Genomic DNA, 71,328 nt, shown 5'->3' on the forward strand with positions numbered 1-71,328 from the left:
TGGACTTTTTAGTGCTGATATTTAAAAGCCTTGGTTATGCTTGGAGACGTTTGAGGTAATTCTATATGGCACCTCTTAATCTATGCCCGCAAGGACAAACTTGACCCTTCTATCAATTATACTTACTCATTATTGCAGCTCCACTTCTCAACCTACAAGAGAGCTCTAGAGACACTAAGTTGAATCAAAAAACCCAAATCATTAGGAAATATTGACCCTTTTTATTAGTAAGAATCATTACATTTCTCCTGACACTTCATCACACAGCACGGTGTGGTATGAGTCCACATTCGTAATCATTAGGATGCTCTGGAAAGCCAGAAGCAAAAGACAAAAGACGAAGTCCTTCTCCCTACCACACCGGAGCTGGACAGTTAGATACAGAAAATAAAAGAATATGCTTCCTAACCAGAACAGCTCATTTTTATAGCGCTCAATCATTAGCGCCCTAAACTCTGAGGTAATTATTACCTCGCCAGCAGTAAAAGCCTGATTATAGCCCCAGACTGCTTGCTGTGTGAAGGCCCTGGTTCCTGCAACTTGCAAAGGCAAAATAATATTAACTGTGATTAATTATCGTGTGGTTCAATACAAAGACAAGATGATTTATGTGGCTTCCTGAGGGTACTAAAAGGGTTCTTGCTGGGGCACTAGAGGCAAGGAAACTGGTCCTTCCCGGTCTGACCTGCCACCAGCTCCCCGGACTCGAGTGCTTGCTTCCCCCTTGCGCGGATCCCTGCAATCCCTCTCCCTCTCCCTCCGACCTCTCCACTCCCCGTCCCCGGCACCGCGCACCGCTCGCGGAAGGGGCGTGGCTTCCCCATGCCCCGCCCCCGGCCCCCATTGCGCTGGCCGTGCGTGCGCGCCTGCGCTAGCTCTGGTCTTGGAGCAGCCATGATGGTGGGTGTCCTAAGTGGTGCCGAGTACCGGGCGCGCGGTGGGGGCGGCGGGCGCGGGGCGGGCGCGGGGACCGCGCCGGCCTGGCATTAATGTCTCCCTTTGTGTCTCCCCCATTCCATCCTCTCCCCGGCGTGCCGGGCCCGCGGACCCAGCAGGAAGGCCTGGACGACGGCCCCGACTTCCTCTCGGAGGAAGACCGCGGAGTAAGTTCTGCCTCCTTCTCTCTTGCAGGACCTTGTCTTCCCCACCTAGCTCCCGGGTGTGGTCTGAGGAGGGGTCCCTGGGGCGCGTCACCCCTTCCCCGGCGTCCTTTCGATTTCCTCGCCGCATCGCGCCCCGCCCTCTTGCAGCCCTTCCTGCCTCCCTCAGGGCCGCTCCTTTCCCGAATCCCGGGGACCCGCGGCCGCCTTCTGGTCTCCGGCCCCGGATCCCACCCTGTGGCGAACCCTCCCCGCGCGGCAGGGTGCAAGTCTCGCCACTTTGGCCCATGGAAACCCTTCTCAACCCTTCCTGGCAGCACCCCCAGTGTTCTCCGTCGGTACTTAGCGAACCCGCTGCTCTCCCCTCTCTTCTCTCTCTTTCTCTAAAGCAGATAAAGTACGGGCTTATTCTAAATTACCCTTTTGCAAGGATCTCTACGGTCACCAAATGTCAACTGCACTTCAGTGTCCTACCAGATTTTGAGAAGTGCTGATAGCTCACGGTATCTCTAGTTTTCTAATCTCCCCTCCCCCATCTTTTGCAGGGTTCACTTAGTATTGTTTCCCCCTCTAGATTATCGAGGTATAGTTGACAAATAATAGTTGTATAGGATGCACAACGTAATGTTCTGATACACGTACAGCTTTGTGAAATGATTACTACAATCAAGCTAGCATACCTAGTTACCCTTTTTTTTTTTAAAGTAAGAACACTGGAGGTCTATTTTCAGCAAGTTTCAAGTATATATACGTCACTATTAAATATAGTCACTATGCTATACATTAGGTTTCCGAAACTTACTCATCTCATAACTGAAAGTTTGAACGCTTTGACCAGTACCTCCCCTTTTCCCAACCCCTTGACCCTGTCCCTGTTAATGACCATTCTACCCTTGGTGTCAGAGAGCCTTCAGTGCTCTGATTCTTCCCTCCTACCATCTCCCAACCCCCATTTGCCTTGGGTGAAGGGTGGTTAGATGTATAGTGCCTTGCAGAAGTGATCAGTTGAAAAATACTGATACATGATAATTGCCACTGAGCAAAGTTCCATGGTTCCTTCACATTTCACAGCCTACACTTCAGCTTTCTATTTTGCTTTTACTAATCCATCAGAGATGTATCTGTTTGTGGATTTTTGATAGGTGATAAAACATTGTAGTAGAATATTAGTGCAGTTTATAATAAGAGATGAGATGGTGAGTATTAACTATTGACCTTTATCAAGCTTTCAGATAGTAAGAAAGATGCAAAGGGTGTTGCATTATTTATTTATTCATTCATTCATTTATTTATTTATCTGGTGGAACTAGGGTTTGAACTCAGGGCTTCCTGCTTGCAAAGCTGGTCCTCCACCACTTGAACCACACCTCCAGTCCTTTCTTTAAGTTTTTCGCAAGGACTTATTTTAGTGTAACAGGAGAAAATAGGGAGGGATGGGGGAGGCACCATTCCTGTTCCCCATGCTGGAAATGGAAATAAAGACTCCTGTATATTTTTCTTTTAGTTTACACAAAAAATTGCTTAGAATTTCTAGTTCAAAAACATTATATAGAATTTCTGCTTTCTAAAATTTATGTGTTACTGTGTATATTTTCTGGAATAAGACACTAGAATTAGATGAACATTTGCAAAATATACTTTGGATTTTAAAGTTGGGGAAACCAGCAAAATTATTTAATAAAATGAAGTAAGTTGATTATAGTGCAATTAAACTAATAGAATTTTCTAAAAATAAAGAATAAGCCGCCTTTATTTAGATAACAACCTTGTATCTTTGTGGTCTACTATAAAAAGCCAACAAGATTTTTTTTTTTAAATTTGACTAGTGTTCAGTAAAAGTATTAATTTTTTGAGTATCTATATTGATGATATGAAAAGTAGACTATTTCCTTCCTTCCCTCCCCCATCCCTCCCTCCCTCCCTCCCTCCCTCCCTCCCTCCCTTCCACCCATCCAGGTCCTCAAACAAGTTAGGTAAGTGCTCTTCACTTGAGCCAAGCCTCCAGGAATTTTTTTTTTTTTTTTAAACTATGGAACACTTCACGAATTTGCGTGTCATCCTTGCACAGGGGCCATACTGATCTTCTCTGTATATTGTTCCATCTTTAGTATATGTGCTTCTGAAGTGAGCACAGGGATTTGTTTGGTTTGGTGAACAGTACTGAGGTTTGAACTCAGAGCCTTGTACTTTCCAGGCAGGCTCTCTGCCACTTGTGCCACTTCTTGGTTCAGTTATTTACTTAGTTCTTAGTTTGTTATTTTTCAAATAGGGTCTCGCTTTTATGGCGTAGCTGGTCTGAACCACTATCCTATTTACCCCTCTGTGCAGCTGGGATGACAGGTGCGTGCTACTTTGACCAAGTTTTTTTGGTTTTTTTGTTTTTCTTTGTGATGAGGGTATTGCTTACTTTGTTCCTACTGGTCTTCAACTTGTGATCCTCCTGCCTCTACCTCTTGAGAAGCCAGAATTACAAATTTACAGATGTTCTCCACCACACCCAACAAAATAGAATATTTTGATGAATATTGTGTTAATGGCTTTATGACTTTGAAAACTTTGTTTATGGAACTGAAAGCACTTAAGTAATGTGTCCAGAAACTTTTTCATGTATTACATAACTATAGGGATGGGGTAGGAATAAGACAGCATGCTTGATGAAGAGGCTCTTACAGAATCTTATAGATGAAAATTTTAATATGAAAGTGGAGAAAAAAAGGCTGGGAATGCAGAACAGTGGCCCTGGAGTTGATTCTTCAAGTGGAATAATGATTTAGGACAACTTTTACAACTATTTTAGCAATTTTTTTTTGTACTAGGGTTTTGAACTCAGGGCTTTGTGCTTGTTAGTCAGGTGCTCCTACCCTTCAATCATACCCCCAGCTCTAGAAAACTTTCAGAACGTCGTGATGGATATGTGCATATGTCCAGTTCTTCCTTTTGTTCTGTGGAACTGGGTGAAGCTTAGTAATAATTATAGCTGGGTGCTATAGAAGCACTGTGTAAGCATTGTTTGATTAATATCCTCTCATCTTTCTTCTGAAGCCTTAGTGTCCCCCTTTTCCAGATGAGAAATCTGGCCGAGCACTGGTGGCTCGTACCTGTAGCTCACTCAGGAGGCAGAGAACAGGAGGATCAAGGTTCATAGCCAACCCTGGACAAATAGTTTGAAAGACCCTATCTCAAAAAAACCCATCACAAAAAGGACTGGCGGAGTAACTCAAGTATTAACAGCCCGTGCCTCAAAAGTGTGAGGTCCTGAGTTCAAACCCCAGTACTGCCAAAAAAAAAAAATTATTAGCCACATTTTGATGTCTTCAACCCCCACCTCTGTATACTAGGTTTTTTTGCCCCCAAATGAAGGACAGTGACATTGGTAAACAAATGAGTCCTTTGAACTGGACACATTTTGTTCTGATGTGCTTGTTCTGGTGAGCAATGCATGCCAGAGTGATGGCTTAATTCTCTCTTAGATTTCAACCCTAAATAATGTGTTTATTGTTTTCAGAAATTATTTTAGGTGGAGTAACCACATCTCCTGGACTACTGTACTTGCTTCTTCCTCTGAATTCTTCATCTTCACTAATGCCATCATTTTCTAGTTGTGCAAGAAACATCTGAATCATACATACCCTTCTTGGATTTTTTTTTTCCTCCTTCATCCTTTTTTTTTGTTCTTTCTTGGGTTTTTTTTTCCTTCACTCCCATCCTCATATCAAAACAGTGACTGAGACCAATTTAATTTCATCTTGGAAATGTTTTCCCCATCTTCCTTTTCCATGGCTTTGGTTAAGATCTTTGCTACTTCTTGCCTCAATTGTAGTAGTACCCGTACTAGTCTGGGTTTAGTTTTTTCCAATTCAGCCATCACACTGTGTATAGTTACATAACTGAAATGATAAAATCATTGACTGTTTAGAAGTACTTACTTGGACCCCATTCTTTTTGCAGTAAGGTCTTAATCTTAGAATAGCATTTGTCACTGTTCATCACCTTTCGGGCTGACTTTAATTTGCCATCCCTATCCCACACATACTTCAGTCTGCTTGTCATTGCCAGGCACCTCTGCACTTTATTTATTTATTTATTTTGTGGTACTAGGGTTTGAAATCAGGGTCTATAACTTGAGCCATTCCATCGGCACTTTTTTTGAAAGGTTTTTTTTGAGATAGGGTCTTGGAAACTATTTGCCTGGGCTAACTTCTGGCCTTGAACCTCCTGATCTCTGCCGCCTGAGTAGCTAGGATTACAGGTGTGAGCCCTTGGCTCCTGGCTCCATATATTAACTTAATTCTCAAATTCCTTTGAATTAGCTGCTGCTATTCCTACTTTGGAAAGGAACACAGATCAGAAAGATTAAATAACTGTCCAAGGTCATACAGCTAGTAGGAGCTCTAGTTAGACATAAACAGTTTAGCTTTAGGGTATGGGTTCTTAACCTCTTATGTTTTTACCAAAGTGAACTAATCCCTAAATGTTAACCCAGAATGTTGAGACTCTCAGGAAAAGAGGAAGGGGACCTGCTAGCAGAAAGGTTAGCCTGTTTGGATAATTTGGTTCTTCCTGGTGTGCCTGATCTTATTGAGGCAGATGTTGGAAAGGTAGATATGGCTAATACAGGTAACGTGTCGAGGGCTCCAGGCAGTGGGAAGTGCTAAAGGAATTTACACGAGCAAATACATTTTGCCGGATGGGAATAGTATTGTAGATTAAGGTGGAGGCTGCATGGATTCTTCCTTTCAGAAAAGCAAAGCAGTTGCAGCAGACCGGATGACAAGTGATGATGGCAGAATTAAGGCAGTGAAAGATAGGATGAAGGAGAGGATATAGCAGAGATGTTGAATAGAATTGACAGGGCCTAGTGACTAAGTACAGGGGCTGGGCAGGAGAAGAAAATTCAGAGTATAAGAGGGAAGAGCAGAGGTAGAGGGTAGATAATGTGAAGTTAAAAGTACTTCTGTGGGGGTGGGGGCCCAAATTATGTATACACATGTGAGTAAATGTAAAAACGATTAAAAAAAAAAAAAAAGTACCTCTGCAGCAACTAACCCCTTCCAAACTAGAAAGTAAAATGTGGAAGGGTAAGGATTGTGTCTTTTCCTTGCTGTTTGCCTTACAGGACAGTGCTTGGCATATTAAGCAGTTGTTTAATACTTGAATCCCTCCAAGTGAATATGTCTAGTTGGTAACTTGAAATTCTTGTTGGGAACGTTGGGTGGTAGATTTAGAAGTTCTTAATCAGAAATGACTGATATTGGCAACATTAGATAGTGCCCAGGAAAAACCAAGAGAACAATGGAAAGAAATTAATTGATGGGGCAGCAGAGATTAGGAGAAGAATGAAAGAAAACCCAGAAGTCTTAAACGGAGTCATGAGAAGGGTGCTAAGGCAAAAGAGAGAGGTCCAGAATGCTGGAAAGTATCCTTGAACTTGGAAATTAGGGACTCATGGGACAGTTTTGTGAGACAAAGGCCAGACTGGAGTAGAAGAGCAGTGTGTGACCACGTCCTGAAACAGACGGGAAGATAAAATACTCAGGTGGACACACAGCTCAGCCCTCATCAGGACCCAGCTCCAAATCTCTGAGAGCACAGAGCTGGTGGTAACCCAATTTATTTGTAGAGAGGTTTGTTGATGGTTCTGAGGGAAAAGCGGCTGCTGGCATTTATTTCTGTGGGACATGGGAGGCGAGGTCACTTGTTAGGAGCAAGGATGGTTGTGTAAGAGGTTGACGTGGTACAAGTTTGGAGCAGTGGCTGCAGGGAATCAGGAGAGAGTACCCCTGTTGGGGAGGGCTGAGTGGTTTTGGGAGCCTAGTGTGATTTGGAGATCATTAATGTGTATTGGATAGTGCAGACAGTCGTGACTTAAGCTGCTATATGCAGCTTAACTGTAAAGGCACAGAAAGTGATGATTAAATTGATCCCAAGTGTGGACATTAGCAAGCCATGTATGGCACAAGAGCAATGGGAGTGGCCCGTGACGGAGAGAATCCCAGAAGAAGGAGGAGCAGAGAGGGCATTGACAGTGTGGAAATTGGGACAAGACACAGACCTGGAGGTGTTAATAAGGCCACATTAAAAGTGGAGTGAAAGTGGCAGAGAAAACAGGAAGCACCTACTTAATTTGTATGTATTCTATAAGTTGATCTCTTCCTTACTGCAAACAAATTTCACAAAAGGAACTTTTTGTTCATTTTAAATCCTCCTCCATAACCTAACACAATTGTTTGCATATGAGTGCTTTTTAAGGAAAGATTTTGTTGTTGCATTTGGTTTTGTTTTTTGAGACAGGGTCTGAATATGTAGACCAGGCTGACTTTGAACTTTCAGTTTTCCTGCCTCAACCTCCTGAATGCTGGGGTTATAGGCATGCTCCACCATGCCCAGCTTAAAAATAAAAACAAGTTTGTTGGTCATTCTTACTGTAGAGATGATCAGCTTCCAGTCTATTGAAGGGTATTTCTCTCCTAATAAACTTTATTATCATTTTCACTACCCCCCCAACAAAAAAACTTTGTTAAATACTTATTGCTATATATCCTAGAATCGAATGCATACATTTGTTCTGCCAATAATACTAAATTTGACTTCTAGAAAACACATAGATGGACACCATGTTACTGCCCTCCTATTATTTTTACTTTTTTATGTGTATTTTTACTTTTTTATGTGTATTGGGGTTTGAACTGAGAGCTAGCTCTCCCTTTTTTTGTGGTACTGGGGTTTGAACTCAGGGCCTTCACCTTGATCCACTCCACCAGCCCCCCATCTTTTTTTGTGATGGGTATTTTTGAGGTAGGGTCTTGCAAACTATTTGCCTGGGCTGGCATCGAATCTCAAGCATCCCAGTCTTTGCCCCTGAATTGCTAGGATTACAGCCATGAATCACTGATGCCTGGCTTCCACCAGCTCTTTGTGATGGTTTTTTTTGAGAAAGGGGTTTCACAGAACTATTTGCCTGGGCTTGCTTCAAATTGCGATCCTCCTTATCTCTGCCTCCTGAGTACCTAGGATTATAGGCATGAGCCACCAGGGCCTTGCTTACTTTGTTATTTCTTGTGTGGTATGTGAGGAAATCTGATTGCAAATGTCAGTTTCCAGGTAATGTATGTATAATCAACCATTGATTTGACTGCTGTGCTTTCAGATAGGACATTAGTAATGGAAGTGCAGTATATCAGGACTTTCTGTGGAAATCATAACTAGAGACAGGCTTGGTAGGGTACACCTATAAGGAACCTGAGTCAGGATGAGTACAAGAATGAGGCCAGCCTGGTCTACATAGCAAGACCATCCCCAAAAAAACAAAACAATACAACGAATAAAAGTCATAACTACACTAGAAGTTACATAAGCATACAATTTTAGGCTGGTGGAGTTGCTCAAGTGGTAGAGTGCCTGCCTAGCAAGATTGAGGCTCTTAAGTTCAAATGCCAGTTACACCAAAAAAAAAAGGTGAAAAATTATGAGGTCCATGGAATTTACTTCTATCTGTCTCATGGGGTTTTACATCGATTATACTGTTAGTTATCTGATAATACAGTTATTATTTGTAGCACAGTTGTGGTTAACACCTTCATTTTCATTTTCTGTGCTTCCATTCAACACATATTTGTTGAGGGCTACCACTGGAATATAGCAGTGAGCCATACAGATTATATTATATAGAATTTGATAACTGGAACCAGGTCATCCATGTCTTCATGGAGCTGAGGGGAAGAGAGGGGCTTTACAAAGTAAGTCGGGAGATAGGTGGTAAGTGCGTGCCACCAAAATAATGAAGAAGGTACAAAGGTACAGTGGTTTGAGCGGTTGTTTTAGATAGGATGGTTAAGGGCTGACTTTCCTGAGAAAGACTTTAAGACTTGAAGGAAGTGAGCCATGCAGGTAGATCTTTGGGGCAGAAGGTTCCAGGCAGGGAAACAAGGAAACAGGAAGTAAGGGAACCCTGAGGTGGCAACCTGCTTGTGTGTTTAGGAATAGGGACATCATATGGCAGGACTGCTGTGAGCCAGAGGTTCACATAGACAGAATAGACAGAGAGATAATGTCAGAGATTTTATAGCGTCTGGTGGACCATTAAAAGGATTTTGTCTTTTCTCTAGGTGGGAACCCTTTATGTTTTGAGCACAGGAATGATTTCTAGTTTAATGAGATCATGGTTGCAATTGGGTAGGGCAGCAACAAGAGGCCAGTGGTAGGCTATCACAGTAATCTGAGTTCTGTTTTTTTCTCCTCCCTCCCTCTTTTCTCCATCCATCTCTGCATTTGCTGTTGTAGCAAAAGATAACTGATTGTTAAGGATTTTCTAAACTACATACTTTAAAGTATAATGTTCTGTACTATATAATTCTCTACTACTAGGCAGTATGGATATCTTCTTGTCTAAGTAATTGTATATGAAGAATTAACTTACTGGCAGTGGGGCACGATCTTTAAATTTTTGTTTAATGAGGCTGTATTTTTGTTGCTTAGTCCACATTCTCTGCAGTGTCTTTTGACCAGGGACACAAAAGTTTAACCTGGTCAGTCTCTCACAAAGTACAAAGTTTATTGGCTCAGGTGAAGATTAAACCACTGAATGAAGTCTCATTAGAAATTTCTTGTACATATGTAAGTAAATGTAAACACGATAAAAAAAAGGGAATAAAATACCAAAAAACATTTTTTTTTAAAAGAAATTTCTTCAAACTGAACTTACTGGGTGCAGAAAGTTAATTAAATGTTGGTAAACCTTAAGTAGTTTGCATTGAATCTTTTTCCCTTAATTATCCTCTTTTTTTCTCTAAAAGAGAAGAAAATCTGCATGGAAAATCTCTGCATTTTATTAATTAGCATTAAATTTACAATATCATTTTATCAAATCTAAGATGCAATTATTGAAAGATCTTTAGATGTACTACTAAGAAAGAAAAATAATAGCAGTTAATTTGTAATGTGTTATCCATTGAAAGATATTCCTGTTGTAGATATGTTAAAATATAAAAAGTACCTTCAATTGATGAAGTATAGCAAGTTAATGTTCAGTGAAAAATTTTGTACTGAAGTTCACATCAGCATTTCATTTTAGACAGTGACTTTTCCATTATATAGCTTGGTTATTTCAGGACTTTTTTTTTTGGGGGGGGATGTTACTGGGATTTGAACTCAGGGCTTTGCGTTTACAAAGCAGGTGTTCTGTGACTTGAGCCATACCTCCAGCCGTCATCTTTCTTTTTTTTTTTTTTTTTCATTTTTCTTTTATTATTCATATGTGCATACAAGGCTTAGTTCATTTCTCCCCCCTGCCCCCACCCCCTCCCTTACCACCCATTCTGCCCCCTCCCTCTCCCCCCCCCCAATACCCAGCAGAAACTATTTTGCCCTTATTTCTAATTTTGTTGTAGAGAGAGTATAAGCAGTAATAGGAAGGAACAAGGGTTTTTGCTGGTTGAGATAAGGATAGCTATACAGGGCATTGACTCACATTGATTTCCTGTGCGTGGGTGTTACCTTCTAGGTTAATTCTTTTTGATCTAACCTTTTCTCTAGTTCCTGGTCCCCTTTTCCTATTGGCCTCAGTTGCTTTAAGGTATCTGCTTTAGTTTCTCTGCGTTAAGGGCAACAAATGCTAGCTAGTTTTTTAGGTGTCTTACCTATCCTCACCCCTTCCTTGCGTGCTCTCGCTTTTATCATGTGCTCATAGTCCAATCCCCTTGTTGTGTTTACCCTTGATCTAATGTCCACATATGAGGGAGAACATACGATTTTTGGTTTTTTGAGCCAGGCTAACCTCACTCAGAATGATGTTCTCCAATTCCATCCATTTACCAGCGAATGATAACATTTCATTCTTCTTCATGGCTGCATAAAATTCCATTGTGTGTAGATACCACATTTTCTTAATCCATTCGTCAGTGCTGGGGCATCTTGGCTGTTTCCATAACTTGGCTATTGTGAATAGTGCCGCAATAAACATGGATGTGCAGGTGCCTCTGGAGTAACAGTCTTTTGGGTATATCCCCAAGAGTGGTATTGCTGGATCAAATGGTAGATCGATGTCCAGCTTTTTAAGTAGCCTCCAAATTTTTTTCCAGAGTGGTTGTACTAGTCTACATTCCCACCAACAGTGTAAGAGGGTTCCTTTTTCCCCGCATCCTCGCCAACACCTGTTGTTGGTGGTGTTGCTGATGATGGCTATTCTAACAGGGGTGAGGTGGAATCTTAGCGTGGTTTTAATTTGCATTTCCTTTATTGCTAGAGATGGTGAGCATTTTTTCATGTGTTTTCTGGCCATTTGAATTTCTTCTTTTGAGAAAGTTCTGTTTAGTTCACGTGCCCATTTCTTTATTGGTTCATTAGTTTTGGGAGAATTTAGTTTTTTAAGTTCCCTATATATTCTGGTTATCAGTCCTTTGTCTGATGTATAGTTGGCAAATATTTTCTCCCACCCTGTGGGTGTTCTCTTCAGTTTAGAGACCATTTCTTTTGATGAACAGAAGCTTTTTAGTTTTATGAGGTCCCATTTATCTATGCTATCTCTTAGTTGCTGTGTTGCTGGGGTTTCGTTGAGAAAGTTCTTACCTATACCTACTAACTCCAGAGTATTTCCTACTCTTTCTTGTATCAACTTAAGAGTTTGGGGTCTGATATTAAGATCCTTGATCCATTTTGAGTTAATCTTGGTATAGGGTGATACACATGGATCTAGTTTCAGTTTTTTGCAGACTGCTAACCAGTTTTCCCAGTAGTTTTTGTTGAAGAGGCTGCTATTTCTCCATCATATATTTTTAGCTCCTTTGTCAAAGATAAGTTGCTTATAGTTGTGTGGCTTCATATCTGGATCCTCTATTCTGTTCCACTGGTCTTCATGTCTGTTTTTGTGCCAGTACCATGCTGTTTTTATTGTTATTGCTTTGTAATATAGTTTGAAGTCAGGTATTGTGATACCTCCTGCATTGTTCTTTTGACTGAGTATTGCCTTGGCTATTCGTGGCCTCTTGTGTTTCCATATAAATTTCACAGTAGATTTTTCAATCTCTTTAATGAATGTCATTGGAATTTTGATGGGAATTGCATTAAACATGTAGATTACTTTGGGGAGTATCGACATTTTTACTATGTTGATTCTACCAATCCATGAGCATGGGAGATCTCTCCACTTTCTATAGTCTTCCTCAATCTCTTTCTTCAGAAGTGTATAGTTTTCCTTGTAGAGGTCTTTCACATCTTTTGTTAGGTTTACACCTAGGTATTTGATTTTTTTTGAGGCTATTGTAAATGGAATTGTTTTCATAAATTCTTTTTCCGTTTGCTCATTGTTAGTGTATAGAAATGCTAATGATTTTTCTATGTTGATTTTATATCCTGCTACCTTGCTATAGCTATTGATGATGTCTAGAAGCTTCTGAGTAGAGTTTTTTGGGTCTTTAAGGTATAGGATCATGTCGTCTGCAAATAGGGATATTTTGACAGTTTCTTTACCTATTTGTATTCCTTTTATTCCTTCTTCTTGCCTAATTGCTCTGGCTAGGAATTCCAGTACTATGTTGAATAGGAGTGGAGATAGTGGGCATCATCTTTCTTTCTTTATTTGCAGTACTGGGGTTTGAGCTCAGGCAGTTCTGCCACTGGAGCCACACCCTCAGCCCTTTTTTTGCTTTAGTTATTTTTTGGAGAGTTATTTCTTGTGTTTTTTGTTGTTGTTTTTGCCCATGGTAGCCTGAGGCTGAGATCTTCCTACCTACATCCTTCCCTATAGCTAAGACCATAGGCGTGCCTAATGAATGGCAACTGACTCTTTTTGTTGAGAGGGAACCTCACTGACTTTCTGGCAGAGTTGGCCTCACACTATCCATGGGTTAAGAAATAAGAAAGTGGCTTGCAGAAATAAGCCACTGTGCCTTGCCTTTTTAAGTCTCATGATCTTCACACAGTGGCTTATACCTGCAATGCCAGCTACTCAAGGTGCAGTGCTAGGGTCCAGCTTTGAGACCAGCCTAGCCAAAAAGACAAAAAAAAGTGAGGTCCCATTCCCAGCAACTAAACTGTGTGTGATCATAACGTCCTGTACCTCCAGCTATGCAAGAGCTATAGGTAGGATGTGATCCAAGCCATCCCTGGGCAAAAAAGTGAGAGACTTGTCCAGCCTGTGGTGGCTAATGCCTGTAATGCAAGCTACCTGGGAAGTAGAGCTGGGGAGGATTATGGTTTGATGCCAGGCTGGGTAAAAATAAGTTAGACCTCATTTCAACCAATAGCTGGGCATGGTGGCACATGCCTATTTTCCTAGCTACTCAGGAAGCATAAATAAGAGGATTGCAGGTCCAGGCAAAAACTCAAAAGACTCTATCCCCAAAATAACGAAATTAAAAGGGGCTGGGGGCATTAAGAATGTGGTGAAACACTGGCCTACCAAGCCCAGACTGTGAGTGCAAATCCCAGTAGTGCCCCGAAAAAAGAAAAAGCAAAGGTAGGTTAGCTGGATGTGGTAGTGAATGCTTGTAATCCCAGCATGCAGGAGGCTGAGGCAGCAAGTCTTATCTTCAAGGTCAGCCTGGGCTACATAGTAAGACCCTGTTGTAAAGAACAACAAAGAGCCAAGTGTCATGCTATAAAAAAATTTACATTGTAGTTAAAAATTGAAAGGTGATAACTGGGTGAGATTACCAAGCAAGCCTGTGTTTTACAACTTGAACATTTAAAATAGGCTAGTTATTAGATAGCTGACAAAGGTTTTATTTTATCTTTTAGTGTATTTGACTTTAAGTCTCTAAATTACCTAAATAATATTTATTGTTTAAAGAATAAAGAATAGCTGGGTCTGGTGGTCCATACTTGTAGTCCCAGCATTTAGGAGGTGGAGGGAGGAGGATCACAAGTTTGAGGCTATCCTGAGTTATATAGTGAGACCGTACGTGAGAAAAAAATTTTTCTGTTCAAGTAGCGCTTCTTCCCCCAGCCAGTCTGTAGCCCTTGTGGTAGAGTCAGCATTAGCTGTGGCAGTAGCAGCAGCAGTTGAAGAGGGGTAAATGTTCCAATTTTTTTTTTTTTTTTTGGTGGAACTAGGGTTTGAACCTCATGGCTTCGAGCTTGCAAAACAAGCACTCTACTGCTTGAGCCACACCTCTAGTCCATTTGGCTCTGCTTATTTTGGAAATGGGGTCTTGCAAACTATTGTCCAGGCTGGCCTGGAACCTTATCCTCCAGATCTCAGCCTCCCAAGTAGCTAGGATTACAGGTGTGGTCCACCAATACCTGACTAAGGTTCCAGCTTTCTTGATTTGAATGGCAATGGGCTTTAAGTGTTGCAATATTAGAGAAAAAGCAGCTGGTAGACTTGATTCTCTGAGGAAAAAAAAATGAGTTGAGGGTTTCCTGCAGAAGACTGGGCTAGTTTAGATGGAGATGAAGGTGTTCATTCATATCTGGGTAGATGACTGGAGTGGTGACATTGTAGAGGATGACTTCCCTGATCAGTTATGACCTGAACTAGAGAAACACAGTTGTAGGATGGAGACTTCATAGCATTCAGAAGTGTTGAAGTACTCTAAGCTTGAACTGCATATCAAATTCTAGGGCAGAGAAACCAGAACAGGATACTTTAAACCATATGTTTATTTCATTATCTGCTTGGATTTTTCTGTTTGTAGCAAATGAATGTTTTCCTCTAAGAAAAAAAAATATGAAGTTTAAGAATTCTTAGTGTAGGGGGTAGGGATGTAGCTCAGCTATAGATCACTTGCCTAGCAGGTGCCAGGGTGTAGGTTTTATCCCCAGCACCACAAAAACAAATAATACAGAATCTTAAGTGCAAAAATCATTTCATGGACAAGCAAATGGAAGCTCTAAAGAGGGAACTTCCAAGTCTTCAAATATATTGAAGCTTGTAGCATTAGTTGTGGAGTGTTTTATGTTAGTATTTTTCTTAGTATATTTATGTAATATGTTTAAATATATTTACTAGTTGTATATTCCTGAATTAAAAGAAACAATAGAGTTCAAACTGTTGTTCAGTAGTCTTTGATCTTTTTTTGGGGGAGAGGTAGGGTATATTGGTGATCAAACTCAGGGCTTCCTGCATGCTAGGCAAACACTTAAACCACTGAGCTACATTCCAGCCTTTGTGTGTGTGTGTGTGTGTGTGTGTGTGTGTGTGTGTGTGTGTGTGTGTGTGTGTGTTGTCAGTATTCTTTTTTTTCTCTAAAAGTTAGACACATTCCTTAAATAATGTAGAACACTTGAACTTTAATGTACCATCTTCTTGGAAAATTCTTTTCTTTTTGGATGAAACTATAATGAATTATGATTAACTTAGTCATTCATGCAAAAATGACTTCCATTGAGTGGTATAGAATAAAAATTGGTTAAGATAAAATAGCATTATCCAAAGCACTGGACTCTAAGTATGTATATAGATAAAATGAGCTTGATTACTTTTTTCTTTTCCTTTGGTGGTACTGGAATTTGAACTCAGGGCTTCATGCTTACTAGACAGGTGCTCTACCACTTGACCCACTCTACCAGTCTTCTTTTATGTTGGGTATTTTTGAGATATGCCTTGAGAATTATGTGCCCAGACTGGCTTCCACCTGGGATCCTCCTGATCTCTGTCTCCGGAGGAGCTGGGATTACAGGCGTGAGCCACAACACCCAGCCTTGATTATGTTTTTAGTCTTGAGATTCTTCGTTTTAATATGTGTTTTTTTATTGTCTGGGGAAAGAATGAAAGTACATGGTGACACATGCCTGTATTCCTAGCCCTTGGAAAGTGGGAGCAGGAGGATTGTGGGTTCGAGGCTAGTCCAGGCTATGTAGTAAGACCCAGAATGGGGGGGGGGGAAGCAGAATTTTCATTAAAGTATACATTATTTTCTTTTTCTAGCTTAAAGCAATAAATGTAGATCTTCAAAGTGATGCTGCTCTGCAGGTGGACATTTCTGATGCCCTTAGTGAGAGGGATAAAGTAAAATTCACTGTGCACACAAAGGTAAGTGGCATTTTTTATTATTTTAGCCATTGTGCTAACTTTACACTCTTAATTAATATGTTGACTGGGAATGTGGGTTTTGAATGTAATTGGAAAGAGATGTATTTTAGTTTGTACTTAACTGCTGTTTTAACAAAAAACATTTTAGGGAAATGTATCTCTCCCCCCCACCACCCCCGGTACTGGGGCTTGAACTCAGGGCCTTCACCTTGAGCCACTCCACCAGCTCAGTTTTTTGTGATAGGGTTTTTCAAGATTCTCGAGAACTATTTGCCCAGGCTGGCTTTGAATTTTGATCCTCCTGATCTCTGCCTCCTGAGTAGCTAGGATTACAGGCGTGAGCCACCTGCGCCTGGTGTAAGTGTACTTTTTGAAGATTAACATTTTAAGAATTAATCATAGAACCTAGTCATAATGCACACTTAATCTTTTTAACATTTTAACACAATTGTTATTTTAATTCTTGTTGTATTCCTTCAAGTTAATCAAATTACTGTTTTACAAATTACTATTCATATTAGATTTTGACTCTTAGGGCATATTTGAGATTATAAATCTACTTTTCATTGTTTGTATAGTTGAGTTTGATATATTTCAATAGGATAACTTTTGGACTGGAGGTGTGGCTCAGATGGTAGAGCACCTATCTAGCAAATGCAAGGCCCTGAGTTTAAACCTCAGGACTGCCAGAAAAAAAAAGAAAGGCTAGCTTTTTTTTGTGTGTGGTTTTGGTGTTTGAACTCAGGAACTCACACTTGTTAGGCAGATGCTGTACCACTTGAGCCACACCTCCAGCCTTTTTTGTGTTGGTTATTTTTGAGATAGGGTCTTGTGAACTATTCGCCCTGGCTGGTTTCAAACCTTGATCTTCCTCATTTCTGCTCCTCAGTAGCTAGGATTCCAGGTGTGAGTAACTGGTGCCTGGCTGAAAGGCTAACTTTCAAGTGATGATAACTGTACAGTATATTAAGTGCCTGCCAACTAATTTATTTCCCAGTGGTCTGAGAATAACTTTGTTTATCTTATGATTTTCATACTAGAGTTTACTGTAATAAAACTACGACTTAAATTTTTAAAAACTAAGATATAAAATGTTTATTAAATGCTTTTCAGTGTAATTGTGATTTCTATTCAATAGAGTTCTCTATCTTTGTAGAGTTCATTGCCAAATTTTAAACAAAGTGAGTTTTCTGTTGTTCGACAACATGAGGAGTTCATTTGGCTACATGATTCCTTTGTTGAAAATGAAGACTATGCAGGTTATATTGTAAGTACGGAGGTTTCATTTTCTAGGAGCATTTTATACACTTAAGGTGTTGGAGTCTTGTGTAGTGTATTTAGTAACTAATATGACTTCCTTTTTATTTTGCCAGTCATAAAACATTGGACTTGCTACCTTTTATCCTGTGTTGTCTTGTCTGGCGCTGTGGGAGTATTACGCTCCGTCATTTAAACTTCAGTTCTTACTGTTAGTTGAACTGAAACAGGCTTGTAATGGGGTTAATTGAGGGTCTCTGAACCCGCAGGTGGACAGATACTTAGAATTAGAAGGCTCCATATGATGTTGTTATCAAGAATAGATGGTTGTGGGCTAGAGGTGTGATTCCAGTTGTAGAGCACCTGCCTAGCAAGCACAAAGCGTGGTGTTCAAATCCCAGTAATGGGGGCAGGGGGTAGATTCATCCTCAGCTGTTGACCATACTCAGCTTTGTGAAATTTTTTATTTGATTCCTCTGAAATCATCACTCAATTCCATCTCCATCCTATGGCCAGCACTCCTCTTCAGTCATTTGTTTCCTTTCTGCAGCTCAGATTTTGGTGAATGACCAGTAATGCATTCTTCATTCTCCATTCCACTTACACCTCCCCCTCCCCCCAACCTCCTTGTATGATGGCACTTTTTTATTACTTTCCTTCTATAGGCTAAATGCTCCTCACTGACTAAAAACATGTTTGTTTTTGTCTTTTGGCAGTACTGGGGTTTGAACTCAGGGCCTCATGCTTGCTAGGCAGATTCTCTTACTGCTTGAGCCACTCTGCCAGCCCCAAAAGCATGTTGAACATCCTATTTTTCTTTCTATATCCGAGACTTAGCATTGTGCCTGGCATGTAATAGATGCTCAGTGAATGTGTGCTAAACTAAACTTGATGCTTTCTGATCCTATTGCTTTCCTTAGTGTAACCCTTTTCTTGTAGTAGTTTTCCCTCCAGTGGTAGGGCTTGAGCCCAGGGCTATGCACATTGCTAAGAAGCTCTCTACCACTAAACCATATCCACACCCCTTCTTACAGTAATTCTTTTTTTGTGGGATGGGATTTAAACTCAGGGCTTTGTGCTTGCAAACCAGCCACTCTTCTGCTTGAGTCCCACCTCCATTCTATTTTGCTCTGGTTATTTTGGAGATAGGTCTCTTGAACTACTTGCATGAGCTGACCTCAAACCTCAGTCCTCCCTGTCTCAGCCTCTGAAGAGCTAGGATTATAGGTATGTGCTACTGGTGCCTGGCAGTACTTGCTATTTTAAAAAGACATTGATGTTAGAGAGATGTCTGTCAGAATTTGCTTTTATGCTACTGATAAGTTAATACATTCCTGCCTGTTACTGTGTTATGGCAGCCAATGGAGGACATGAGACTGCTGAGTCAGAGAGGAAAGAGTACACATAGCAAGCATCATGTTGTGTTGATTGACCTTGCTTCTCAACCCTACACACCAACAGGCTCACTCAGTGTGTTGGCAGTGTCACTAAGGAACACTCGAATGTAGAGAATCTAGCTCTTTCATAGCAGGCAGTAAATAAGCCTGCTCTCTGTCCTGGAAACAGACATTAATCTCATGACAGTCCCTTCCCCTCCCCTCCAGTATAATGAATATATCCTAATAAAAAAAATCTTATAATGGGAAAAAAAAGAGTCTCATTACAGGCATGAGCCACCAGTGCCCAACCTTTTACAGTAATTCTTATTTTAACTTTTTTCCTTTGATCTCAGTTGCTCTCTTTATCTTGCCATTAGTTTGGCCTTAATTATTCTTCCTTGTAGACCTTTCCTGCTAAGTTAATTTTTTTTTTTTTTTTTTTTTGCTGTTCTGGGGCTTGAACTCAGGGCCTACACCATGAGCCATTTGCCCAGACTGGCTTTGAACCATGATCCTCCTGATTTCTGCCTCCTGAGCAGCTAGGACTACACATGTGAGCCACTGGTTCCCTAAGTTAATTCTTTTCTTATATCCTTTCCTTGAATGAAATATCTCTTCTAGATCTTATGTTTTTACTGACAAGTGCTTATTCCCTGTCTGTAGATAAATAGAATAAAGTCTTTCTGCTGTGGTACAATTCTCCAGTCTAGGGCCTTTTTTTTTTTTTTTTTTTTTTTTTGGTGGTAGTACTGGGGTTAGAACTCAGGACTTCGTGCTTCCTAGGCAGGCACTCTACCATTTGAGCCACTCCACCAACCCACCAAGGACCCTTTTTAATATCCTTTGTTGTATGGTAGTGTTAGTGTTTATTCATTCAAAAAACTACAGTAGCATAAAGCTATTATGAACTTATTAATTTAAAAAATACATTTGTATTTAGTCATACCCTTTACATACTTTTGAAAAATGGTATGCATATTTATTATATATATATTTATGCTGTCTATAGTCAAAGCTTAGTGTACATGTAGGAACCTACAGATTGACATTTGAGAACTATTTTAATGTCAGAAAGGTAGTGTTATGCTGTATTTCTTCTCTGGTTTATAGGACCTGAGTAATCTTAATTTCTAGAACTAGTGAATTTCTCTAATCTGAATTTGGGTGTTTCTGGTGCTTAGTTTATTCACCACACAGTCTTTTTTCTTTTCTTTTTCTTTTATTATTCATATGTGCATACAAGGCTTGGTTCATTTCTCCCCCCTGCCCCCACCCCCTCCCTTACCACCCACTCCACCCCCTCCCTCTCCCCCCCACCCCCTCAATACCCAGCAGAAACTATTTTGCCCTTATTTCTAATTTTGTTGTAGAGAGAGTATAAGCAGTAACAGGAAGGGGCAAGGGTTTTTGCTGGTTGAGATAAGGATAGCTATACAGGGTATTGACTCACATTGATTTCCTGTGTGTGGGTGTTACCTTCTAGGTTAATTGTTTTTGATCTCACCTTTTCTCTAGTACCTGTTCCCCTTTTCCTATTGGCTTCAGTTGCTTTAAGGTATCTGCTTTAGTTTCTCTGCGTTAAGGGCAACAAATGCTAGTTAATTTTTTAGGTGTCTTACCTATCCTCACCCCTCCCTTGACCACACAGTCTTTCATGGTGGTAGTGGTGCTGAAATAATGAAATAGTCCCTTAAAATTAGTGATTTGGTTTTGTATAGATTCCGCCAGCACCACCAAGACCTGATTTTGATGCTTCAAGGGAAAAACTACAGAAGCTTGGAGAAGGAGAAGGGTCAATGACAAAGGAGGAATTCACAAAGATGAAACAGGAGCTGGAAGCGTATGTGGTGTTTTTTGTTGATGCTTTTGTTAATTGTGCTCTCTGATAGCTCATTCTTTTAACCATTTCACTGTAGTGACTGTTTCTGAAAGATACAGGTTTAACTCATACAACTAGAGTAAATTATCATGATCAGAGCCTATGGAAAATTATAGAGTAATTGTCTCCATTGTAAAGTTCTTTATTGTTTTAAATAGACTCCGCAAATTGAAAAACCAAGGATTCAAAAGCTTGCAAAAAAAAAAAAAAAAACAGAAAAGGGACCATGACTTTAGAGCAAAACGTAAATTGTTTTTAACTGTAAGGCCTCAGTCATTACCACCTAGTTTGTTCTTTTTGTTCAACATGTGCATACTAGTTAAACTTAATATTTATTATAGAAGAATGTACCAAGCAACACTTTGCATGTTTTTTTTTTGTTAAAGAAATATATGTCCCCTTTCTTGTCTGTATCTGTAGCTTCTGGCCAAAAGGAAAATAATGAGAGCAAAGTAATGAAAGAATAGTTAAGAATTGTTTTTCATTGAGCGACTACTAGTTTCATATATACTAGAAATGTATTAAATCCTTGAACACTTGGCAATATTTTATTTTCCATTTTTAGCATATATGCTGAAAATACAGACTTTCTCCTTTCTTATTAAACATTTGAATTTTGGATGTGTCTGTATTTTGAGATTTGTATAAGGAAATCATTTTTCTTGCATTATTGTCACTTCTCTTACCCTTAGTTTAGTTTTCAAGCATATATTCACACTGCTACTAGACTTCTCTTCAGAATGCTAAATAAACTCTTTTGAAAAGATAAATTTGCAAAGTATGTCTTTGTCAAAGGGTAAAGTGACAGATTTTTAAGAATGCTGTCAGTGTGGGGTGCAAGCACTAGTATGATAGCAAACAAATACATTCTTAAAAAGTTTGTAAGACTGAAAACTGGAAATTAGCAGAGCACATTAATATGGAAGTCTGTGATTTTCCAGTGGCCCTGATCATGATTCTTTTATGGTCTGGTTAGGGGTTGGATATCAGAGAACCTTGGGTTTATTCTACTGCTACCTCCATCCTCTGCATCCTTCTTTTTTGTCTTCACTGAATGACTACCCTCACAGAGATCAAACTTCTCCCAACATTGATCCTGCTGGTTTCCTGGTATGTAAAACTTATCCTTCTTGCCTGTAGTTGAAGCAAGAATATTGGGCCTTTTCCTTGAGGTTTTTTCCCATCTCAAGCTGACATGTATTACTTACTACATAATTGCTGGGATCCATTGATGATATTAAAATAGTAAACGTATATTTTTTTTTAAAAAGTCTATGGTGTTTCTTGCATTGGGTGAAAATAATTATTAACATTGAAAACATGCTTACTGAGACTTGGGTTTTGATATTTGTACTAATGTGTTTAAAAACAGTGATTATTTAGAAATTTATTGATGTTATGTAAAATAATTTCTCTAGAGCTAAGACATCCCAGCTTCAACTTGCATAGTAAGAAAAGTTTAAAATTTGAGGTTGTTAACATTTAGATGTAATAAATACTATTAACTAGTCTTTTTCTGAGCTGTGTTTTATATATATATATATACACACATTTCATGTAAATCTTTGTTTATATGAATTGCATCTTTGTATTTCTAATTTTGCATTTAGAATAATCCAGAGTATTTGCTGAAAAAATTCATTGAAAATAACTTTCTAGTTGATAACAGTTTTTTACTTTTAATTTTGTGTGTTGTTTCTAGTGAATATTTGGCTATATTCAAGAAGACAGTGGCAATGCATGAAGTGTTCCTATGTCGTGTGGCAGCACATCCTATTTTGAGAAAAGATTTAAATTTCCATGTCTTCTTGGAATATAATCAAGATGTGAGTATCAAATTCACAAAAGCTTGGGAGGTGGGGTGGAAGGAGTCAAGTATAATATAATTTGATATATTGTAAGAACTTTTCCAAATGCAACAGTGTACCCCCACCCAGCACAAGGATTGAAAAAAAAAATTTGACAGAAGCAGTTATGGAGATTTCCTTTTAGAGTCATTGGAAAAGGCAGGGAGTAGTTAGAAAAACTTCAGGCTCAGGTGCCAGTCCTCACTCCTGTAATCCTAGCTGAGTAGCTGAGGCAGAGATAAAGAGGATCAAAGTTAGCCAGCCCAGGCAAATAGTTCTTGAGATCCTGTCTCAGAAATACCCAACACAAAAAAAGGACTAGAGTTGTGGCTCAAGAGGTAGAATGCTTGCTTAGCAAACATTCAGCCCCTAAATTAAAATCCCAGCATCTCCAAAGTGGGGGAGAAAAAACATCGGGCCTTTTTTAGAATGTTTTATTTTTCAAGGCAATTTAAAGTGGCACATTTTCACTAGTAAAGCAGCATTTCAATTGGACTTTTTTTCTTCTTTTTTTGGTGGTACTGGGGAGTGAGCTCAGGGCTTTCACCTTGAGCCACTCCACCAGCCCTTTTTTGAGAAGGGTTTTTTTGAGATTGGGTCTGGGCTGTATTGCCTGGGCTGTATTCAAACTGTAATCCTCCTGATCTCTGCCTCCTGAGTAGCTAGGATTACAGGTGTGAGCCACCAGTGCCCAGTTTTCAGCAGGACTTGAGTATATTAATTAAAGCAATGGTGGTAAGTCATGTTGCAGGTTGAGCATCTCTAATCCAAAGTCCAAAACTTTTTTTCTTTCTTCCATACTGGGGTTTTGAACTCAGGACTTCATGCTTGGTAGGCAGCACTCCACTACTTGAGCCACTCTGCCATTCCAAGAGGCTAAAACTTTTTCAAGACCAACATGATACTTGAAAAGTTTCAGGGGCTGGGGGTGTGACTCATGTGGTATGGTGCTTGCTTAGCAAATGCAAGACCTGAGTTCAAACCCAGACTGATCCAAGGACAGAACAAGAAGGTGTCATCTGTGTTACCTTTGTTGTTGTAGTACTGGGATTTGAACTTGGGGCCTCAAACTTTCTAAACAGACACTCTACCATTTGAGCCATGTCTCCAGTTGGAGACAGACAGATCTACAGTTAAGCAAAGTACATTGTATTTGGGGATTTACTGAAAGAAGCATGGTCCTGGGTGCAGCAAGGGCAGTTGGATACCCACAGTTTGGATCAGAGGGAGTGGCATGGATAGGGGTTAGGATAAAAAGTGATTTTGTTTTAGCTGGAATGTACCTTAGTTTATCTTAAGCTAATAATAGAGTCAGACACATTCCTAGAGCCATATGCCCACTCTTACAGTTTTATTTATGTATAGTTTGCTAAGAAACTATGCAGGAGAAATCAATGGGGGTTATGCTGGATCAGTTATGGCAGTTACGACTCAAGATGGTTACAGTCATGTAGGCATTAAAGCCCACATCAGGAAATAACATGGAATGTTGCTTCATGGGCCACCCTGATACTGCAAGTGTTGGGAGTCAGAGGGTTAGCTGCTTTTCAGTTTTGCCCTTGAGTATCCACTCATGTCTTTCAAAGTCATCTTTTGGGTCCCTTGTATAGTACAGGACAAAAGGTGATATGCAGATGAGTTCATAGTGAAGAGTTTGCAGAATGTATTTGTAGAGAGATACTGCAGGATCGTATAATGGTTTGTTATACTCCAATAAATTTCATATGCTTGAAGGAACTCCTAAATTAAGTTTTAAGTTGTCATTAAAGTATATAACAGTGTCGACAAAGCAAGATGAGTGAGCTACTTGCAACAGAATTATCAGATAAGCTTGGAAATTTTCACTTGTCTGGGGCTGACTTAAATTACCTTTCTTTCAGTTGAGTGTGAGAGGAAAAAATAAAAAAGAAAAACTCGAAGATTTCTTTAAAAACATGGTTAAATCAGCAGATGGAGTAATTGTTTCAGGTGTAAAGGTAAGATTTTTATTTGATTAACAGTGTCATTGTCTGAGAATTTGCCTTTAAGAGGGAAATAGATTGAAATTTCAGGTGCACAGAATTACAGAAAGGAAAAGTTTGGACAGTGAAACCCTTAGTTCTAAGAAATTCTACCTCTTGCTCTGATCCATTCTCCAAGGGGTGAGAAATCTACAGTCCAAGGGGATTAACCCACATGGAGCCCATGCCTTTCAAACAAGACTATGTTCTAGATATCTAGACCCCTTATTTCCCTGCCCAAATCCCAGGCCTTCTTCCAGATCCTGCATGGACATCTTCCCTGACTGTGTTCCATAGTTGGTCAAGGGGTGACCATGGGGCAACTGGGTGGAGTGGAGGTTGCGAAAAGGTCTGTGCAGATGGAATGTTTAAGCTCATGCACAAAAGGTCCTTCTGAGTGCTAGATAGACAGAGCTTCAGGGTGAGGCAAGCAGATGAGCTGCCTTGTTTGCACACCTGCCTTTACCTTAGCCTTGCAAGTGTTAGAAGAAGAACTAGGTTCAGATTTGGTGTTAGAAGATTCAGTTGAGGTTTTGGTGGTGTTTCCTAATAACTCTATGATCTTCGGATAAGTTTCTTTTTCTGAATCTGTCTTTCCATTTTTTAAAGTAGGGTTCATAATATCACCTAGCTCACAGAATTGTTGGAAATATTGAGATAATATATGTGACAGATACTTACAAAGTTAATTATTTACCAAATACCTTATTTTTCTTAATATTTTTTAAATGGTACAAGAATTGATTTATCTGAAGATTCATCAGTAAAATAGGAAAGAAATATTTGTATTACATCATCAGGCAAATATTAAGGAAGATAAATAATGGTTTTTTGTCATTGCCTGTGTTTACAAGTATATCAACAATAAAACTTGGTGTGCAGTATTACTTATTTGATTTATTCTCTGATTTTTTCAGAAGTAAGTCAATTGATTATATTGACAATGTAAATGCATGGCTGCTTTCCAATGAGGACTCAGTCTACTTCCATTTTGATACTGCTTATGCATGAATATTAAACATTTTTCTTAGCTCTTAAGTGTAAATTACTATGTTGAATATGATATTATAAGTAAGAACTTTCTGGAAGTGGTACTGGGGGCTAAACTCAGGGCCTTGTGCTTGCTAGGTAAGCGCATTACCACTTGAGCCACTCCACCAGCCTAGGGAGAACATTTTTGAACACGTATAATGTGTTGATGGCTAGCCCATGTTTACTAATTTAACTTTAGTGTGACCCTGCAAGTTAGATTTATCCCAGTTTTAACAGTTAAGAACATTAATACATATGAATTGAAGATTTTAAATGACATTTTGTTAGTACTAACTTTAATACTTGCTGCTTGGGTTCAATTATGTAGTTCTCAAATTACATCATGTCAGTTGATGCTTTTCCAGTTGTGGTTGCTGGTTTAGAAAGGGAGAAAGTACTATTAATAAAGTTTAATATATATCTAGCTTTTTTTTTTTTTTAAATGGAAGGAAGTGGTATTAATTGTACCATATTGCTCTCAGTTAGCTAATTTGGCTAGGTTTCCCAGAGCAATCAGGATGACTGCCCTGATGACTAAGGCCAGGCAGTCTCTTAATGGCCCAAAGAATGCATATTAGACCAAGAAAAATAGATTTTCACTTCTAGATAACAGAATTTCTTCTTTTTTATTTTTACATAAAAGCCACTGATGAGCCCCATGGGTATCAGTGGTATGTTTGTACAAGCAGGGCACAATTACGAGCATGTTTCAGGATAATATAACCATCTGTTTCTTACTTGATAGCTAGCACTGCATTTCTGTAAAGAGTCTTGTGTGTTGATGAAATGAATATAGCACCTGATTTTTAGAGGATAGTTATGTTGTTTTCCTAATGATCTTTTTATGTTTATAATGATGACATAAGGTGAAAATAATTTACATACTGTGCTAAAACAAATAAATGAAAAAAAGCTTATGTTTTCTTTTGATCTTATAGGATGTAGATGATTTCTTTGAGCATGAACGAACATTCCTTTTAGAATATCACAACCGAGTTAAGGACGCATCTGCTAAATCTGATAGGATGACAAGATCCCACAAAAGTAAGATTTTTCATGGCTAAAGCTTACATTTTTTGGTGGAATAATTATAAAGTTGACATATTAGATCAGTAGTTCTCAAACTGGTCTGTGAAGCCTAGATCCTAGAGCCTTTGTTTTTTTGTCTGGGTCTTGTTCTGTGTCCCAGGATGGTCTTGAGCTCAGATCCTCCTACCTCAGCTTCTTCTTTTGCTAAGTGCAATTCTGTGGTGTGGATATACCAGTGAAGTTATATGTACATTCAACTATAGGTGGACATTTGGGTTGTTTTCTAGCTTGCGGCTTTTACTAATAAAGCTGACAGGAGCCACTTGTATATAACTCTTTGTATGGACATACACTGTCATTTCTCTTGGGAAATACCTAGAAGTGGAATGACTAAAGGCATATTTAATTTTTTAGGAAATTGCACAACTTTTTTCCATAATGATTATACCATTTTGCATTTCACCAGCACTGCCATGACAGTTCCAGTTGTTCCACATCGTTACAGTAAGAGTAGTCATTGTTATTATTTTCATTTGTCATCTCTTTATGGTAGAAACTCAGAGTCTTGTCTAGGTGTTTCAGATGTACAGCGTATTATTGTTATCTTTAGTAGCATGATAGACTTCTTGCTCCCACCTGGAACTTAGTACTCAATTCATCAACTTCATCATCACTCTTTTTCCTCTACTCTCCTCAGCCTCTAGTAACTACTAGAGGTGGTGGTGGTACTAGGGTTTTGAACTCAGTGCCTCCTGTTTGCTAGGAGGCACTCTTATCACTTGAGCTACACCCACAGACCTTTTTGCTTTAATTTATTTTTCAGGTAGTATCTTGGAGCCAGTCTAGGATCACAATCCTCCCACCTATACCTCCTGAGTAACTGGGGATTACAGGTGTGAGGCGTTACACCTGGCTTGTTTGATTGAGATAGCGTCTCACTAACTTTTTGTACATGCTGGCTTTGAACTGCAGTCTCCCATTCTCTGCTCCTATGTGGCTAGAATTATAGGTGTGAGCCACCATGCTGGTCTTTTTACTTCCTGTGATGTCAACTTGTTTAGCTTCTGCATGAGTGAGATCATATGGTACTTGATTTCTCTGCCTGGCTTTATTTCAGTTAACAGAATAATCTCCATATCTCCACATTTCATTCATGTTGTTTTAAATAACAGAATTTCATTCTCTCTCTTTTTTTTTAAAATGGCTGTGCAGTATCCCTTTATATGTACTGTATTTCCTTTTTTTGTACTATATTTTCTTCATTCATCAATCAATAGACATTTAGGTTGCTTACATTTCTTATTTCTGTTTTCTTTGTGGTTTTGTTTTGTTTTTTTCGTTTCAGTACTGGAGCTTGAACTCAGGGCCTACACCTTGAGGCACTGCACCAGCCCTTTTTTGTGATGGATTTTTTCAAGATAGGGTCTCTTAAACTGTTTGCCCAGGCTGGCTTTGAACCACAATCTTCCTCATTTCTGCCTCCTGGGTAGTTAGAATTACAAGCATGAGCCACCAGCACCTGCTGTTTTGGGTTTTTTGGGTTTTTAGAGAAGGTTTCCCTGTGTAGCCAAGGTGGCCTCAAACTTGCTTTGTAGGTTAAGCTGGCCTTGAGCTTGTGATATTCCTGCTTCAGCCTCTCTAGTGATTCATTGTGGTTTTGCTTTTGCATTTCCTTGCTAAGTAGTAATCTTGAGCACTTTTCATATTCCTGTTAGCTATTTGTATGTCTTATCTTGAGAAATGTCTGTTGCCTTTTGGGGAGGCATGGGACTGGCCATTGAACCTTTTTTTTTTTTTTTGCTCTAATGGGGTTTGAACTCAGGGCTTCATTCTTGCAAAGCTGGTGCACTCTACTGCTTGAGCCACACCTTTTTATTAAGAGCTTTTAAAGAACCCTGAAGTTAGTAAACCATTAAACTTAAGACTCACACCTATAATCCTAGCTACTTGGGAGGTAGTGATCAGAAGGTTTGTGGTTCCAAGTCAGCCTGGACCAAAAAAAAAAGCAAGTCCCTATCTCAAAAATACTCAACACAAAAAAAGGCTGGTGGTGACTCAAGTGGTAGAATGCTTGCCTAACCAAGGGTGAGTCCCTGAGTTCAAACCCTAGAACTGCAAAAAGACTTAAGGCAGAATCTGACTTTTGTTTTCTTTTTTTTTTTTTGGTGGACCTGAGGTTTGAAGTCAGGTTTTGAGTTTGCAAAGCAGGTGCTCTACCAGTTGAGCCGCACCTCCTGTCCATTTTGGTCTGATTATTTTGGAGATGTACTCTTGCAAACTGTTTGCTCAAACTGGCCTCAAACCATTATCCTCCTTATCTCTGCCTGCCAAGTAACTAGGATTACAGAAGTGAGTCATTGGGGCTCATGTTGTTCATTTTCAAATCAGGTTTTTCCTTTTTTGTTACTACATTCTCTAGTGTTTTTTGTTGTTTTTTAGTTAGCCTACATTAATAGTATAAGAGGGTTTCGTGTGATAATTCCATCGATTCAGTGTACTTTGAATATGTTCACTTCCTCTTTTATATTCCCATACTCCCTCTTTTTCAAACAGTATTTGGTGGGTTTTATTATGCCGTCTTCATATAGATTTAACATATTTTGATTCTCTTCACTCCTAAGTATCCTTTCCTTCCCTCCTTCCCCTCTCCCAATGATCTTCTCTGACAGTCACACTTTTACATTCATGTCCCTTTATTAATATCATCATCACTTTGGATCTAGATTCCAAAGATGGCTTGTCTTTCTGAGCTTGGCTTATCTTGTTCGGCATGATGACCTCCGGTTCTATTCATTTTCCTGAAAATGACATCATTTCATTTTTCTTTATGACAGAGTAATACTCCATGGTATATGCCATATTTTCTTTATCTAGTCCTCGGTTGTTGACACTCCAGCTGATTCTACACCGTGGCTATTGTGAACAGAGCTGTAATAAACGTGGGTTTGCAGGCATCTCTCTTTTATTTTGAGTGATTATACTCCAAGAGAGGCATGGTAGGGTAATAAGATAGGTTTATTTTAGTTTCTTGAGGAACCTCCATACTGATTTCATAATGGTTATACTAGTTTACATTCCCACCAACAGCATGTGAGGGTTTCTTTTTCCCTGCATCCTTGCCAACATTTGTTGTTTTCTTTTTTTTTCAGTACTGGGGTTTGAATTTAGGGCCTCAGGCTTACTAGTCAGGTGCTCTACCACTTGAGGCACTCCACCAGCCTGTGTTGTTTTCTTGACAGTAGCCATTCTGGTTTTGATTTGCATTTCCTTTATGGCTAGGGATGTAGAACATTTCATGTATTTATTAGCCATTTCTTATGTACTTCTTAGAATGGTCTGTTCAGTTCATTTGCCAATTTATTAATTGGATTATTTGTTCTTTTGCTGTGTATATTCTGGATATTAATCCTTTATCTATGGAATAGCTTGTAAAGATTTTCTCCCATTATATGTGTTGTGTTTTGCTTCTCATAACTGTTTCCTTTGATGGTGTATAAACTTTTTAATTTGATGCAGTCCCATTTGTCAATTCTTGCTCTTATTTTCTGGGCAATTATAGTCCTTCTCAGAAAATGATTGCCTATTGCCTGTATCTTCCAGTGTTTTCCTGTAATAGTTTCAGATCTTATATTAAGATCTTAAATCCACTTGGAGTTGATTTTTTGTTATAGTGAGAGGTTGAGGTTGCATATGAATATTGAGTTTCTAGCACCATTTGTTTAACAAAGACTGACCTTTCTTCAGTGCACCTTCTTAGCACTTTTGTTGAAAACCAGTTGGCTATACATGTGAGGGTTTACACCTAGGCTTTCTACACTGTTCTGTTGGTCTCTGTGTCTGTATTTATGCCAATACCACAATTTTTTGACAATTCTTAGTTGACTTTTTTTTTTTTTTTTGGCAGTACTGGATCTTGAACTCAAGGCCTCAGTTACTAGGCAGGTGCTCTACCACTTTAAGCCACTCCACCAGCCCCTTAACACACTTTTTAAATTATTACTTTGTAATAATTTTATAGTACATTTTGAAGACAGGTAGTGTGGTAACTCCTACTTCTGCTTAGTTCTTATTGCTCAAAATAGCATTGGCTGGTTATTTCTTTTGTTTTTTGTGTGTGAGCATGCGCACATGCGTGAATGTGTATGTGATTTTGACACATAAAACTTTTAGGATTTTTTCCTAGTTCTGTGAAGAATGCTGTTTGCGGTTTCATAATAATTGCATTGATTCTGTAGATACTTTGGATGGTATGACCATTTTAGCAATCTTTTTTTTTTTTTGTCTTGTCTTTTTTGGTGCTGGGATTGAACCCAGGGCCTCAACGCATGCTAGGCAAGTGCTGTACCACCGAGCTACATCCCAGCCCTCATTTTAGCAATCTTGATTCTTTCATTCCATGAACATAGTTTGTCTTTCCATTTTCTTGTTTCCTCTTCAGTTTCTTTCATCAGCGTTTTATCATTTTTATTATGAAATCTTGGACCTCTTTGGTTAAATCTATTCATAGGTATTTTTCTCAGTTATTATAAAATTACTGTTTTTCTGATTCACTTAATTTATTGGCATATATAGTAACCCTACTGATTTTTGTATACTGATTTTATATCCTACAATCTTGCTGAATTCATTCATTCCTTCTAATAGTTTTTGGTGGAGTCTTTGGGGTTTTCTTTCTTCTTTCCTTTTTCAGTGCAGGGGAATCAAACGCGAGGCCTTGTGTACACTAGGCAAACAGTCTACACCTGAGCTTCATCCCCATTCGTAGGGAGATTTATCTTTTTAGTTTATTTTTTCCTTGAAGCAGGGTCTCACTGTATATCCCAGGCTGGTCTGGAACTTGGGATCCTCCTGCCTTAGACTTCTAAGAGCTAGGATAACAGGCATGGTATGTATCACCATACCTGGCGAGTCTTTGGAGTTTTCTATGTATACATGATCTTGTTACCTGCAGACACAGTTGAACTTTTTTTCCAGTTTAGATGTCCTTTATTTCTTACCTGATTGATCTGGCTAGGACTGCCATAGTCTGGAGGTGTGGCTCATGTGGTAGAGGACCTGCTTTGTAATCTAGAAGACCTGAATTCAAACTGCAGTCCATCAAAAGAAATAAATAATAAAAATAATAATTATAAAGTAAAACCAAAATTTTAAGCATTTACTAATTGATTTAAAATTAACAGTAGTAGTTACTAGTACTGACCTGTTAGAATGGCTAAAATTAAAGGACTATGTTTGAGGCTTGGTTCTGTGGCAAAAGATTCCCAGGACCTTACCTGTAAAATATCCAAGTTCAAGCCCCAGTACTGCCCCCCCCCCAAAAAAAAGGTATATATATTTACTTATATAAAAATTTGGGGTACTATAGGGTTTTAACTCAGGGCCTCATACTTGCTAGGCAGGTGCTCTACCATTTGAGCCATACCCTCAGCCCATTATTTTTTAAGTTAAATTTTTAGGTTTATGTTATAGTGAAGAATCTCACATGTAGAAATTACCATTCAGAGTCTGAAGTTTTTCAAAGTTTCTTTATAAATGATATCAGAATAGATTGTTTAAGTAACAATAAGTAAATAGTAAATATTCACTAAATTTCAACCTTGTTAGTTGAATGTAACTTTCTGCAACATAAGTAAATACAAGGATTACTGGGGGTTTTTTTGGTGTTTTTTTCTTTTTTTTTTTTTTGGTGGTACTGGGGTTTGAACTCAGGGACTCATGCTTGCGAGGCAGGCACTCTCCCACTTGAGCCATGGCCTCAGCCCTTTTTTCTTCTACTCCATGTCTCCCCATTCACAGTACAGACCAGGCACAGGATCTGGGCTGAGGTGTATATGGGGTAGGTTTACTTTGCCTCCTCTTTCTATACAGTTAGTATAAGAACACAGCCTGTGATAAGCACCAGGAGGCTAGGATTACTGTTTTGATAAGGAACTAATGAGTATTAAAATACTAGTATAGATGGGAATTTCATACAAAGCATCTTGGAGTTTGTTAATAATAGCAAACATTAGTGAGTACTATACACAGTTTTATTATGTAGTATGTAATTTATGTGCCAACTACGTGGTAACATTTTTCAACTCATTTAACCCTCCACATAATTATTATGATGTGGGTACCATTGTTATCCCCATTTCCAGGTGAGGAAACTGAGGCACAGAGAGGCTAAGTGATATGCTCAAGGTCACATATCTGGCTAGGATGGTTTTTTGTTTTGTTTTTGGTAGGACTGGGGTTTTGAACTCAGGGTTTGGTGCTTGTAAGCCAGGCGCTCTTCCGCTTGAGTCACACCTCCAGTCCGTAGCTGGTTGGGAAGCTGATCCTGGATCCCAGGTTGTGGTTGCAAGTATCATTCTCTTTTTTTGTTTGTTTGGTTTTTGTTTTGTTTTGTTTTTTGTTTTTGAACTCAGGGCTTCATACTTGCTAGGCAGGCCTCTTACCACTTGAGCCACTCTGCCAGCCATTTCTTGTGGTGGGTTTTTTTGATATAGAGAACTAATTGCCAGAGGCTGGCTTTGAACCATGATTTTCTCAATCTCTGCCTCCTGAGTAGCTAAGATTATAGGCAAGAACCACCGATGCCCAGCCTCAGGTCCATTTTCTTGACTATTGCGTGATACATTGTTTTTCTGAAACCATTCATTAAACTCTTCTTTCAACAGGTGAGTTACCCTGTGGTGTATAAACCCCAAGAATAGTGTTATGCTAAAGTTGAGTAGCATCTGAGGGTAATGGTGCTACCAATCATCTAATTTCTTAAGCTTCGTAACTTCCCTTCCCACGTGAGATCTGCTGTCACTAATTACTATCTACTGCTCTTCCTAAATTTAGTTCAGCTTTGTCCTCACTTCTCTGATCCACTATTATCACTATCTTAATCCTCACACTCAGTATCTATTACCAGATTATTCCAAGTTTCCTGTTCGTTTGCCCTGCCATTTATGTCTTTCTTCTAGTATTTACTTCAGGCATCAGTTTTTTTAATCTAAAATCCTTCTCAAGTCAATTTTGCCACTACTGGGCTGGCAGAATGATGCAAGTGGTAGAACTTCTGCCTTGCAAGTGTGAGGCCCTGAGTTCAAACCCCAGTACTGCCCCACAACAAATAAATTTTACCACTAGTATGACTTAAAAATGCTTAATAACATCCATTTTCACAAACTCAAATCCACTCTGTCATGGATGACTTCAAGACCCTTTTTTCCCAAGATGCTTCCAGTTTTTCCATCTTTAATTCCATTTGCTCACCTGTCAGTCCTTCAGTACCATACTCTCTAGATAGATAGTCCCTTTGAGGCCCGTGACCTTTATTCATGTTGTGCCTTTATTCAAATTGTGTTCTTTCTACCTGGTAAAAATTGGCTTCTCTGGATGTGAAGGCAGTCTGGTTGTGACATCTGTCACCCCATTTGGTCACCAGGCAGGGTTGATTTGGCTAATCTGGCTAGCTAGGCAGGCGTCTCCTTCCTCCCTTACCATTCCATGCATCTTTCCTAAAGCTGTATGGTCAAAGAGAACAACCTTCTCCAATAGAAGAGGACCAGTCTCAGCCAAGGGTATACCAGTAACTGTGCTCCTCTGCTGGAACTTTCCAAGAAGCTCTCCAGATTTACTCATCCTACAAGCTTGAACTCATTCTGTAGATTCTGTAAATTTGTCCCTGACTTGCTCAGGTAGAATTATGCACTTCTCCCGCTCCCAAAGCAGTTTTTATGTATTCTAATATAACATCCATCATATTTTGTTACAGTTATTTGTGTCATTCCTTTATTAGACTTTGGGTACCTCATATTACTGATTGCAGAGAAATGCTCAGTCAGTATTTTTAAATCAGTGAATAATTAAATTGTTAAAATTCCCCACAGGTGCTGCAGATGATTACAATAGAATTGGTTCTTCACTGTATGCTTTAGGAACTCAGGATTCTACAGATATATGCAAGTAAGCATTCTAATTAAGCACGACATATAAGTAAAGAGAACATTTTCTGTCTGTAGCCTAGACATACATTATACTTGTAATCTAGGCAAGCATTTTGAAATATTTTTGATGGTAAACTTGTACAAACTTGAGTTGATTCATTTTTTTTCTTCCTTTCTCTATATACTTTTTAAATGTGAGAAATAAAAGACTTTAACATATTGTTTTAGTATTTACAATGCTTTATTAAACTGCCTGGTTGTGTGTGTATGTAAGAGAGAATTTATTGTCAGAGTGTACTTTGTTTTTGATGAAGTTTATCATAAATAAAAATGCGATTTTTGACCGGGCATGGTGGTATACACTTGTAATCACAGCATTCGGAAAGCTGAGGGGTAGTGCAGCTAACATAGCAAGACTCTTACTGTATACATTTATGCATATATTTCATTTTGAGGTTAAATTGACTTTTTTTTGGACAGGGTCTCATTATGTAACAACCAGGATGGCCTCAAACTTGAGACCTCCTGTCTAGCTCTCCAAGTGCTAGGATTATAAACATGCATTACCATACCTGTCCAGTTGACTTTCTGTCCCCCTCACCTCCAATACTAGAATTTAAACTTAGTGTTCTGTGCTTGCCCAGTAGGCACCCTACAGCGTGAGCCATGCCTCAACCCCTTTTGATCTGGTTATTTTGGAGATAGGGTCTTGCTTTTTGCCCAGGCCAGCCTGGACTATGATCCTCCTGTTTTACGCTAACCACCATTGCTGGGGTATGTACCATGTCCAGCTTTTTTCCATTGAGATGGGGTCTCACAAACTTTTTTGCCCAGATTGGTCTAGAACCATCATTGTCCTGATCTCAGCCTGTGTGTAACTAGGATGATGGGCTCATGCCACCATGCCCAGCTGTTCGTTCACATGGGGTTTTGCAAACTTTCTGCCCAGATTGGCCTTGAACCGAGATTCTCCTGATCTCAGTACTCCAAGTAGTTAGGATTATAGACGGGTGCCACCTGTGCCTGGCTTCAAATTTTGATGCTGTCAGTTTTTACTTTTTAAAGAGGCTGCTCTTCCAGAGTTTATAATTTAATGGATTTTAATGCAAATCCTCGGATGATCCAGTGGAGAAGGTATCATGCATTCGGGTACAAAAAAGTGTTCTGGAAGTTGCTTAAACAGCTGTCCTTTATTTACTTTGTACTAGTTTTAAACTAACCATAGTTAATTTTAGTTGGTACTATAGTATTGCTTAAACTTAATTCTTTAATTGGAGAGTAATTTTAAACAATTTTAAGTGAGATAACTATTTTCACTAGTCTGTGTCTTTCTCTAAATCACATCCTTGAATTCTTCTATAGTATGTCCTGTTTCAGTAGGCATTTAAGAGCCAACTTTTCAACTGGGCACCAGTGCCTCATGCCTGTAATCGTGGCTACTTCAGAGGCTCAGATTGGGAGGATAGCAGTTTGAGGCCATCCTGGGCAAGTATCTTGTGAGACCCAATCTCTAAAATAACCAGAGCAAAATGGACTGGAGGTATGGCTCAAGCAGTAGAGTACCTGCTTTGCAAATGTGAGGCCCTGAGTTCACACCCCAATCCCACCAAAAAAATAAAGCCAAGCTTTTCAACAAAGCAAGATGCCATACCTTACAGTAATTGACATGTTACCTTTCCAAAGAATTAGTTTTTAAGTCTTTGATGAGAAGAAAAAAATTAACCTTACTAGTTATCTAACCTAAATCTGCCAAAGCAAGTTTTTTTCAGCAAAAACAAAATTCATTAGATTGTGTTTTTGCTTTCTGTGAATTAACTAATCCAATTACAGTGTCATTGATAATTACATATTTTGTAGATTGCCTTTTAATTGTTTGGCATTGGTGATTTTTGTTTGGTTGGTTGGTTGGTTTTTGGTGGGATTGGGGATTGAACCCAGGGCCTTGCACATTCTAAGCACATAGCTTTACCACTGAACTATATCCCCAGTCCAAATGGCATTGGCATATTTTTAAACTGACCTCTGCATTTGACAGGTTATTTAGACAAGTGAAAGTGAATTCTGAGATAGGAATTGATTATTGATTTTTGTTGTTTTTCAGAGCAAAGCAACTGTTTTTAGAAATGTTTAAGACAACTATTGGGGCACCCTACTCAGGACCCTCCCCACCTCACGTGGGAGCTTTGTTTTTTTCTTTTAATAAACTTCTTATCTGTACTCAAATAAAACAAAAACAACTATCAGAGCTAGGGAATGTAGCTCAGTGGTAAGGGTCCTTGTCTAGCATGAATGAGGACTGGGTTCAGTCCCTAGCATCATAAAACAAGCATGCAAACAAACATAACTGTCAGATAACTTGAACTGCTCCAACTTTAGTGTTTTCCTTTAGCTCAGCCTTTTTGCCTCTTTCAGTGTGATTGCTCTGTATTTCTGTAATTTTGAAGGTGTAGGCTTCATTTGCTATTGTGTGGTATGTTGTTGAAGAATCTCATGGTAAATTTTAAATTAAATGTAGACTGTCATCTGAAAATGAGATTTCCTATGACAAATTTCAAGTAATCTGTTTCGTAAGTGGAAGTGTAGAGAGCTTTGTTGAATTAAATGAATTCTTCAGTTAAGATCACTGAATGTTTTATATAATGAAATAATGTTTATTATTAATATATTTTGGAGGCATATTCTGCAGACATTTGAAGTTGAAAATTATTTCAAATGTGGTTTTTGATGAAAATATTTTTTCCCTTCCAGGTTTTTCCTCAAAGTTTCAGAACTGTTTGATAAAACAAGAGTAAGTACTAAATTCTAGAGACCTACTGCACAACAATGTACTTAAAGTTAACAATATTGTATTGTGCACTTCAAAATATGTTAAAAGGAGGGCTGGTGGTGTGGTTCAAGTGGTAGAGCGCCTGCCTCGCAGTTGTTGAGGACTTGAGTTTAAGCCCCAGTACCACCAAAAAGCAAAATATGTTAAAAAGAAAAATAAAGCTATGTTAATAGGAGAGCTAGTGGAGTGGTTCCAGTGGTAGAATGACTGCCTTGCAAAAACAAGTACCCTGTGTTCAAAACCCTAGAACCACCAAAGGGGGAATAAGGGTATCTTACCACAATGATTTTTTTTTTTTTTAAACTCAATTGCTATTACTATTACTTAGTCTTTAGGAAAATAAAGCTCTGCATTTTGTTTAACTTGTTGTGGTTGTTGTGGTTGTGCTTGTTGTGGTTGTGCTTATTGAGTAAGGTGAGTATATTTCCTAAGGATGATGAGATAGATTTGTGTTCATTAAAAGTTTTTTAGGAAATTCAATTATTGATATGGCCTTTTGGTATTTGTATAAAAGCTCTTACTCTTTTTCTCTTTTTGGCAGTATTAGGGATTGTATTCAGGGCCTCATGCTTGGCTAGCTTGAGCTACTCCATCAACCCAAAAGTTCTTGAAAAGTCTCATTCCGGAGACTGGGTTTGACTTTGATGAAGAATGATCATTTTCTGGAGCTTGTAAATTTTGAGAAAGTCTTAAATTCATTATAACTTTATGAAGATTATATTGCTTTTGGAGTGGAGGTGTTGCTCAAGTGATAGAGTACCTGCTTTGCAAATGTGAAGCCCTGAGTTCAAACTCCAGTTCCACCAAAAGAAAAACCATGTTGCTTTTGATCCCTTATGATATGCTTTTTAAAATGAATAGTATCTCTAACACAGCAAAAAATAAAAATTAATAGTATCAGGTTTTGGGTTGCGGGAATAGTTTAAGTAGTCTAGCACCTGCCTAGCAAGCATTAGGCCTTGAGTTCAAACTCTAGTACGATCCTCCAAAAAAATAGTCTCAGGTCTGAAACTAGCTCGGTGGTAGAGCACATTGCATACTTAGCATTTGTGAGGCCCTGGGTTTGATCCCCAGCACCCCACCTGACCCTCCAAATGAGAGAGTGAATATAATATCAATATAAGGCAGGCACAACTAGGGAAAGGCACTCATTGAATAATAATTTAATATTGACATAGTCTTGATTTGGGAGGAATCACCCTAGTTATAATAATACCAACTGATTAAATGATAGAAATTTTTATTAGATTAGATATACCATTAGATATAGTGGTATTTAGGTAAGAGTTGTCATAACCAGTCCAGTATAAAAGTATGATTTAAGCATGACTGCTAGTTGCATGATGCATGGTGGAGATAAGTAAAAGAAAGACATACTCTTCCAAAGGAAAATACATAGATGCTGAGATAGTGATCTCCAGATGGCTTATTATGTCCGCTTTTGTATTGTTGTATCACTGACTATTTTCTGAGAATATATAGTTGTTTTTCTGTGCATTTGCAACAAAAGAACAAACACCTATCACCAAATAGATTGTTTAGTTTCTGAGAAGCAGATGCTGATAGGATTAGATATGCAAGATGTTTATTGTGAAGAATAAAGAGAAAGGATTAGGAATAGGCAGGAAGAACTTTGAGACTGCAGCACAGGGTGGAAGAAGGAACGATGGATAAGAAGATTCAGATTGATAATGTAGTTCTAAGAATGTGTCAGGTAGTTTAAAGAGGAGTCCCTAAGCTAGAATTACTCAAGATTCCCTGAAAATTAACATTTTCTATGTTGTTTATAGTTATTCCAAAAAGTCCCTGTTCATTCTGTTTCGTGCCACTTGTGTGCATCTCCCCTTTTGGATTTGTTTGTTTCTTTGTTTAAGTGGTACTGAGGGGTTGAACTCAGGGTGGTTCAACCCTAATTTGCTAGGCAGGTGCTCTACTGCTTGAGCCACTCCAACAGCCTTTGTTTGCTTTTTGACAGAGGCTCTCACTGTAGCCTGGGCCATTCTGGAACTCATCATCCTCCTCCCTCAGCCTCCCAACTACTGGGATTGCAGCGTGTACCACCATGCCTGGCTGCATCTCTCTGTTTTTAAGGATAAGAATTATATTTTTAGGGCTGGTAGAGTGGCTCAAGTGGTAGAGCAACTACCTAGCAAGCATGAGGCCCTGACTTCAAACCCCAGTACTGCAAAAAAAAAGAATTATTATTTTTAGTATAGCCAATACTGTTATTAATGATTTCCATTAATGTCACCAAATAACAGTCTTCCCCTTTGTTTTACAAATGGCTTTTTTCAGTGTAGTTTGAGTCAGGATCCTAACAAATACCCAGTAGGAATTGAACTCGGACCTTATGCTTTGCTCTACCACTGGAGGTACACACACACACACACACACACACACACACACACACACACACACACACACACACACACACACACACACAAAACGCTGTCTCAAAACAAACAAAATGTCTTTATCCTCTGTCTCAAATAGTTTAGCATGTCTACTTCCCATTTCATCCCATCTTAAGTTTACCACATCTATTGATTGTTTTTGGTGTTCTCAGGTACACTTTATTAATGCTTTGACTAGGTTTTCTAGTTGTCTTCAGCAGGATGGTTAGTTTGAATTAACATTGCCTATTTTTTTTACTATAAAATCATGTACATATCAGTTGCCATTGTAATAAATAAATTATATAAATAAAGCTAGTAGATATAATGAAACTTATGACCAAGTCTTTGAATAAAATAGAGTGATTCATAAATTCACTAATGTCATTTTTTTCTGTTCATTTTTTTTGCAATGGAAAGTAACAGGCTAATAATAAGAAAAAAGAAATGCAGATAAAACAAATGAATACTGTAGTTACTTACAGCTTTGATGTTTTTACAGTCATTCGTAAGAAGAAACTGCATGAAGGAGAATGTAATTCATGATTTAATACCTAGTTTTCCCCCCTTCTTTCAGAAAATAGAAGCACGAGTGTCTGCTGATGAGGATCTCAAACTTTCTGACCTTTTAAAATACTACTTAAGAGAATCTCAAGCAGCCAAGGTAACTTCATCATTCATTTCCTCAGAGGTTGTTGGACTTATTTATAGATTCAAGTAGGGGTGGTGTCATACACCTGTAATCTCAGCAATTCGGAGGCTGGGGCAGGAGGATTCTGAGTTCAAAATAAAGTTAAATTAATAAACAAATTGTATTGTTAAGTGTGAAGATTTTTTTCCTCCTTGTAGAAATTGTAGATTAGGAAACCCCACATAGAATTGTCCTCTAAACTTATGAAATAATATGATTTAGAACTTAAAAGAATTTTTCTTTTTTGTGTATTTCTTCAGGTAAAATACCTATAAAAGTAAAATGCACAAATAAGAGTTGTATAGCTAATGGATTCCTAATTTGGTCCGGATAAGTCCTGCATGAAGATGACTACAAACAAAAATAGGTTTTATTTTAAGGCACTCTTACATTTCCTTTTGGAAGGCTGTGTTCAAATAACTCTCATTAAATATATCAAAAAGTTTTCGGCACAGATGTCTAAAAAGAACTGGAAACTTAGTGACTTAGATATTCCAAATTCAGTGCTAATTTATGAATTAAAATATTATATAGAAAATTCCTATCTAGGGTAGAGTGTGGCTCAAGTGGTAGAGTGCCTGCCTAGGAAGTGTGATGCCCTGAGTTCATATCCTATTACCTCCAAAAAAAAGAAAAAGGAAATTCCCATCTGACCAATAGTGATGATAATTTTTACCAAATAATCAATAACCTTTTATCTGTGAGTGCTGGTACTTAAAAATATATTCTCCAGAACAAATTATTTTATTTATTTTCTTTCTTTTATTATCATATGTTAATTGTAGACAGTGATTGCATTGTGATATTTCCATACATAAGTATAATGTGCTCTATCAGATTCACCCCATTACTCTTTCTTTTCCCTCCTCCCCTACAAATTATTTTAAATCATTTGTGTGGACACAGACAAAATGGATTGTTCCCTATTTTTTCTCCTCCTCCCCCACAGTGGTAAGGATTGAACCCAGGTCTTACCCATGCTAGACAAGTACTCTACCACTGAGCTATATCCCTAGCCCACTTGTTCACTTCTGAAGACTTTAATTATTTTATTATAAAATATTAATAGGCAACTTTTTAGAACATGGCTTCACAAGTAATTCCTTTTTTTCTTTTGAATTTTTTGAGACAGACTCTTGCTATGTTAGCTCAAACTGACCTTGAACTCTCCCAATTTTTCTGTCTCTGCCTCCGCCTTCCAAGTGCTGGAATTGCCAGGGCACACCACCACACCCAGCTGAGATTCTTTGATGCCAGTCTTTTTTTTACCATATATGTGGTTTATAAATATTTCCCCTAGTCTGTGGCTTATCTCTCAGTGTCTTTTGTAGAGCAGAAGTCCAGCTTAGTTAGTGATACTTCTTTCATACATTGTGTTTTTGGTGTTGTATCTAAAAAGTCATAACCAAAATCAAGTTCATTTAGATTCCTCGTATATTATGTTCTATTAGGTTGGTTTTTTTGTTTTGAGGCTTTGGGGTTTTTTTTGTTTTTGGTACTGGGATTTGAACTCAGGGCCTTGTGCTTGTAGGCAAGTGCTCTTCCACTGAATTATACCCCAACCTGTTCTAGGAGTTTTATAATTTGTCTTTTACATTTAGATTTATGATCCATTTTGAATTAGTTTTTGTAAAAGCTGTAAAGTCTATTTATAGATGGAATTTTGTTTGTTTTTTGCATGTGAATATCCAGCTGTTCAAGAATCTCTTGTTGAATAAAGCTATCTTTATTCCATTGTACTGCCTTTGCTGTCAGTTTGTTGATGTCCATAAAATAATTTAATGAGATTTTGATTGGAATTGCATTGAATCTATAGATAAAGTTAGGAAGAGCTGACTTTTTGAGCTGGGTGCAATGGCACATCCCTGTAATCCAGCTCCTCGGGAGGAGGAGGCCCATCTGAAAAACAAAAGCAGAAAGACTAGGGACAGAACTCAGATGGTATCACGCTTAACTAGCATATGCAAGGCCCTGGGTTCAGTCCCCAGTACCACACACACACACACACACACACACACACACACACACACACACACGAAAGGAAGAAAGAAAAAGATTGACATTGTGACAGTACTGACTTCCTGTCCATGAACATGAAATATCTGTGTAGCTTTTCGGTTTCTTTCATCACAGATTTGTAGTTTTTTTCATACAAATCTGGTATATCTTTTGTTAAATACCTAAGTACTAAAGTAAATGAAAATGTGGGGTTTTTCATTTCAAATTTCACTGGTTGATAAACTAATATATAAGAAATTATTGTTTTTTGTGTCTTAAACTTGTCCTGTAATCTTGTTACGATCATTTTTAGCTCCAGGAGTTTTTTTGGTCATATTTTCAGATTTTCTGTGTAGATGATCGTGTCTCCTGTGAGCAGTGACAGTGTTAATTCTTCCTTCCTAGTAGGCCTTTTATTTCTTTTTCTTGTCTTGTTGCATGAACTAGGACTTCTGCTGCAGTGTGGAAAGGAGTGGCAAGAGAGATTTCCTCCTTGTGTTGCACCTGATCTCAGCAGAATGCTTTTGGTCTCTCCCACTCAGCATGTCTCCCTCTGGTGTTTGGAGATGCTCTTTATCAGATTGAGGAAGTCCCCTTCTAGTTCTGCTTTAGGGAGATAGTTGATTTTTGACAGTGCTGCTGACAGTTCAGTAAGGGCAAGAATAATTTTTTTTTTTTTTTGTGGTATTGAAGTTCAAACTTAGGACTTTGAGCTTGCAAAGCAGGTCCTCTGTCACTTGAGCCAAATCTCAAGTCCTTTATTTTTAAATTCTTTTTGGGGGAGGGGGGAGGGGTAGTACTGAGGTTTGGAACTCAGGGATTAGATGTTTGCTAAGAAGGTGCTATACCACTTCAGCCACACCTCCAGCAAGAATAATTTCTTCAACACTTAGTACTGAATAGTCATGTGTAAAAGATGAAGTTTCACCTCTTATTTACACCACATATAAAGGAGCTAAAATTAAAATTTTTCAGAATACTGCAGAAACATAAATTTTCATAACTTTGGATTTAAGTATTAGTTTCACACAGCAACCAATGTTTAAAAAAAATTTTTTTTTTTTTTTTCAGTACTGAGGCTTGAACTCAGGGCCTTACACTCTCTAGGCAGGCACTTTACCAATTGAGTCACTCTGCCAGCTTTTTTTTGTGTATGTTTTTTGTTGTGTTTTTTTGGATATTTTCAAGATAGGGTCTCATGAATTATTTGCTGGGGCTGGCTTCAAACCGTAATGACAGGCATGAGTCACCAGCACCAGGGAAAGCACAGTTTTAATTTAAAAAAATTTTAACTCAGGAGTGACAGTAACTCACTCCTGTAATTTTAGCTACTTAGGGTGCAGAGATCAGAAGGATCCACGTTTGAAGCCAGCCCCAGCCAAACAGTTCTCGAGACCCTATCTCAAAAAAAACTATCACAAAAAAGGGCTGGCGGAATGGCTCAAGCATTAAGCGCCTTCCTAGAAAGGCTGAGGCCTTGAGTTCAAACCCCAGTACTGCCAAAAAAAAAAAAGCACCAAACTGCTGTGCTTCCTTAAAATTAGATATTTAACGTGTCAAAGGACACTGTCAAGAAAAGTAAAAAGACAACTTTTCATTTTTAGAGAGAAAATATTTTCAAATCATATAAAAGACTCTTACAACTCAGTAAAAAGAAACTGTTTGATTAAAAATAGACGAAGGGCCAGGCACTGGTGGCTCATGCCTATAATCTAGCCACTCCGAGGCTGAGATGAGAAGGATCACAGTTCAAGGCCAGCCCAGTCCTTGAGACCCCCATCTCCAAAATAAAATGGACTGGAGGTGCGGCTCAAGTGGTAGAACATCTGCTGTGCAAATACAAAGCCCTAAATTCAAACTCCAGTCCCATCAAAATAAAAATGCAGACAGAGGACTTCAGTAAATGTTTCTCCAAAGAAGAGACTCATATAGCAGTAAACATGGGGAGATGCTCAGACCATCAGCCATCAGGGAGCTGCAAATTAAAACTGTAAGGTAAATCACCCCAGGTAGCTTTAATCAAAAGACTAATAAAAAGCATTGGCAAAAAATGTAGAGAAATTTGAACGCTCATGTGGTATTGGTATGAATGTAAAATGTGCCACCACTTGGAAACAGACTGATAATTTTTCAAAATTTTTGACATATACATCATCATATGACTTAGCAATTCCACTAAGGTAATGAGAGAAATGAAAACATGTCTGCAGACACTTGTATACAAGTGTTCATAGCAGCATTATTCTTCTTAGCCAAACTGTAGAAATAAACCAGATGTTTATCAAATAAAAACTAAATAAATCAGTGTGATACATCCATACAGTGAGCTATTCAGCAAGAGGAAGAATTAAGTACTGATTCATGGATAGACTTGAAACAGAGCTGGGCATGGTGGTACATGTCTAGGAATCCCAGCTCCTTGGGCAGTTGAGATGGCAGGCTCGAGTTCATGGCCAAACTGGGCAGCATAGTGATACTCCGTCTCAAGGAAAGAAAAAAATTATACTAAGGGATAGAAGCCAGACACAAATGAGTGAATAGTATGGTATTTGAATTATTTCTTAGTAACTCCTTCAGTTTTTTTTTTTTAGGGGGTGGGGGGTGGTTTGAGTTTTTCCAAGGGGAGAATGACGCAGGGTCTGGCTATGTAGCCCAGGCTGGCCTCAAATTTGCAGTCCTCCTGCTTTACCCTCCCAAGTGCTGAGATTACGGGCATAAGTCACACCTGGCTAATAAAGTTATTTAAAAAAAAAAATTAGGACTGAGTGTGATACTACAAGCCTGTAATTCTAGCTACTCAGGAGGCTGAGATGAGAGAAATGATGTTTTAAGGCTAGCCTGGGCAAAAAGTTATCGAGACTCCCCCATCTCAACCAATAAAAAGCTGGGTTGCAGAAATAGGATTAAGGTCCAGGACCGCCCAGGCATTAATGTGACACCCTGCTTGAAAAATAAGAAAAGCAAAAAAGACTGGGGGGTGTTGCTTAAGTGTCAGAGAACCTGCCTAGCAAGTTCAAACCCCAGTACCAACAAAAAGCAAAAATATTTAGGAGTTGATAGCATAGCTCAGTAATAGAAGGTGGGGCCCTGTGTTCCTTCCCTAGAACAATTAAACAACAAAAACTTTGAAGAGAGTGGTTGGACTATTGGATTCACAGTGTGTTACCTCTAATGGGGCTGGCAGGGGTGGGGGTGCTTGAGTGTGACTACTATAAACATGGGAGTATGCATTGTGAAACATTCTGTCTTACAGGATCTCCTCTATAGAAGATCTAGGTCGCTGGTGGATTATGAAAATGCTAATAAAGCATTGGATAAGGCAAGAGCAAAAAATAAAGATGTTCTGCAGGCTGAAACCTCGCAACAGTTATGTTGTCAGAAGTTTGAAAAAATATCTGAATCTGCAAAACAAGGTACTGTTGCATCATTAACCTGTCATGACAAAGGTTATTATTGGTTATTATGGTTATTATGTAAATTATTTACTTCTAATTCTTTTGTTCACAGAACTTATAGATTTTAAGACAAGAAGAGTTGCTGCATTCAGAAAAAATTTAGTGGAACTTGCAGAATTAGAACTGAAGCATGCGAAGGTATATTGAAGATTTAAGTAATGTGAAATTTAAAATTGAGTTAGAAAAAGTATTTTAAAAACTTAATTTTGCTGTAAAATTAATTCTACACTTAACCTTCTAGAGTACAGGGATATTGACAGAATTATTCTTTTCCTTTTTCTTTTTTTTTGGTGATACTGAGAATCTCGACCTTATCCTATGCAAGTGCTTTTACCACTGAGTCATACCTCTAGTTCAACAGAACTGTTCTTGAATAGGAATTACATTTCCCAGGATAATTTTACTGCTTCAAAATAGTTGGTTTTAGTAAACAGAAGCCTCCCTCTGGTCTTTACAGTATTTTATTTGAAGTAAGCCCCTTCTTGGCTTTGTTTGTTTGTGGTATTGGGGGTTGAACTTGGGACTTGGGCTTGCAGGCTACTTTCTCAGCCCTGCCCTTCCTTGCATTTAATAGAAAGGTGAAGCTTGGCTCAAATCTTACAGTAATTTTAAAAATAGAGAATTTAGAATTGAAGGACTTTAAAGATCACCTAATTCAAGCAAGAATAATATCTATAGTGTCTCTAGTGTTCAACTCTGAAAGGATATAGTGTCTAATAATACAAAACCCAGTACCATATCCCAGAACTGCAGAAATAAAGAAAAAGTGTTTTTTTGACTAATTGTTTAAAAAATTCTTCTTTAATAAAAACATCATTTAAAGCTAGGCATGAAGGCAAGAAGATCTTGAGTTCAGTGTTGGGGGAGTGGCTCAAGTGGTAGAATGCCTATGTAGCAAACATGAAGCCCTGAGTTCAAACTTCATTGCCACCAAAAAAAGAAAGAAAGAAAGAAAAGATCTTGAGTTCATGGCCAGTTTGGGCTACACAGTGAGTCGAAAGCCATCCTGGGCTACATAATAAAAAACTGGGTTTTAAAATTTTTTTTTCATTTAAAAAGATACATAAAATTAAAAATTACTTACAATTTATCGTCTTCAGTCTGGATTATAAGTGAAAAGTATATTCACATTTCCCCAAACTAAATAAGTTTTAAGGAAATTAAACTTTTAGAGGCGTTGGCAGGAGGATTGCAAGTTCTAGGGCAGTCTATGCTACATAGTGACACACCTTGTCTCAATAAAACAAAACCACAAATTAAATATTTGTAGCACTTACACTTCTAAATTTATTAAAGCTAAAAACCACTAAAATTTTTGAGACACTTTATAATGAACGCAGATCTGCCTCTTTGAACAGATCTAAAATAATAAAGTCAAGTTTAAGTCTTTTATAGTGTAGCCCATCAGACTTTTGAATACTTTCTATTGCCTGTACATCTTTTCTCCCACAGGTTAGACATCGTTTTAACAATATTTTTATTCCATCATGCTAAACCAACAAACTATTTATAGTGCTGTCCTCGTTGCTCTGCTTTTAAAAATGTTACACGTGAAAATGGAAATACATTTTCATATGTGGACTGATTATTGTCCATTTCTTCTTACAGCATGAGGCTGGTTTTTTTGGCAGGGATGGGGTTGTGTGCGGTGTTGTGGATCAAATCCAGGGCCTTGCACGTGGCACATGCCAGTCACGTGTTTGATCCATGAGCTGTTCTATATTGAGGCTTGGTACTTTTTACTTAGCTCATGAAGATATCTTCGAAACTTGGATTTGGTCACATGGTAGTATTTGATTATTGTATATTAATCATTCTTCCCAGGTGGTAGAAATTTCTATGAACTTCCCTTTTATGTCTTCATCGAAGCTTTTTGTAGTGCTGGAGATATAAGCAAGAGCCTTATGTATGCTAGGCAAGCACTCTATCACTGAGCTACATCCCCAACCCAACAAAGTTGTGGGGTTTTTTTTCTTTTGTTTTTTTGGTGAGACTGTGGTTTGAACTCAGGACCTCAAGCTTGCAAAGCAGGTGCTATACTATTTGAGCTATGTCTCCAGTCCATTTTGCTCTAGTTATTTTGGAGATGGGAGTCTTACTATTTGCCCAGACTGGCCTTGAACCATCCTCCCAATCTTAGCCTCCCCAAGTAGCTAGGATTGCAGGGATGACCCACCCATAACTGAGTAAAGTTCTGGTTTTAAAAACAAAGATTAAAAAAAAAACCCAGAAGCCAATATTTATTAATCTTAATTGTAAGTAAAAAGTACCTACTACGAAAAAAAAACCATAAGTGTTGCCAGGTATGGTAGTGCATTTCTATAATCCCAACACAAAGAAAACTGAGGCATGAGAATCTTGAGTTCGAGGCTAGCCTGTGTTATGCAGCAAGACCTTACCTCCAAAAAAAAAAAAGACTTAAGTATTTAGTTAGCTACCTTTCTTTCTATCCTAATTGGCATTGTTTTGTTTTTTTTTTTTTGACAGGACTGGGGTTTTAACTTAGGGCCTACACTTGCAAAGTAGGTGCTCTGCTACTTGAGCCACATCTCCAGTCCATTTTGCTCTGGTTATTTTTAGATGTTCTGGCCTTGAACCACTACCCTCCTGATTCTAGCCTCCCGAGTAGCTAGGATTACAGGCGTGAGTAAGTGTCACCCAGCCTGGCATTGATGTATTAATATTCTTAGATTATTCAAATAATTACTGCTTCACCTGTTGTAACTAATTCTACGTTGTATTCATATGAAGGCCATAAGAAATACCAAATTCATCACTGAATCAAGATATTTATTGCCAATATTCTGGTAATACCAAAAGAAAATGGTTTGATGAGCTTGGCACAATGAGACTGTTGGTCTCTAATTTTCACTGTTTTTGTTCTTTTAAAGAGTTCATGAACTATCCAGAAATTTACTATAGATTATCACTTGGCAAACTACTGTAGACAGACTTGTCTGCTTTTGTACCTGTGAGCTAGAGATGGTGCTTACTTTTTAGATGGTTGTTTTTTGTTTGTTTAGGTTTTTTTGCTCTTTTTAAAATTAATGGTTTACCAATTGCAAATTTTATTTATTTAATTATCATACTGTTGTGCTGGGTGTACACTGGGACATTTATAAAAGTTCTTATAATATATCATGGTTGAATTCACCCCTTCCATCATTATCCTTTATCCCGGCCCCCCAAATGATTGTTTTTAAAAGCACATGAAGATACTTATCATCCCAGCACTTGGGTGGCTGTCACCCTACTATAACCAAGTAGAATAGTCGAGACAGAGATCATATGTCTCTCATAACCAAAAATAGTTTACTATTCAGACTTTTAGAAAAAAAATCTGCAGATACTTGCCTCCGTTTTCCAGATTCTATACTTTTTGAAGTCCTTTCTGAAATGAGTTCTTTGTATTCACATTTCTGATAGCTGTTCCATTCCAGTGGTTTTCAACTAGAGATGATTTTGACCCATATAAGGGATATTTTCCAGTGTCTTAACAACATTTGTGCTTGTCACACTGAGTTGATGAGGAGTGCCATCTGAGACCAAGCCTGGGCAAAAACAAGAGACCCTATCTGAAAAAGAACTAAAGCAGAAAAGGCCTGAGGTGGTGCCTCAGGTGGTAGAGTGACTGCCTAGCAAGTGCAAAGCCCAGATTTCAGTCCCCACAACTGTTATTAAAACAACAGCAAAAGACTTGTCAAATTATCCAGTTCATTATGATTGGTCTAGATAGAATTTTATCTGCTGAAGAATCTGGTATTTTATGTCTCTAAACCTTTATTTGGATGTAATGAATGGCTCCTTCCACAATTCTGATGTCTTAACAAGTTTAAAGTGATATGAGTTCTAATACTGTATATTTTCTTTCTTTTTTGGGGGGTAGAGGGTCTTGAGACAGGGTCTCACTGTCTAGCCCTCAGGCTGGCCTCAAACTGTCGTCCTGTGTGCTGAGATTACAGGCGTGTAACGCCATACCCAGCTAATACAGTATATTTCAATAAGACTCCCAAACTATTTGAACTAATAAAATACATAATTTATTTTTTCTAACTTTTTAGGGTAACCTCCAGCTGCTGCAGAACTGCCTGGCAGTGTTAAATGGAGACACATAAGCCGCACTTCACCTTCCTGTTAAAAAGGGCTGCCTTCCTTCAGATCTTATTTTTGTTCTCCTAATGATGTTAGCATTTATGCTCACTGGAAACAGCAACAAAATAGTTGACACAGAGCATCTCCTCCTCTTTTTTCTGGGAAACAGCAAAGCAGTGCTGTGCACAGGCAAAGCCTCTTGTGTGGTGGGATGAAGCCCCGTGTCCCCTGGACAGCGGTCCGTCATCGTGCGCTCCTCGCACTCATAAGCCCAAAGTTCAGTCTCTTTTTTTTTTTTTTAAGTAAGCCCTATAACTGTTTATTTTATAAATAGTAATCCTTATGGCTGCCAATCTTAGTTTCCTTCAAGTCTTCTCTGAAATTTAATCATTTCAGAATACATCATTCAGACAAAGATTGCCTTTCTTGACTGTCTTTTAAACTTTGTTTCTGAAAAGCCTTGGAGGGCCTTTAGTTTTCTCATGTATCCTTGTAAAGCATCTGAATTACTTACTTTTAACTAATCCACATAGAAGTTTTGGACCAGCCTTTATGTACTCTTTGTAAGTATGGTTTCTGAACAAAAGCAAATGCATTAGTATGTTTGCCTTAAACTTGTAGACTAAACCAATTATTGTAAAATAACCAGCGATAACAGTGATCCTTTTTAACTCTGGTCATTGTGTCACTGTAAATTTTGGAGTAGCTATAATAAATCTGCTCCAATATTATGCTTTACAGTGCAGGTCTTAGTTTTCAGTTTTTTTCGTATTTCTCTGGAAATGGCATATTGAACCAAGTCCACCAGTCCCTTTACAAAAGAATGCGGCGCCCCTCTGTGTGTGCTTCATGGAACGTGGAATTGGGTGGACGCAGGTGATCTGCAGTACCGAAGCAGCTTAAGTCTCTTACATATTTTCTCAAATTCTGTCCTAGCTCAGCCAATGAACCATGAGCCATACACCACGGAACCATTTGGTACTTAACGGTGGCAGGTGTAGCTTGGTATGGAGAAGGGAAAAAAGAGGTCTTCTAGAAGGAACAGCTGTGTGCGTAAGAAAAAAGTAGACTGGTTAGAAGTTGGTATGCCAATAGAATGGCCTTTCTACGGGAATGAACACGATTCTCATTCCTAGATTAGAGTTAGATTGAGTGGTTAGAGTTTTCTACTCTTAGTCTAACTTTTCTCCAGTTTGGACACCACAGGCAGGGATTTGGGTCCCTGGTTTGTTTACATTTCCCACCCTGTTCTGAAGATTGCCTGTTCTGTGTCTTATCACCAGTCTGGATGATTCCTTAGCATGTTCTCTTGCCTCACTCATGTGCTAGTTAACGTTCCATCTCTCTAATCAACATGTTCCCCAGTGCCATTTGAACTGTTGATGTTTGTGTTGTTGGCTGAGAGATCTTTGTGTTTTGTCCTCCATGTAACCCTCACTGGTTGGTAAAAATATGCCCATGCAATGTGCACCAGTGGGTGAACGCAGGACCAAGGGCCCTGGCTTCTGGATTCAGGTCCAGCCTTCCAGCAGCTGCCTTTGTGGCCTCAAGCAAGTTGGGCAGATCCGCTTGACTTCTGCCTCAGTCTCTACTACAAAGGACATGTTGACCTACCTCACAGGGGTGTTGTGAGGATTAATAAATGTTGGTACCCTGCTTTGGAAATGTGAAGGTGCTATGTAAATGAAAGAAATAGTAAGCACAGGGCAGAATGATGTTTCAGTTACCCACTGATCATTCTGTTTTCACCCAGGTGGCCTCCGTGGGGAAGGAGGTGGAGTAGATGTATCATTCAGCCCCTGGTTTATGTGTTGAGGGTGCTGGTGGTGGGGATAGAGGTAGAACAGCAGCAGCAGGACATAGTAGAATGTGTGGGAGTTGAGGGAATTTCTAACATACATCCCAGGTTGGCAGTGCTTTAGCAAGGCCTATCTCACCAGCAAAGCCTGCAAGTAAAGAGGGTTTATTACTCTGTCAATGGCATACTAAGGAAAGATTCTTTTGCACCCCAGAGACAATGGGAACATTTATTCTATGGCTCATTGCTACTGCAACCCTGGATTCGCTGCTGCTGAGTTGAGGTGTTCCTTTAACATTTATGGATCATCTGGTACCTGGGAGACAAAGTTGAAACAGGAAGAAAGAAAGGGTGCTAGGTGGACAATTACTGTATGCATTTAGTGTTCCAAGATAGAATAGGACCTCCTTCAGGTAATGGTTTACGCCCTGGGGGACAGAAGGAAAGAAAGCAATGTGGGCAGAGAGAAAGGCCTGGACATTTTTTATTTTTGTTTTTGCATTACTGGGGCAGGGACTTCCCTTGAGCCATTCCACCACTCCTTTTAGTGATAGGGTATTTTCGTGAACTATTTGCCCAGGCTGGCTTCAAACTGCAATCCTGATCTCTGCCTCCTGAGTAGCTAGGCTTACAGGTGTGAGCCACCAGTGCCCAGATAAGGCCTGGACATTTGGGGAGAGGTTTATATCCTGGGTGAGAAGGAGGCTCTGGGTAAAGCAGCTGCAGAGCAGTTGGCTTGTTTGGCCAGTGAAGCTGAAAAGCTTGGTGAGGTAGATGTCTGTTGCAGTTAGGAAAATCAGAAGGTGACTGGCTCAAGCAGTAGAGCATCTGCCTAGCAAGCACAAAGTCCTGAGTTCAAACCTATGTACCACAAAAAAAAAAAAAAAAAAAAAATATATATATATATATATATATATATATGTAGAAGTTGAAAAAAGAACAGCAACAACCAAAAAAAAATGCAGAAGTTGAGCTCAAGCCGATCTTCCTGAAGTAGGGCATGATGCAGAAAGTAAAATGAGTAAAAAGGGAAGCTAGGCGCCCGTGGCTCATGCCCGTAATCCTAGCTACTCAGGAGGCTGAGATCAGGAAGACTGCCAGCCCCAGGCAGATAATTCCCAAGACCCTATCTGGAAACTATCCAACATAGGACAGGCAGAATGGCTCAAGTGGTAGAGCACCTGCCTAGAAAACAAGGTCCTGAGTTCAAACGCCAGTACTACCAAAAGGGTGTGTGGAGAGATAGGAGTTAAAAAGAAACTGTGGGAGAAAAGGACAGGATTTAAAATGGAGTGAAAATCTACTTGAGTATTAACTTTGTAATGTTTCTGGGTAGATAAGATGCTGGAACTTGACCACTAGTACCCACCTTCCCATTGAAACAGTGAGCAATATAGAACTTGAGAACTTTGGATGGTGGAGTAGCCCAAGTGGTAGCCTGCCTAGCAAATGTGAGATCGTGACTTCAAACCCCAGTACTTCCAAATAAAAATCAAATGAGATTTAGGTACAGTATACTCTTGACTACAGGTAACTCAAACTGAGGTGCTTACACAGGACTTAATTTTTCTTACCCAGAAGGTCATGACAGCACTGTGAGGAACTTACTCATCTAGCACCTCCCTGCTCTACCGTGTTGGCTGTAATCTCCACCCTGGTAGCAAATTGGCTGCTGCATTTCTGCTCTAAGCCCATCTTCTAACAGGGTTGGCCTTTTTACTTCCCTGTAGAAGCCTTCTGTGGCAACCTGTATCTTACTGGTCAGTACTATACAAGAGTCAGAAACAAGTAAGAGGAGCTGACCAGGACCACCTTGAAATTGCTGATGAAAGTGATCACAGGCAGGGATAAACTGAAAAGCAGGTTAATGAATGGTGCCAGGGGCTCTGTCGTCACGAGATGGGTCACATACCACTACCCTGTCCTCTCCTACACATTCTCTTGGAAATCCTGTATTTGTCATGGCGATGGGGTCATAACCCTTTATGATGGATGGGCAGAAGGAGATCATCGCCTTTTCCGCCCTTGCAATATTCCTAAGAGTAACAGTGATATGAAGGAGATGGTTTGTTGGGAACCTATTTTTTTCTCCTTTCCTGGGAACCGTGCCTAGGCAATTTTCCCCTCCGTGCAGGGGAGGAAGGTATGTCCACGTTCATTAGGCTCTGTAAAACTTGGGTCTATTAGAAGCCCATTCCCACGCACCTAAAACCAAGGCTTAGCTTTTAAGGAGTTGGCAGTGGACGTAGGACCTGCAACATCAAAAGTAAGCTCTGGGGCTGAGGCTGCCATCTCCGGGCGGCTGCTTGAGGCCCTGTGCGCTGTGGACGCGGAGCAGAAGAAAGTACAGAGCAAAGCAGCATCTTGAGAGCCGAAGGCTGTGACACGTGGCCGTTTAAGAGGACCACAGATCGGCAGTCCTGGCAGGGACTACTCTGTTCCCGGATGAGTGGTCTCAGCACGGGACAGAACTCTGCAGGCGTCTTCGTGCGCGTGCGCGAGGCCTGGGCTGCCCCAGACGTGGCCGCGTCATAGCAGTCAGCCTTCTTCAAGACTTTCCCTAAGACCCAGTGAGGATGCAAGACTTCCTCAGAAGTTCCCGGACATCGCTTCTGTCACCCTCTATCGGTCCGATTGATCAGAGTCACTAAGGAGAGGGTAATGTGACTCCATCTGTCATGGGAGGATTAGTAAAGATGCACAAGTTCCCAGTTTACTGACAGAGACCTTGTGGGATCCACTGTCTGCGCACAGTGGAGATGGGGACAGATCAAGAGATTATGGCAGACGGCGTGGTTGACATGACCCACAACAGGACACTTAGAACTTTCAGGTGTTTTAAGTCGCTGTTTCCAGCGGTACGAACTCAACCACAGCACGATTCGCACAGTGCCCGAAGTCTGAGCCTGGTCCCGGACTCTCTTCAGGACAGAATCTGGATTTTTCCCCTTTAGGTTTTCCAAGTGGAGCGCCTGAGGCGTGGAAGTAATTTCCCACAGGAGTGCGGAGAACGATGTCACGGAAAAACGACTTCCCGTTCGGGTGGTCGTGGAGCTCTCAGTACTCAGAGCTGAAGGAGGGGAAGAGGGGACTCTGTCACCGTGTCCCGCGAGGACGAGTTCCGTGGGACTGGCGAGAGCAGCAGGGGCTGAAAGTCTCTCTGCGTAAAGGAAGGGGACAGCGGCGCGGACCGCATGCGGCCCCGGCCCCGTGGGGTCCCGCAGGCGTTGGCGGGGGTCGCGAGGCCCGGTCCCCTCGGGGGTCCCCTCCGTTCCCAGAGCCGACACCGCGCGCACCTTCGCCGGACGGACTCGGGACCCCAGATCGCCTGCCTGTCCCTTAGTAGGCGGGTGTCGGGGAGGGGACGTCGGCACAGAGGCGTGGAATATGCAGATATGGCGTCGCTCAGAGGCCGCCGGTCCCTGTCATTTCGGACCTAACGTCCCGCGTGGACGACAGCTCCACGGTACCGGGGTCCTGTCCTTAGTGGCGACAGGAGCACCAGGGGGCGCGCGGGGGCGGAGGGCGCGTGTCGCGGTGACCGTGAGTGAGGAGTGGGGCGCCAGCGAGGGCGTGGGTGGCGCGGAGGGGACAACTCATACTTACCTGGCAGGGGAGATACCATGATCACGAAGGTGGTTTTCCCAGGGCGAGGCTTATCCATTGCACTCCGGATGTGCTGACCCCTGCGATTTCCCCAAATGTGGGAAACTCGACTGCATAATTTGTGGTAGTGGGGGACTGCGTTCGCGCTCTCCCCTGATCTTACAGTGAAAAAACAGTGGTATTTGCTAATCTTTGTAGTTGGAGAAATCTTAATTTCATGTATAGTCTTACATTGAGATAAACAGCTTCTGACGCCCTGTTTCAAAAATGCTGCATGTCATATAGGGTTGTTGGAGTGGCTTAAGTTGGGGCAGCAACAGGCTTTTAATTCCTTTCTATTTCTGTTTTATTGTGGGCAAGCGCAGACCTGGCAAAGGAACTCACGCTGTGAGAGTGTGCCTGGCAAGTGTGAAGTCCTGAGTTCAAACCCCAAGGCCACTAGAAGGACAAAAACAAGAAACAAGCCGGGCGCTGGGGGCTCATACCTGTAATCCTAGCTACTCAGGAGGCAGAGATGAGGAGAATCAACAGAAACCAGCTCAGGCAAATTGTTTCTGAGATCCTATCTCGAAAAATCCCATCACAAACATAGGTCTGGTGGAGTGGCTCAAGGAAGACCCTGAGTTCAAGCCCCGGTACAATAAAAAAAGAAAAAACCTTCAAACTAGCCAGAGCAAAATAGATCTGAGGTGCCGCAGGTCCTGCAGGTCCTGCAGGTCTCACCAAAACAAAAAACAAGAAGCAAAGATTATTGAGTAAACCTGAGGGAAACGGACTCTAAAATTCAACAGGGTCACTGTTTTATTCTTTTTCTTTCTTTCTTTCTGCCTTTTTCACCATCAGTTTTGAGCAGAGAAAAACAGGAAGTTAGAAATGCTACCCACACGACTTTGAGCGATAATCTCTCTTTTTAAATTTCTTTTTATTTTTTGCAGCCTGGGTCAGGCACTCTCACCATTTGAGTGACTCTGTCACTCCTACTGTAGAGAAAGTGGCAGTAAAATTCAATGAATATTGGATCACCAAGTCCTGGGGTAAATCAGTGTACAGTGCACACCTTGCACGTGTGAGACTTTGGCTTCAATCTCCAGCACAACAAAATAAATGAAATTGGAAATTAATAAAAAGGAAAAAAATACCCATCAGGTGCAACAGGACCCGGTCAATTTCTATGAGTGCCCCATTAGTCCCAGATCACATTCAATCCTGTTGGCTCTCCCACCTTAACAGTGCAGGGGAGGGGGAAGAGACACTCTTGGAGGTGGAATCTGAGCTAAGACATGCAGTGACCCTGAGCCAGGGTTGGAGGCACACAAACCCCTGTCCTCCGCAGAGCAGGTAGTTTATCGGCTACCTCCTTCCCTTTCCCTTTCCCTTTCCCTTTCCCTTTCCCTTTCCCTTTCCCTTTCCTTTTCCATTTCCCTTTCCCTTTCCCAGGAGTTGATCTGAGGCAGAGAGGCATAAAGAGATGCTGGAAGACCAGAGCGAGGGTGAGCAGGACAGCAGAGAAAAGAAATAGAGGGTCTGTGGAAGAGAAATGACCTTAATTCTTGACTTTCTCCTCCACTTTTCAATCATTTTAAGGATTCTCATCCTATAAAGATCAAGAATCCATGCGACTGGAGGTGTGACTCAGGAGGTAAAGCACATGAGTTCAAACCCCATTCCCCCCCCTTCTAAAAATAAAATCCATTTGCCTTGGAGCCCAAGAATCCTGGAAAAAACATTAATGAGTTGAGGCTCTCATATGTATGGCTGTAAACACGACACACATTACCCATTTAGAAGGGAGTCTGGCAAGCAACATTTCTAGATTCCTCTATTTTTCTACCCTAACGTGCCTGTGGCTCACTCCTGTAATCCTAGCTATTTGGAAGACTGAGCTCAAGAGGATGGTGGTTTAAGGCCATCCCAGGCAAATAGTTCGAGAACCCCATCTCCAAATAACTACAGCAAAATGAGCTGGAGGCGTGGCTTAAGCATTTGCATGCAGGAAGCCTTGAGTCAAATCCCAGGCCCTCCATCCTTCCCAAAACAGCCGATAGTGACCCTGATGGGGATTTTAGAGCCTATACCCCTGGTGCTTATAAAATAATATCTTGATATTGGAGCTGTGAGGGAGACTTTGGTATACCTCAGGGCGTCTTTCCTGACTGTTGTGTGGCCACAAGACTTTTTCAGCCGATGCATTCAAACTGCCCACAACGCCAGAATTTTTGGGAAAGTAAATAAAAATAAAATGTGCTCATTTTAAAAGCATTAACATAGGGCACCACCGGGTGGCTCATGCCTTAATCCTAGCTACTCAGGAGGAAGAGATCAGGAGGATCAAGTTTGAAGCCAGCCCGGGACAGCTTGCAGATCCTATCTCAGAAAAACGCATCACAGAAGAAGGGCTGGTGGAGTGGCTCAAGGTGTAGGCCCTGAGTTCAAACCCCAGTACGGAAAAAATAAAAATAAAGAAATAAACTAAAACTGAGACAAGCTGGTAGCTGCAACTTGGGGCTGCCACCTGAGCTAAACTCCCAGGGAGACAGAGCAACATCCCTTCCATGATGCTCCCATCTCCTAGAGGGACCTTTAGGCCCTAAGGAAATCTGCAGTGGGGCTGGAAGTGTAGCTCAGTGGTACAGAGTACTGAGCATCAGCAGACCCTGGTTCAGTCCCCAGCACCAATAGTAATACTGATAATAATAATAACAATAAAAACAAAGGGCCGGTGGAGTGGCTCAAGTGCTATAGTGCCTGCCTAGCAAGTGTGAGGCCCTGAGTTCAAACCCCAGAAGTGAAAATAAATAAATAAATAATACAAAATTAAAAACTTAACAACCTAGTCGGGCTGGTGACTCATGCCTGGAATCCTAGCTGCTCTGGAGGCAGAAATAAGGAGGATGAAGGTTCTAAAGGCAGTGCGGTCAAATAGTTTGGGAGACCCTATTTCAAAAATATCCAAGACAAAAAAGGGCTAGTGGAATGACTCACGTGGTACAGCACCTAAATTCAATCCCCGGTACTGCAAAAACAAACAGCAACAAAAAAAAATCTTGGTCCTTCCTCCCTCTTTTTTAATTTTTTGTTTTGAGTTTGAACTCAGAACTTGCTAGGCAGGCACTCATACCTCTGAGCCACACATCCAGCCCTCTTTTCCCTTTTGTGGGTACGGTGCTGCTGTGTGGCCCGGTCAAACTCAGGGGTTTCCTGATTGCTAGACGGGGACGTGGAGGCCCCAGTTGCTAGGACACGCTTCCAACCTTTTTGCTCTGGTTCTTTTGAAGATAAGGTCTTGCTTTTTGCCCCAACGGGCCAAGACCGCTACCCTATTTTAAGCTTCCGTGTCACTGGGATGACAGGCGTGTTCCACCATGTAGCAGAGAGGAGGATCAAAAGAAAACATCCTAGACCTGAGTCCTGAGAAAGTAGGGGAGGCAGGGATGGCATAGCAGAGAGAGAAACCCTGTGAAATCTGAACACGAGGAAAGTCACGTAGCACTAGGATAAAGTAGCTAATAAAATTAACTATAATCATATATGGATTAGACCTTGCTTTTTGCTTCTGTAACCTGCTTGCAAGGGTGTATAGGGTGAGATTCCCTTGTTCTTGGGGCTCAGCCTTTGGACATGAGTCCTTGAGTCTGTGCAGGCACAATAAAGCGGTGCTTGCAACAACTTCCTGCAACAACCACGCCCAGTTTTTGTCCAGGCTGGCTGACCAGGAACTGAGATCCTTCTTTTCGCAGCCTCACGCATAGCTCAGGGTGCCAAGGGCACACCACCTGGCCCAGCTAATATTTTGAAATGGAGTCTGCAGATCACCCTGCTGGGATTGGCCTCCATCCATGCAATCGCCATCCTAAATTGCTAGGATTGATGTGAGTCACCAGTGCCCTGCTTTTGTCTTTCTTCCCCGCCCCCCCCCCCCAATTCTGGGATTTGAACTCAGGGCCTACACCTTGAGCCTCTCCACCAGCCCTTTTTCCAGATAAGGTCTGGCAGAACTATTTTGCCCGGGCTGCCTTTGAACTGCGCTCCTCCAGATCTCTGCCTCTGAGTAGCTAGGATTACAGGTGTGAGCCACCGGTGCCCAGCTTGTTTTGTCTTCACTACACATGCCTAGTGAGCGTGAGCTGAGCTGAGGCTTGAGCACATGGATTTACGATGGTGACATGGCAATATTACCACGGGAGCAAAGTTCCACATCAGGATGGTGGCTCCAAATATCCGTCTCTCATTTCTTCCCAGGGTCATGCTCAAAACCAGAAAATTCCCTCCTTCCAGCACTCATAGGCCCTTTGCAGTTGGCAGGGGCAGTCTTGCCCCAACAACCAAGTCCATCAGAAAAAGTACATGTGCCCAGCTCTTGAGGGCCCAGTAGTTAGGCCTTCGCTACCATCACTACTCCTTCACAAAGACCACCCTCCTACTGTTGCAAAGTGGGGTGGGCACTTGTGTGCATCCCTATGGGATGGATTGATTTTATGGACTCCACCTCCTCCTGGCAGACCTTCCAAGCCTCCGAGCCTGCGCTAGGATCAATGGCCATACCCCATTTATTATTGACTTCCAGATTTCTGTATTATTTTCTCCCCAGAGTGCCTGGCTCGTCGGTGACTGCCCTGCCCGGGTCCTTGTGGCAAAAACCAGGAGTGCTGTTCTAAGTCACCCGACCGACCGTACTCAACATCACACCCCAGCCTAGGTAACAGAACTACTAAGCTCACGCCCACATAACTGTCTTCTTAGCTTACGTCCAAATCATTTATACTTCTAAAACTCTAGCTACTCATGTCCGTATCACAGTAATGGAAGCATAAACACCTTAGAACTGGGTTATCCCACAAGTAACAAAGAGACGCCACCGCTACCTATTCTTGTTACCGTAAGACCAGGGGAGAGCGCGAACGCAGTCCCCCACTACCACAAATTATGCAGTCGAGTTTCCCACATTTGGGGAAATCGCAGGGGTCAGCACATCCGGAGTGCAATGGATAAGCCTCGCCCTGGGAAAACCACCTTCGTGATCATGGTATCTCCCCTGCCAGGTAAGTATGAGTTGTCCCCTCCGCGCCACCCACGCCCTCGCTGGCGCCCCACTCCTCACTCACGGTCACCGCGACACGCGCCCTCCGCCCCCGCGCGTCCTCTGGTGCTCTAGTCCCTGCTCAGGACAGGACTCCGGTACAGTGGAGCTGTCGTCCACGCGGGACGTGAGGCTCGAAGTGACATGGACAGGGGACTCTGCGGGAAGCCAAATCTGCATAGTCCACGCCTCTGTGTCAATGTTTTTCCCTCCTCCTCCGGGACACCAGAGGTCCCGGTCCCGGCCGGCGCAGGTGAGCCAGGCATCCCTTGTGGGAAACCCAGGAGAGCCCCGAGGAATCCCCACCTCGGGAATCCCCACCAGCCCCTGGGGTCTGGCAGAGTGGCTCAAGCTGCAGAGCGCCTGTCTAGCAAGCGTGAGTCCCTGAGCTCAAACTCCAGTACTACAAAAAAAAAAAAAAAAAAAAAGTTGTGAATAGTGTTATAATACTTAAATATATTTATTCTTGGATAATTTTTTCTTATACGATCCTAATGACTATCTAGGGGACTTACTATTTTCAACATAAATTTATAACAAACTAACTTGAATTAATATCAACTGAGGTTAAATAGCACGCAGAACTCTGCTCCTCTACAGAGGTTTTTTATTTGTAGTCATAAAATAAAGAGAACAAAGGGAACTGGGCTACGGTGACCATGCCTGTAATCCTAGCCACTGGGTAGGCAGAGATCAGGATGATAGCGCCTCAACCCTATTTGGAAAATGCACAACACAAAAAAAGGGCTGGTGGAGTGACTCCAGAGGTAGAGTGCCCCTGGTGAGGTCCAGAGTTCAAACTCCAGCACTGCCAAAAAAGAGGAAAAAGAAAAGGGAAAGAGAAAGTAACAAAGTAAATCTTGTAAAAAAAAAAAAAACTTTCAAAGCAACAATATGGCAACACAGTTACAATACAGACATATCCCCTGGCAAATTGAAACTTTTCAAGTATATATATATATGTATTCCTCCAGCCAGAAAGGTATCAAGATATCATAAAACCATCAAACATGTTATTAAAATATTGGAAATTTCTTTCTTTTCTCTCTCTATTCGTGTGTGTGTGTGTGTGTGTGTGTGTGTGTGTCTTTGTGTGACAAGGTCTCACTAGCATAGTCCCTGCTGGCCACAAATTCAAGATCCACCTGCATCAGCCTCTGCACTGCTGTGATTACACTTGTGTGTCACTATTCCAGGAACAGCAGCAGAAATTTCTTAGAAATTGATTTGTGTGTGTGCACAAGTGTGTGTGTGTGTGTGTGTGTGTGTGTGTGTGTATGTGTATGCGTGTGCGTGCGCACTGGGGATGAAACCCAGGGCCTCCCTCGTGTGCAGCAGGTGCTGTACTGCGCAGCTTGTGCTTCCGTGCCATTCACAGAATAGCACGTCATACACTGGGTCCCAGCTCTCCTTACATGCAGCCTATAGAAAGCTCAGAGGCAAGTAGGCGGGAAGGACATTTTCCTCATGGACTATGCAGAAGTCCTCTCAAGCTCTGAGACCTGATATCTCTGGGGAAATCACTGCCCTCCTCCAGTTTTTTGTGTTGTTGTTGTATTGTACTTTGTTTTTCTAGTTCTAGAGTTGGGACCAAACCCAGGATCTCACACATGCTAGGCAAGCACTCTGTCACTGTTTCATTTTATAGACAAGAAAACTGATCCTTGCACAGGAAATAGAGTTCAATCATAGAGCATTTGCCTAGAAAACTGATCCTCAGCCAGGAGTGGTGGTGCACACCTAATTCCAGCACTAGGGAGGCGGAGGCAGGAGGATCAGGAGTTTAAGAGCAGCTTGAGCTCCATAGGAAGAGCCTGTCGAAAAACAAAAAAAGAGCCAGGCACCACCGATGGTTCACGCCTGTAATCCTCACTACTCAGGAGGCAGAGATCAGGAGGATCGAGGTTTGAAGCCTACTGGGCTATTAGTTCACAAGAGTCTGTCTCAAAAACCCCATCACAAAAATAGGGCTGGTGGAGTAGCTCAAGTAAAGGCCCTGAGTTCAAACCCCAGTACTGTCAAAAAAAATAATAATAATAAGTTATGGGTTGGGGTGTGGCCCAAGTGGTAGAGTACCTACCTAGCAAGCATGAGGCCCTAAGCCTAAATCCAACTACTGCCTCAAAAAATAAACATATACAGTTGAGTTATTATAAAAATAAATAAATAAATAAATAAATAAATAAACCTAACCCCTGGACCCAACTCTGGCTTCCTGTCTTGTCATATGACTTTTTAAATTTCTTTTTATTTTTTGCAGCCTGGGTCAGGCACTCTCACCATCTGAGTGACTCTGTCACTCCTACTGTAGAGAAAGTGGCAGTAAAATTCAATGAATATTGGATCACCAAGTCCTGGGGTAAATCAGTGTACAGTGCACACCTTGCACGTGTGAGACTTTGGCTTCAATCTCCAGCACAACAAAATAAATGAAATTGGAAATTAATAAAAAGGAAAAAAATACCCATCAGGTGCAACAGGACCCGGTCAATTTCTATGAGTGCCCCATTAGTCCCAGATCACATTCAATCCTGTTGGCTCTCCCACCTTAACAGTGCAGGGGAGGGGGAAGAGACACTCTTGGAGGTGGAATCTGAGCTAAGACATGCAGTGACCCTGAGCCAGGGTTGGAGGCACACAAACCCCTGTCCTCCGCAGAGCAGGTAGTTTATCGGCTACCTCCTTCCCTTTCCCTTTCCCTTTCCCTTTCCCTTTCCCTTTCCCTTTCCTTTTCCATTTCCCTTTCCCTTTCCCAGGAGTTGATCTGAGGCAGAGAGGCATAAAGAGATGCTGGAAGACCAGAGCGAGGGTGAGCAGGACAGCAGAGAAAAGAAATAGAGGGTCTGTGGAAGAGAAATGACCTTAATTCTTGACTTTCTCCTCCACTTTTCAATCATTTTAAGGATTCTCATCCTATAAAGATCAAGAATCCATGCGACTGGAGGTGTGACTCAGGAGGTAAAGCACATGAGTTCAAACCCCATTCCCCCCCCCCTCTAAAAATAAAATCCATTTGCCTTGGAGCCCAAGAATCCTGGAAAAAACATTAATGAGTTGAGGCTCTCATATGTATGGCTGTAAACACGACACACATTACCCATTTAGAAGGGAGTCTGGCAAGCAACATTTCTAGATTCCTCTATTTTTCTACCCTAACGTGCCTGTGGCTCACTCCTGTAATCCTAGCTATTTGGAAGACTGAGCTCAAGAGGATGGTGGTTTAAGGCCATCCCAGGCAAATAGTTCGAGAACCCCATCTCCAAATAACTACAGCAAAATGAGCTGGAGGCGTGGCTTAAGCATTTGCATGCAGGAAGCCTTGAGTCAAATCCCAGGCCCTCCATCCTTCCCAAAACAGCCGATAGTGACCCTGATGGGGATTTTAGAGCCTATACCCCTGGTGCTTATAAAATAATATCTTGATATTGGAGCTGTGAGGGAGACTTTGGTATACCTCAGGGCGTCTTTCCTGACTGTTGTGTGGCCACAAGACTTTTTCAGCCGATGCATTCAAACTGCCCACAACGCCAGAATTTTTGGGAAAGTAAATAAAAATAAAATGTGCTCATTTTAAAAGCATTAACATAGGGCACCACCGGGTGGCTCATGCCTTAATCCTAGCTACTCAGGAGGAAGAGATCAGGAGGATCAAGTTTGAAGCCAGCCCGGGACAGCTTGCAGATCCTATCTCAGAAAAACGCATCACAGAAGAAGGGCTGGTGGAGTGGCTCAAGGTGTAGGCCCTGAGTTCAAACCCCAGTACGGAAAAAATAAAAATAAAGAAATAAACTAAAACTGAGACAAGCTGGTAGCTGCAACTTGGGGCTGCCACCTGAGCTAAACTCCCAGGGAGACAGAGCAACATCCCTTCCATGATGCTCCCATCTCCTAGAGGGACCTTTAGGCCCTAAGGAAATCTGCAGTGGGGCTGGAAGTGTAGCTCAGTGGTACAGAGTACTGAGCATCAGCAGACCCTGGTTCAGTCCCCAGCACCAATAGTAATACTGATAATAATAATAACAATAAAAACAAAGGGCCGGTGGAGTGGCTCAAGTGCTATAGTGCCTGCCTAGCAAGTGTGAGGCCCTGAGTTCAAACCCCAGAAGTGAAAATAAATAAATAAATAATACAAAATTAAAAACTTAACAACCTAGTCGGGCTGGTGACTCATGCCTGGAATCCTAGCTGCTCTGGAGGCAGAAATAAGGAGGATGAAGGTTCTAAAGGCAGTGCGGTCAAATAGTTTGGGAGACCCTATTTCAAAAATATCCAAGACAAAAAAGGGCTAGTGGAATGACTCACGTGGTACAGCACCTAAATTCAATCCCCGGTACTGCAAAAACAAACAGCAACAAAAAAAAATCTTGGTCCTTCCTCCCTCTTTTTTAATTTTTTGTTTTGAGTTTGAACTCAGAACTTGCTAGGCAGGCACTCATACCTCTGAGCCACACATCCAGCCCTCTTTTCCCTTTTGTGGGTACGGTGCTGCTGTGTGGCCCGGTCAAACTCAGGGGTTTCCTGATTGCTAGACGGGGACGTGGAGGCCCCAGTTGCTAGGACACGCTTCCAACCTTTTTGCTCTGGTTCTTTTGAAGATAAGGTCTTGCTTTTTGCCCCAACGGGCCAAGACCGCTACCCTATTTTAAGCTTCCGTGTCACTGGGATGACAGGCGTGTTCCACCATGTAGCAGAGAGGAGGATCAAAAGAAAACATCCTAGACCTGAGTCCTGAGAAAGTAGGGGAGGCAGGGATGGCATAGCAGAGAGAGAAACCCTGTGAAATCTGAACACGAGGAAAGTCACGTAGCACTAGGATAAAGTAGCTAATAAAATTAACTATAATCATATATGGATTAGACCTTGCTTTTTGCTTCTGTAACCTGCTTGCAAGGGTGTATAGGGTGAGATTCCCTTGTTCTTGGGGCTCAGCCTTTGGACATGAGTCCTTGAGTCTGTGCAGGCACAATAAAGCGGTGCTTGCGGCTGAAAGGCCTATGAGTCTCCTAGCTCAGCTAACAACTTCCTGCAACAACCACGCCCAGTTTTTGTCCAGGCTGGCTGACCAGGAACTGAGATCCTTCTTTTCGCAGCCTCACGCATAGCTCAGGGTGCCAAGGGCACACCACCTAGCCCAGCTAATATTTTGAAATGGAGTCTGCAGATCACCCTGCTGGGATTGGCCTCCATCCATGCAATCGCCATCCTAAATTGCTAGGATTGATGTGAGTCACCAGTGCCCTGCTTTTGTCTTTCTTCCCCGCCCCCCCCCCCAATTCTGGGATTTGAACTCAGGGCCTACACCTTGAGCCTCTCCACCAGCCCTTTTTCCAGATAAGGTCTGGCAGAACTATTTTGCCCGGGCTGCCTTTGAACTGCGCTCCTCCAGATCTCTGCCTCTGAGTAGCTAGGATTACAGGTGTGAGCCACCGGTGCCCAGCTTGTTTTGTCTTCACTACACATGCCTAGTGAGCGTGAGCTGAGCTGAGGCTTGAGCACATGGATTTACGATGGTGACATGGCAATATTACCACGGGAGCAAAGTTCCACATCAGGATGGTGGCTCCAAATATCCGTCTCTCATTTCTTCCCAGGGTCATGCTCAAAACCAGAAAATTCCCTCCTTCCAGCACTCATAGGCCCTTTGCAGTTGGCAGGGGCAGTCTTGCCCCAACAACCAAGTCCATCAGAAAAAGTACATGTGCCCAGCTCTTGAGGGCCCAGTAGTTAGGCCTTCGCTACCATCACTACTCCTTCACAAAGACCACCCTCCTACTGTTGCAAAGTGGGGTGGGCACTTGTGTGCATCCCTATGGGATGGATTGATTTTATGGACTCCACCTCCTCCTGGCAGACCTTCCAAGCCTCCGAGCCTGCGCTAGGATCAATGGCCATACCCCATTTATTATTGACTTCCAGATTTCTGTATTATTTTCTCCCCAGAGTGCCTGGCTCGTCGGTGACTGCCCTGCCCGGGTCCTTGTGGCAAAAACCAGGAGTGCTGTTCTAAGTCACCCGACCGACCGTACTCAACATCACACCCCAGCCTAGGTAACAGAACTACTAAGCTCACGCCCACATAACTGTCTTCTTAGCTTACGTCCAAATCATTTATACTTCTAAAACTCTAGCTACTCATGTCCGTATCACAGTAATGGAAGCATAAACACCTTAGAACTGGGTTATCCCACAAGTAACAAAGAGACGCCACCGCTACCTATTCTTGTTACCGTAAGACCAGGGGAGAGCGCGAACGCAGTCCCCCACTACCACAAATTATGCAGTCGAGTTTCCCACATTTGGGGAAATCGCAGGGGTCAGCACATCCGGAGTGCAATGGATAAGCCTCGCCCTGGGAAAACCACCTTCGTGATCATGGTATCTCCCCTGCCAGGTAAGTATGAGTTGTCCCCTCCGCGCCACCCACGCCCTCGCTGGCGCCCCACTCCTCACTCACGGTCACCGCGACACGCGCCCTCCGCCCCCGCGCGTCCTCTGGTGCTCTAGTCCCTGCTCAGGACAGGACTCCGGTACAGTGGAGCTGTCGTCCACGCGGGACGTGAGGCTCGAAGTGACATGGACAGGGGACTCTGCGGGAAGCCAAATCTGCATAGTCCACGCCTCTGTGTCAATGTTTTTCCCTCCTCCTCCGGGACACCAGAGGTCCCGGTCCAGGCCGGCGCAGGTGAGCCAGGCATCCCTTGTGGGAAACCCAGGAGAGCCCCGAGGAATCCCCACCTCGGGAATCCCCACCAGCCCCTGGGGTCTGGCAGAGTGGCTCAAGCTGCAGAGCGCCTGTCTAGCAAGCGTGAGTCCCTGAGCTCAAACTCCAGTACTACAAAAAAAAAAAAAAAAAGTTGTGAATAGTGTTATAATACTTAAATATATTTATTCTTGGATAATTTTTTCTTATACGATCCTAATGACTATCTAGGGGACTTACTATTTTCAACATAAATTTATAACAAACTAACTTGAATTAATATCAACTGAGGTTAAATAGCACGCAGAACTCTGCTCCTCTACAGAGGTTTTTTATTTGTAGTCATAAAATAAAGAGAACAAAGGGAACTGGGCTACGGTGACCATGCCTGTAATCCTAGCCACTGGGTAGGCAGAGATCAGGATGATAGCGCCTCAACCCTATTTGGAAAATGCACAACACAAAAAAAGGGCTGGTGGAGTGACTCCAGAGGTAGAGTGCCCCTGGTGAGGTCCAGAGTTCAAACTCCAGCACTGCCAAAAAAGAGGAAAAAGAAAAGGGAAAGAGAAAGTAACAAAGTAAATCTTGTAAAAAAAAAAAAACTTTCAAAGCAACAATATGGCAACACAGTTACAATACAGACATATCCCCTGGCAAATTGAAACTTTTCAAGTATATATATATGTATTCCTCCAGCCAGAAAGGTATCAAGATATCATAAAACCATCAAACATGTTATTAAAATATTGGAAATTTCTTTCTTTTCTCTCTCTATTCGTGTGTGTGTGTGTGTGTGTGTGTGTGTGTGTGTGTGTCTTTGTGTGACAAGGTCTCACTAGCATAGTCCCTGCTGGCCACAAATTCAAGATCCACCTGCATCAGCCTCTGCACTGCTGTGATTACACTTGTGTGTCACTATTCCAGGAACAGCAGCAGAAATTTCTTAGAAATTGATTTGTGTGTGTGCACACGTGTGTGTGTGTGTGTGTGTGTGTGTGTGTATGCGTGTGCGTGCGCACTGGGGATGAAACCCAGGGCCTCCCTCGTGTGCAGCAGGCGCTGTACTGCGCAGCTTGTGCTTCCGTGCCATTCACAGAATAGCACGTCATACACTGGGTCCCAGCTCTCCTTACATGCAGCCTATAGAAAGCTCAGAGGCAAGTAGGCGGGAAGGACATTTTCCTCATGGACTATGCAGAAGTCCTCTCAAGCTCTGAGACCTGATATCTCTGGGGAAATCACTGCCCTCCTCCAGTTTTTTGTGTTGTTGTTGTATTGTACTTTGTTTTTCTAGTTCTAGAGTTGGGACCAAACCCAGGATCTCACACATGCTAGGCAAGCACTCTGTCACTGTTTCATTTTATAGACAAGAAAACTGATCCTTGCACAGGAAATAGAGTTCAATCATAGAGCATTTGCCTAGAAAACTGATCCTCAGCCAGGAGTGGTGGTGCACACCTAATTCCAGCACTAGGGAGGCGGAGGCAGGAGGATCAGGAGTTTAAGAGCAGCTTGAGCTCCATAGGAAGAGCCTGTCGAAAAACAAAAAAAGAGCCAGGCACCACCGATGGTTCACGCCTGTAATCCTCACTACTCAGGAGGCAGAGATCAGGAGGATCGAGGTTTGAAGCCTACTGGGCTATTAGTTCACAAGAGTCTGTCTCAAAAACCCCATCACAAAAATAGGGCTGGTGGAGTAGCTCAAGTAAAGGCCCTGAGTTCAAACCCCAGTACTGTCAAAAAAAATAATAATAATAAGTTATGGGTTGGGGTGTGGCCCAAGTGGTAGAGTACCTACCTAGCAAGCATGAGGCCCTAAGCCTAAATCCAACTACTGCCTCAAAAAATAAACATATACAGTTGAGTTATTATAAAAATAAATAAATAAATAAATAAATAAATAAACCTAACCCCTGGACCCAACTCTGGCTTCCTGTCTTGTCATATGACTTTTTAAATTTCTTTTTATTTTTTGCAGCCTGGGTCAGGCACTCTCACCATCTGAGTGACTCTGTCACTCCTACTGTAGAGAAAGTGGCAGTAAAATTCAATGAATATTGGATCACCAAGTCCTGGGGTAAATCAGTGTACAGTGCACACCTTGCACGTGTGAGACTTTGGCTTCAATCTCCAGCACAACAAAATAAATGAAATTGGAAATTAATAAAAAGGAAAAAAATACCCATCAGGTGCAACAGGACCCGGTCAATTTCTATGAGTGCCCCATTAGTCCCAGATCACATTCAATCCTGTTGGCTCTCCCACCTTAACAGTGCAGGGGAGGGGGAAGAGACACTCTTGGAGGTGGAATCTGAGCTAAGACATGCAGTGACCCTGAGCCAGGGTTGGAGGCACACAAACCCCTGTCCTCCGCAGAGCAGGTAGTTTATCGGCTACCTCCTTCCCTTTCCCTTTCCCTTTCCCTTTCCCTTTCCCTTTCCCTTTCCTTTTCCATTTCCCTTTCCCTTTCCCAGGAGTTGATCTGAGGCAGAGAGGCATAAAGAGATGCTGGAAGACCAGAGCGAGGGTGAGCAGGACAGCAGAGAAAAGAAATAGAGGGTCTGTGGAAGAGAAATGACCTTAATTCTTGACTTTCTCCTCCACTTTTCAATCATTTTAAGGATTCTCATCCTATAAAGATCAAGAATCCATGCGACTGGAGGTGTGACTCAGGAGGTAAAGCACATGAGTTCAAACCCCATTCCCCCCCCCTCTAAAAATAAAATCCATTTGCCTTGGAGCCCAAGAATCCTGGAAAAAACATTAATGAGTTGAGGCTCTCATATGTATGGCTGTAAACACGACACACATTACCCATTTAGAAGGGAGTCTGGCAAGCAACATTTCTAGATTCCTCTATTTTTCTACCCTAACGTGCCTGTGGCTCACTCCTGTAATCCTAGCTATTTGGAAGACTGAGCTCAAGAGGATGGTGGTTTAAGGCCATCCCAGGCAAATAGTTCGAGAACCCCATCTCCAAATAACTACAGCAAAATGAGCTGGAGGCGTGGCTTAAGCATTTGCATGCAGGAAGCCTTGAGTCAAATCCCAGGCCCTCCATCCTTCCCAAAACAGCCGATAGTGACCCTGATGGGGATTTTAGAGCCTATACCCCTGGTGCTTATAAAATAATATCTTGATATTGGAGCTGTGAGGGAGACTTTGGTATACCTCAGGGCGTCTTTCCTGACTGTTGTGTGGCCACAAGACTTTTTCAGCCGATGCATTCAAACTGCCCACAACGCCAGAATTTTTGGGAAAGTAAATAAAAATAAAATGTGCTCATTTTAAAAGCATTAACATAGGGCACCACCGGGTGGCTCATGCCTTAATCCTAGCTACTCAGGAGGAAGAGATCAGGAGGATCAAGTTTGAAGCCAGCCCGGGACAGCTTGCAGATCCTATCTCAGAAAAACGCATCACAGAAGAAGGGCTGGTGGAGTGGCTCAAGGTGTAGGCCCTGAGTTCAAACCCCAGTACGGAAAAAATAAAAATAAAGAAATAAACTAAAACTGAGACAAGCTGGTAGCTGCAACTTGGGGCTGCCACCTGAGCTAAACTCCCAGGGAGACAGAGCAACATCCCTTCCATGACGCTCCCATCTCCTAGAGGGACCTTTAGGCCCTAAGGAAATCTGCAGTGGGGCTGGAAGTGTAGCTCAGTGGTACAGAGTACTGAGCATCAGCAGACCCTGGTTCAGTCCCCAGCACCAATAGTAATACTGATAATAATAATAACAATAAAAACAAAGGGCCGGTGGAGTGGCTCAAGTGCTATAGTGCCTGCCTAGCAAGTGTGAGGCCCTGAGTTCAAACCCCAGAAGTGAAAATAAATAAATAAATAATACAAAATTAAAAACTTAACAACCTAGTCGGGCTGGTGACTCATGCCTGGAATCCTAGCTGCTCTGGAGGCAGAAATAAGGAGGATGAAGGTTCTAAAGGCAGTGCGGTCAAATAGTTTGGGAGACCCTATTTCAAAAATATCCAAGACAAAAAAGGGCTAGTGGAATGACTCACGTGGTACAGCACCTAAATTCAATCCCCGGTACTGCAAAAACAAACAGCAACAAAAAAAAATCTTGGTCCTTCCTCCCTCTTTTTTAATTTTTTGCGTTCCTGGGGTTTGAACTCAGAACTTGCTAGGCAGGCACTCATACCTCTGAGCCACACATCCAGCCCTCTTTTCCCTTTTGTGGGTACGGTGCTGCTGTGTGGCCCGGTCAAACTCAGGGGTTTCCTGATTGCTAGACGGGGACGTGGAGGCCCCAGTTGCTAG

The 71,328-nt window shown here is 41.2% G+C and overlaps 1 protein-coding gene and 5 non-coding genes across 9 annotated transcripts; 2 read left to right on the plus strand and 4 right to left on the minus strand.

Annotated features, from left to right (window-relative positions):
• Positions 1 to 832: 832 nt before the first annotated feature.
• Positions 833 to 51,534, plus strand: Snx6 (sorting nexin 6). 4 transcript variants are annotated; one of them, XM_074068164.1, is made up of 14 exons: positions 833 to 900; positions 1,056 to 1,103; positions 15,964 to 16,068; positions 17,225 to 17,335; positions 20,423 to 20,544; positions 22,286 to 22,409; positions 24,311 to 24,406; positions 26,401 to 26,506; positions 34,357 to 34,432; positions 37,162 to 37,201; positions 40,211 to 40,297; positions 45,576 to 45,735; positions 45,830 to 45,915; positions 49,839 to 51,534. In XM_074068164.1, the coding sequence occupies exons 1-14, from the start codon at positions 895 to 897 to the stop codon at positions 49,890 to 49,892; spliced, it is 1,221 nt and encodes a 406-aa protein (XP_073924265.1). In that variant the 5' UTR covers positions 833 to 894; the 3' UTR covers positions 49,893 to 51,534. The 4 variants fall into 4 exon arrangements, with proteins under 4 accessions (XP_073924265.1, XP_073924264.1, XP_020015094.2 ...); XM_074068163.1 differs by having other exon boundaries at positions 861 to 900; positions 1,053 to 1,103; XM_020159505.2 differs by lacking the exon at positions 833 to 900 and having other exon boundaries at positions 945 to 1,103.
• On the minus strand, positions 3,124 to 3,232 carry LOC141422006 (U6 spliceosomal RNA). Its single transcript, XR_012446675.1, has one exon. It is a non-coding gene; the product is annotated as a U6 spliceosomal RNA (small nuclear RNA).
• Positions 32,268 to 32,399, minus strand: LOC141422264 (small nucleolar RNA SNORA51). The gene has a single exon (XR_012446858.1). It is a non-coding gene; the product is annotated as a small nucleolar RNA SNORA51 (small nucleolar RNA).
• Positions 51,535 to 55,265: 3,731 nt separating the features above from the next.
• Positions 55,266 to 55,429, plus strand: LOC141421879 (U1 spliceosomal RNA). Its single transcript, XR_012446569.1, has one exon. It is a non-coding gene; the product is annotated as a U1 spliceosomal RNA (small nuclear RNA).
• Positions 55,430 to 60,156: 4,727 nt separating this feature from the next.
• LOC141421880 (U1 spliceosomal RNA) lies at positions 60,157 to 60,320 on the minus strand. Its single transcript, XR_012446570.1, has one exon. It is a non-coding gene; the product is annotated as a U1 spliceosomal RNA (small nuclear RNA).
• Positions 60,321 to 66,585: 6,265 nt separating this feature from the next.
• On the minus strand, positions 66,586 to 66,749 carry LOC141421881 (U1 spliceosomal RNA). The gene has a single exon (XR_012446571.1). It is a non-coding gene; the product is annotated as a U1 spliceosomal RNA (small nuclear RNA).
• Positions 66,750 to 71,328: the final 4,579 nt, after the last annotated feature.

The sequence above is a fragment of the Castor canadensis genome, chromosome 3 (genome assembly GCF_047511655.1).
Source record: "Castor canadensis chromosome 3, mCasCan1.hap1v2, whole genome shotgun sequence".
In the NCBI taxonomy this organism is placed as follows: domain Eukaryota; kingdom Metazoa; phylum Chordata; class Mammalia; order Rodentia; family Castoridae; genus Castor; species Castor canadensis.

Bases quoted from the DNA above. Each gene is read 5' to 3' on its own strand.
- Snx6 (XM_020159505.2), top strand. From the start codon at position 990: ATGTCTCCCTTTGTGTCTCCCCCATTCCATCCTCTCCCCGGCGTGCCG. The intron at 24,407-26,400 runs GTAAGATTTTTA...TTGATCTTATAG, and splicing joins TAATTGTTTCAGGTGTAAAG to GATGTAGATGATTTCTTTGA. The intron at 26,507-34,356 runs GTAAGATTTTTC...AATTCCCCACAG, and splicing joins GATGACAAGATCCCACAAAA to GTGCTGCAGATGATTACAAT.